The following is a 72,089-nucleotide window of genomic DNA, read 5'->3' as shown; positions in this document are numbered from 1 at the left end:
TAAAATAAATAAATAGTTTTATTAAAATAATAGTCTTTTCTAATCTCTGTAACTTTTTATATTATTCTCCGAGTTAAGTTTTGAGAGAGAATTACCATGTCAAGTACTCTTTTTCTTCATTTATATGTTTCTGACACTTATCAGTAATAAGAAAATATCAAAAAATAAATGTTTTATTTAATCTAAATGTGGAAGACTTAAACCAAGGTATTTTGATAATGTCTCATCTTAATATTATTACTAAGATAGCATCTAATATAATTAGCAAGGTTATCATACATATCCTCTTTGGCAATTCTATATAAAACTTGGTGTCTTAGTGCTTTAAATTACATTTCAATAAATTATTTTGTAAGCATATATTTCCAACCATCATCAAGTCATCAAGTATGTAAACATGAGTTAGATTTTTTTCAAATGTTACATTAGGCACAGATTGATGCATGAATGTGTGATAGCTAATAATATTGTATATAAAATAATTTATTTACTTATTATTTGCTTAGTTTGAAACTATTTTTCTTATATTAAGCAATATTGTGGTTTAACTATATTTTAAGCAGTCTGATTTTTGCATATATAAATGATAAGTTTTGAAAACTTATAAATTCAACCATTTAACATTGTAATTATTAGCCAAAAAATGTTCAAAAATTGGGAAAATTGACTTGAATTTTCCCATTAACATTTTCAGATATTAACTTAAACAGAAAAAATTTCACAGTATTCTTTTGCCTTTTAAAATTATGACTCCAGTGACTACTATTTAATTATAAAAGTCAATTGTCACTGCTGATCTTAGACTTTGTTAGAACTAATATGATTCACATGTCAAGAGACAAATATCTCCACGACAGAGTTACTGATGGAGTTATTCACTCCAGTCTGACAGAGGTGAGAAATGTTTGCCATCATAATGAAATAGAGATGCAGGATTATCCCCCTTTGTGAAGACCACAAGTAGCTTGTATAGCTCTGACATTTATGAGGAATAAAACCAGGAACTTCTGAGCGTTTTTAAATCATTCTTTACAAGCTTTCTTGCTGTTTTCAGATCCTTCAGAATTTGAAATGATCAGATCATGCTGGGAATTGATGCCGTAAATCAATGAAAGACATCAGAACTAGAAAACCCAGAAGACAAAAAAATTCTTCTGCCTCATGTCAACCACAAAATCCCGCATTTAAAAATGAACTCTTCACAGCATATTTGACCGTTAAGGATACTGTGATCTGACATAATCAAAGTAATGTATTTACTCACAGACACCTCATTTGGAGAAAGGAAAGAAAATATTATAAAACTATATACTACATAGATCTATTTTCTTTGTATTCATTGCCTTTCTGAATTTATATTCTTCACAGTCTATTGCTGTCTTTTATTTTCTATGGCCTTGTATTACAAATGCAGCCAAGGAGAAGCAGGTACAAATGATTGTTCTTGCAGAGACATCAATACAAAGTGACAAAGAAACTAAAAATTCCCTTAGCATAGCTGCTAGTATATATGTATACATAACTGACTTAAAAATAACTGATAAAATTAAAAAATAACATATTTCTAATGCACTAAAGTGAAGTACTAGTAAGTTATATTTTTCCTAACAAAAAAATTATTTCATCCTTAAAAAAATGCCATAAAACATTTGCTAAGATGATAATATTTTATCTGTAAGCTAATGGTAAGAATTATTTCTTTTATGTTTTCAGATATACTGAAACCATAATACTGCTTCTATATGTATTACTCCTTTTATTGAAAGATTTTCTCATACAATACATCCAGATTTTGGGCTCTCCCCTTCTTATATTTATTGTTCCTTTTCAATTTTCCATCAATATGTATTTACTCTGCTCTGTCTTTATTAGAAAATGGACTTCACAGAAAAAATACTAAAATGAAATAAAATATATTAGGATAAATTGCCAACTAAGACATCTGAATTTTACAAACCAAACAGAAAGGGAAAAAAACAATAGTCCAAAGAGCAGTCAGGGTTCCCTGCCCTGTGGGAAGTCCAAGGTCCTCCCCCCTCCATCCAGGTCTAGGAAGGTGAGCATCCAAACAGACTAGGCTCCCACAAAGCCAGTACATGCAGTAGAATCAAAACCCAGTGCCATTGTCCTTGGCTTCTCAGCCACATTCAGAGAGTCCGGTTTGATCACATGCTTCATCAGTCACAGTCCAGCTGGCCTTGGTGAGCTCCCAATAATCAGTCCCACCGTCTCCGTGTGTGAATGCACCCCTCGCAGTCCTGACTTCCTTGCTCATGTTCTCCCTCCTTCTGCTCCTCATTGGGACCTTGGGAGCTCAGTCCAGTGCTCCAACGTGGGTCTCTGTCTCTATCTCCATCCATCGCCTGATGAAGGTTCTATGGTGATAAGCAAGATATTCATTAGTGTGGCTATAGGTTAAGGCCAGTACAGGCGCCCTCTCCTCTGCTGCCCATGGAACTAGTTGTGGAAATCCCCTTGGACACCTGGGAACCCCTCTAGAGCCAAGACTCTAGCCAACCCTCAAATGGCTCCCTTAATTAGGATAACTTCTTCCCTGCTCCCATATCCACCCTTCCTAGATCTCAATTATAGTGTTTATATTTACATTTATACAATATCTCGTAAAATGAAAGATGTAATCCCATGCAACTTTTATTAAAGTGAATCATATTTATTATGCTTATAAAATTTTCTAATTATTAAGAGGAACCATCTAAAACAACTGTATTTTTCTTCAGGGTAAACTGCAATACATTTTCACACTTCCTTTTAGCACAAAATATGTAATAACATATTTCACAGAAAGTTTATATGTACCTTTTATTAATTTTACAATATCAAGTTTGTTCAGGGAAAAAGTAACAACAAAAAATAATTACCAATTAATGCTGCTAATAGTTAATTAGAATTTTAAATGAGGCTATATTGGACACAGATGGATTTACTGTATTGGGGAACATATATGAAACAAGCACGAAAGATATTTTTTGAGAACTGGCTTGTGTTTCTCATGGATTATTTGATGGTAACAATTCAAAGTGTCTCTGTTCCTTTAAGGGCACTGCCTCTTTCATAATATATTCACCAAATTCATTCTGAAACCAGTAAAAGAGAGATATTTTGACTTTCTAAAAGTGCTGAAAGGAAGAGTAATTTGGGAAAACAGTTTGAAAATATAAGAGAAATCCGTGAGCATTTGAGCTAAATCCAGAGATGGCAAACATATTTTGTAGCTTTCATTTTATGTCTGTTCACATGCTGAGTTGAAAATGAAGATGTGTATTGATCAAACTACTGAATAGAAGAGGATGCTCAAAACGCCTTTAGGCTGATGCTATGGAGTAATGAATGCTCATGCCTGAAAACACATTATAATGTTTCTGGGCAACCCTTCTGTCACAGAATGTATTTTAGAGTGGCTGTGTCTTAGACTGTTCAGATTTCTCTAACAGCATAAGCTAGAGGGTTCATAAACAATAGAACATTATTTGTCACAGTTGAGGAGTTTGGGAAATTCAAGTTGATGGTATTTGTGATAGATTCAGTCCCAAGAAAGTCCCTGAAACATATTCCTTACACAGACCCTGAATGGCTTTTCTCCAAGCCTCAACCCAATAAAAGAATAACACTCTGAAAACAGAAACAGAGCAGGGGAAGAGACACCTTGTACCTTAGTCAGGAAAACATCCCCGAACACTGAGACCAGGACCAAAAGAGCACATTAAACTCTCACATTCAGAGGATACAAAAGATATTCACTCTGATCACAAAATTAGGGTAAAAATGTTAAAAGAACCACAAAAAGAAATACGGTTTGGCTCCAGAATTCCCTCCTATCTGACTATCATTCTGGGATAAACTACATCAGATGTAAGTATCAAATACTCTTAAGTTTTTATATATTATGAGATCTGTACCTGCAAATTTATATTATATAATTTATAAACAAAATTTGTCTTTAAGAAGAAAAATACAAAAGCAAACTAGAAAAAATATTATGATATGAAGTATATAGAGTTAGTTTTACTGCTTTGTGGTATCCTGTAATTATAAGGTACATTAATATACTTTATATGTTTATTCTGAGGTGAGGAATGTTAGAACATTCGAAAATTAAAGCCATTACACAGTAGACAAGTTTCAATTTTCCTTATCTGTTTGACACAATTGTTTCCAGATCTCAGTTGGTCCGACATCTTTGTATTTCCTGCTGTACTGTTGAAACAAGCTTCCTCCATCACCTGCCTAATATACGAACAAGCTTGCTTCCATGTGAGGAAGACTGTAGGTCTTTTTCCTCACCCTCTGCATTCTGCTTCTGATGCTCTCTTCATCTTCTGGGTTCCAACTGGATAGAATGGTGGATAATCAATTTTAACTTGTTTTAATAGATGCCTAGATAAATAATAACTATCTTTGTTTCTAACTGTCCATTCATCTTTTTATATATGGGTCTATTTACACATATTAAGATGAGTTAAAACTGAGGAAGACAACTTAGTGTCATATAAAGATAGCGTGTGTGATATCTTAGTGCTGCATTCTATGTGCTCTATGTGTCCAAGTCCAATGTCCTCTTTTCCTCAATATCACATTTCTCTTGCAGGTTGAACATGCTGCTTCCTGTACTTGCTTAAGGATTTCATAGCTATTAGTTCTCAACTTGCTTTATTTTTCTTCCCATTATAAGCACAGAGTTGGAAAAATAAAGCATTATATCAAACAGTAACAACAATAACAAAGGGATTTAATTGCCTCTAGTTCCTACTTGGTTTCAACAAGGCCATTTTCTAATGCAATAAGGTTGTTTATCATTTTTAATGCCGATTTGAGGTTTGCAAATATAATAGAATTTATGCTTCTTCTGTAGTTGCAATAGAAAAATGAGGAATACACATTTACACAAAGAGGCAAGGGGGAGATATATAACAGGAAAAGTTTGTGCATATGTTAAAAATCAGAAGTTAAGTATTCAAGTTTTTAAAAAGTCATTTTTGAAGAAGAGATAGCTGATTTACTTCACATCACAGTTTCCGTGGATCTGGGAAACATAAGGCTATGTATGCTAAGACATAGATGCTACCTTCAATGTGTCAAGGAAATATTTTAACTTGCTTTTGTTACTATGAGCATAGCAATCTTTTTTAATAATGACATTAGAAACTAAAATATTTGTAGATACCATAACTTAAGCCACTGTAGACCTTGAATGTACTAAATATAGACATTGTATAAGGAATTAAATAAGTGAAAGAATAAGGAATTACCCATAAGATAACAAACTTTGAAATGTAGTTATGTATTAGCAACAGAAAAACATTTCAAGGAGATAGCAAACAAAGAAACTAATTTTTATAAATACTTCTTCTGGGAACTTGAGAGTTTGTTTAGTGAGCAAGCAGCTAAGGACCTGGGTTTAGAAATGCCATATTTACCAAAAACCAGGTGCGATATAGTAGCAATAACATTATACCTAAAGCTCAATAAGAGGAGCTAGACGGATCCAGAGGGATTTCTGATCAAGCAAGCTACTCAAAGGGGAAGATACATATTTTGTGAGAAACTCTGTCCCTACCGCTGATTTAGACCACAACAGAGAAAGACACCTAGCATTGGTCTGTGGACCTCTGACCACCATATATACATTCATGGCTTCCCCCACAAATGCATGCCTGCACACATGCAGAATATTATCTATTTCAGGTTTTATTTATCTTATATTATTCTATTGAAAGAATAGACAACAAAAAATATCAAAAAGAACACTTTATATATTTAAATTTTAAATAATGATGTGGAACTTGACCTGAAGTCCAAACACATGTTAGGGAAGCAGAACCCGTGCCTTGTAACAGTAAAGGCAAAATCAATGACACCTGGCTCAATTAAGTACTACTTTTTAAATTTAATTTTAAATTATTTCTTAATTTTATTTTTATATTCCATTTGCAATTCTCCTACCACTCCTCCTTCTGTATCCCTTCCCACAGTCCATTTTCCATTTACTACTCCCAATGGGTAATGGCTCCCATCGGAAGTCAGCAAAGTTTGGCACATTAAGTTGGAGCAGGACCAAGTCTCTATCCCCTGCATTAAGGCTGAATATGGCATCTCACCAAAGGGATAGGTCTCCAATATGTTAGATCATATACCAGGGCTAGATCCTTGTCCTACTGCCTCACAGATAGGCCAAGCTTCACCACATATGGAGGGCCTAGTTTGGTCCCATGGAAACTCCACAGCTAAACTTACCACAAGGACACATGCTGAACAATGTACATATCAGGATTCCTCATAATAGCCAGAATCTGGAAGGAACCTAGATGCCCCTCGACTGAAGAAAGGATGAAGAAAAAAATGTGGTCCATTCACACAAAGGGATATTATTCAACTGAAAAAAAAATGACATCATGAAATTTGCATGCAGATGGATGCTACTAGAAAAATCCATCCACAGAGGTAACACAGACTTAGAAAGAAAAAAACAGTATGGACTCACTCATAAGTTAATATTAGATGTAAAAGAAAGACAACCAAACTAAAACAGACAGAAAAGTTAGGTAACAAGGAAGACTCTGAGAGGAACACATGGATTGCCAAGGGTAGAGAAATTACATGAAATCTCTTGAGTAAATTGTGGTCAAGGCAGAGCAGTAAATGGGAAGAGATGGGAGTTGACAGTATGAGGGAAAAGGATGATGGGTGGGGGAATGAATGGAGTGGGAGAGTAATGAAAGAGAGATCTTCATAAAGAAAATCATATTAAAGAGAAAACTGGTGCTAGGCAAATTCCTAAGAATCTATAACAAGGACCCCAGCTAAGATTTCTAGAAATATTGAAGAGAGAGCCCAAACTGGTCTTCCCCTGTAATCAGATTGATGCACACCCCAGCTATCATCATAGAGCCCTCATCCAGCAACAGATGGAACCAGTTGTGGAGCCAAGCACCACTCAGACCTTCAGGGAATCCAATCAAAAAGAGGGAGGAGGGAACCAAGAGCAAGGGAGGTCAAGATATAAGAAATGATTCTACAGAGACATCTGAACTAAGTTCATAGAAATTCAGGAATTAATAAATACTTATTAATAGACATTATCTCATTTTATGAAAGAATATTTGCTAAAGTGTAGGTCCTAGCTTGTTTCTCTGTGACAAATACCGTGATCACAAGCCACATTGGGAGGAAAAGATTTTTTCCATCTTAGTTCATAGTCAATTGTATAGGTCAGTGTGGGCAGAAACACAAAGAAGAAACCTGACAGAAGTAAGTGAAACTGAAGGATATATATATATATATATATATATATATATATATATATATATAGCAATAGAAAGACAGAAAGAAGAAAGAAGGAAAAATGAAAGAAGGAAAGAAAGAAAGACCTACAGAATGACTGCTAAAGCAAATTTTCTCAGGGTATGAGTTCTAAAAGTCACACTTGACTAAATATGGTAATAAAATATGATTTCATTCATGTAATTACAAAGTTTCAACCTTTTGGCTTTCAGTAAATGTAAGTTAAGTGAACAGTTCTGAAATATATTTGATGTATTTGGGGTCAAAAGTAGTACAAGTTTTACTGATATATTTCAGATAGGTGGAGAGAAGTCAAGACTGATGGAAAAGGGAAATGCCATCAAACAATAGCAATACAAATAAAAAGCAGTTTGTGTACTCACATTTAAGATCTGAATGTACATTCAGTTCACAAAATTTGACTTTGAAACAAACATTCTGTGGTTATCTTCCATTCTTCTACATAAATAATTTTCTTCCCTGTTGTCAGATTCCATAGTGAAGAGGGGAGTAGAGAAGTCACACATTTTTAAATGGAATGATTTACACCTAAACCATGTTGACATAATTTATCATTAAATTCAAGCTCAAAATGCATAAAAATCAAGATGAGATCTCCACACCAATGTCACACACTTTATTTCTGCTCAAATGTTTAAAAAATAAGTTAAGAATGTTTGGAAAGCAATGGCTAGTGAATTTAGCAAACTTATCCTTTCCTAAATTCAGAGTTCATGAATGTCAGCTGGATTTACTGCTTTTTCTGTTCATTACAATTTGGTTAAAAGTCATATGACTAGAACAATGTTTCTGTTCACTTACATCTGCTTACGAGTGCATCTCAAGGGAATGTGTACACAATGTTTTAACAAGACCACATCATTTATCATTTGTTTGCCCTATTTATGTCTCTTCTCCCTCTCTCTGCTCCAGTGATAAATGGAAAATCCCCTTTCTGCTTTCATTTGCAATATTTAAATGATATGCAAGTATCATCTCTATCTTCGAGCCAAGCAGGATGGTAACTATCAATCTCCTGTTCAAATTTCATTTTTTAACCTAGTTTATGTGCTTGTGCACCATACTGTGTTTGTGGATGCCAGAAAATAATCTGAAGAGAATGAGCTTTTTCCCTCCATGTGAGTGCTGGAGATCAGGTTTGCTGGAAAGTGCTTTTACCCACTGAACCATATCATAGACTATTGATCTATTATTTAACAAATAATAAATGAGATAATGATAGAATTTTTGAAAACATTCCTTAAAATATTTAATCATTTCTTTTCCTGTTGACTTTTTCATTTGTTTTAATAGTGTGTATTGGATAGCATATTACAGCTATTCCTGAATATGAAATTAGAAACTGAGTGATTTATGATGTTGATATGAGATTTACCTAATTTTCCTTATTTATGAGCATATTTAACAACCTTTAGCTTGTGTGCATATATAAAAGCATTTTCTTACTTTAGAAGTTTTATGAATAGCTAATGTTTCTCTTTAGATCATTTTGTTTAGACATTAATGTATTTTCACAAACAGTAGAATTTGAGACATTTTTCAATTTAAATTAAAATAGCTGACAAACAAAAGACCTAAGTTGTTATATCATTATGAATATGAAAATACACTCCAGTTGCTCAGTAAGAAGTTTTATAGCAATATAAAGAATGCATAGAGGTTATCAGTGTGGATCAAAAGCCCATGTTATCCAGTCTATAAGAACTAAAACTTATTCATGTTCTAGAATAATAGCAAAGTATGAAACAAAATGTTGTTTTATAAGGTTATTAACTGTTCCAGCCGGGCGGTGGTGGCACACGCCTTTAATCCCAGCACTCGGGAGGCAGAGGCAGGCGGATCTCTGTGAGTTCGAGACCAGCCTGGTCTACAAGAGCTAGTTCCAGGACAGGCTCCAAAACCGTAGAGAAACCCTGTCTCGAAAAACAAAAACAAAAACAAAAAAAAACTGTTCCTCCTCATTAGAATTATACATAAATGTGAGGCTAAATTTGCTTTATGTATTTGAACAAAAATAGCATGTGCATCATGATTAATATGAAGAAAATAAATCTAATATTTTATCGGCATATAGAAGGTTTTTTTAAGTGTGTTTTTCCCCCCTGGAAGATGATCCCATGTATATGTAAATAAGGGACTTTACAGAAAGAGTTAACTGAGCTGGCAAGACACGCTGTAGATGTGGGCAGCAATAGTCATGTGATATTTGACCAAAAAAAAGGAAAGAAGAATTGAGTTATGCATTTATCCCCTTGGCTTACTGACTGTGGATTTAATGTGACCTGACACCTAAACCTCCAAATGCCTTGACATCCACACCATGGCATCTGCAACACAGCTCAAACTCTGAGCTATATTAGCCTTCCTGTCTGGAAGAGTCTCTTATAAAGCTTTTTGTTAAAGAATAAAAATGAAACCAAAACAAATACTATAAAACAAAATACTTTTTCACATTTATTTCAGAAAATGTGATTTTTATAAATATGAGAGAATTATTGATATTTATGATATTATTATTATTAGGAAGTCTTTAAATTTTTCACGTCATGTTAACTGTTGGAAAATATGAGCCAAGGCTTACAAAATTTTCATAGGTATGAAGAAGATATACTGCGAACTTATACAGTACAAAAATACTATACTGAAAGAGGAGAAATTTGATGATTTAATGATAAGTAAGTAAACATTAAGCCTGACATATGTTGAGAAAGATTATGAATATGCATTTATGTCTTTTATACCATTTTCACAACTTGAATTAGAAAACTAAATTCTTATTTTGGGAGTATATATTGGCCTATAAATTATTGACTGTTTATACTACACAAAACTATTCGAAGTCAGTAAAGTATATTCTAAAAGTTGCATAGATGGATTAGTTGGTGATTATAACTAGTTTAGAAATTTCCTTCTCAAATGCTGAGCTCTGATTTTGCCTTGTATGTGACAGGCTGTGCTCATCGTAGTGTTTTTAGATACAGAAGTGGATGACCATGAGAGATACTGCTATACTACCAAATATTTGGCTCCTTGTCCAAACATTGTATATCAGAAAAAGAAGTAAAATAATTATAAATGCTTAGAGCTAAAAGTTTACTAAAATTCCACATGGGAACTGACATAGGTAATACCATGTTTGAATGAAGACAATATGAAAACACTTTGCTCAGTGCATAAATGTATGGAGCTATTTTAGAATAACTGTTCCAGTTGCCTTTAAATTTATTTATTTTTTATTTAAAGCAGATTTTTTTCATGTGATGTACTTAGATTACTGTTTCTTCTCCTTCAGCTTCTCCAAGATTCTCCATAATTCTCTTATCAACCTTCACCTGTCTCTCTTTAGAAAAAAAATAAACAGACATCAAAGGAATAACTTAAAAGAACAATAACGAAAACAAATCAGGATAGGAAAAAAGGAAACAAATGCAGAGAGATTGGCAGCATGCAAAGGACCTTCACAGGTCTGGGAAAGATGGGTTCCAAATGCTGAGAAGGATAGAAGGGTAGAGACAAGCTCATGCACCTAACCCATAAGCTATCTCCAGTTGATAATCTCTCACATATGGAATGTGAGTTTTCCCCCAAAGAACTCTCATGGAGATACAAACCAGTCTTAAGGGGAGACCCCATGCTGAGCCAAGGGAAAAAGAACTCAAAGACTTCTTTGGATCTTCTTTATCTTATAGAATTGAGTCAGGATAAATGATAAGACAACTTATTTATTTATTCTTTATTCAGAACTTTTAGTTTATTCTTTCATTTTTTGCTTATTTCCTTCTTAGTTTAGCTTGTATTTTATATAAGTCCTTTGGGTATATTTTATGCCTTCCAGGATTTTGCTTTATGGGATTTCTGTGTCTGCTACGTATATCTTGATGTCTATATGTGATAATTCTGTTGTGTATAAAGGACCTTGTTTCCTTATTGTCTTCAACTCCCTTTGGTTTTTATAATTTTTCTTTTTCTATTTTTTATTACTTTATAAATAATACCATTTAAAATTCCCACTTCCTCCCCTCCTCCCATTTCCCTCCCGCTTACCCATTCACTCTCCCCCCCCCCCCTCCAGTCCTAAGAGAGGGCAGGGTACCCTGCCCTATGGGAAGTCCAAGGCCCTTCTCCCTCCCTCCAGGCTTAGGAAGGTGTGCATCCAAATAGAACAGGATCCGAAAGAGCCAGTAAATGCAGTAGAGACAAATCCCAGTGCCATTATCATTGGCTTCTCAGTCTGCCTCAATTGTCAGCCACATTCAGAGGGTCCATTTTCATCCCATGCTCCTTCAGTCCCAGTCCAGCTGGATTTGCTGTGCTACCATTAGCTCAGACACACCGTCTCAATGGGTGGATGAGCCCCTCGTGTTCCTGAATTCCTTGCTCATCTTCTCCCTCCTCTGCTCTTCAACTGGACTTTGGTAGCTCAGACCAGTGCTCTGATGTGAGTCTCTGTCTCTATCTCCATCTGTTGCCGGACAAACGTCCTATGGTAATATTCAAGATAGTCATCAGTCTGACTACGGGACAAGGCCTATTCAGGCACCCTCTCCTCCTCTGCTCAGGGTCCTAGCTGGGGACATCCTTGTGGACACCTGGGAACCCCTCTAGAGTCAATCTTCTTGCCAACTCCACAATGCCTTCCTTAATTAAGATATCTTTTTCCCTGCTCCCATATCTGTCCTTCTTCCATATCAACCATCCCACTCCCCCAAGCTCTCCCCAACCCTCCCCTTCTCCCTTCTCTTCCCCCCACCCCACCCCCATCTCCATGCACCCAACTTTTGCCTGGCGATCTTGTCTACTTTCAATATCCAGGAGTGTTTTCTTCACTTCAAAGAGCATTAACTAAATTAATCATCCCTACCCTCAGTAAAATGGGATAAGAATGTATTTCAGTTAATATATTCTGCATTCATCTATAAATTCTACTTCTCTACTCTGGTTCAAGAAGCAATTTACTTTTTGCCAATGATTCTTTGAGAACTTATATTAACAGAAAATGTCCCAGAGTCTTGTCTTCAGACAAATCTGATGGAGCATATCAGATGCTTAAAAATATTAAAAACTGCTTTGATTTAAATAGACATAAAAGAATTTATTGCCATGTAGCCTATAAAAGATCTCAGCATATCAAACAGAAGCTTTCTGCTAATAGTCTCCTATGATCTCTTTTTCCCGGGATTTTTAGAATCTAGAGAAATTTAACTCTGGCTTAAATTTCACTTATTTTCAAAAATGAGATTTTCTTCATTTTTTTCATTGGGGCTTACATTTTTTTGACAATCTAAAAGCATCTGTACACTATTTAGTTTGTTTCCCCTTTTTACATTAATATGAATATTAAATGAAAACTTCTAACATTTCTGCCAACTAATCTAGAAAAAGACTGTTTGGTGTTATCATTTCACTTAGGTAGGTTCTTTCAAAACTCCATTTTGCCATAATATATTGTAACTATACACAGTAACTTTTATCATAAAAAACAAATTTTTACTACCCAATTCACAGTTTCCTACCATTACAGGCTGAAGATTTAAAAAGACTTTTTCGCCATTTGTAGATTTGTTTTTATTATTTAAATTAGGTTTAAGAAAATTATCGTCTTTCTGCATTCCTTGCATCTCTGATTTTTTTTCAAATCGGAATAAGACATAATGTTGCTATTTTAGCATTTATTTTTCAAGTATTTTAAAATAAGCTTTGGAGGCCATTCATTTAATTTTCATGAATTCAATCTTTTCATTCCAGTTTTACTAGCAAGTTCTGTCTAACATTGAGTTCATTTTGTTCTGAACTACTGTGAAGGCACAGTTCTGCGGTATGTGCTCAAGGTCACTGTTTAAATGAAATTTCTGCACTCTTGCTGGAGTAGCAGTGAATGTTTCCCAACTGCATGTGGGTTCTAAGAATAACTAAAGCTCTTGCTCTCAAGCAGTTTTCCTTTGCAAGGCCTATTCAATTTTATTATAGTCATGTTTAGCTTAGTATTCAGTCAAACATTTCAGTGCTTTCCTCTTATATATTTTTGGAACTCTTTTTTGAGTTTATTTTCTGCTTTCTTTTGATTCTTGTCTTCACATATTTCAATTATCTTGATCTTTCTTATTCTTATCTTTGTCTTCTATTCAGCAAAACAATTGTGTATTTCCTGAGATCCAAATCCTAAGCTGCACTATAGAAATTGGTTTCCAATTAAAATAATACTGCAGGCTTAGGCATTTCAAACTGTTCTCCCTATTTATTTAGCTCCCTTGAAAAATCAGAATCCTTTGTTGCTATTCTCTATCAGAATGAGATTCTTCATATAGTTCATCAGCATTCTCATACTGACATTTTGTTATACAAGGAAGGATACAACCCAGTTGAGAAAGGATTATAGGTAGAATTTTATCCAGTATTTTTTATGAAATGCTTAAATCAAATATTCTATTATTATATGATATTTTGGCCTGATTTTTTTGTGAAAGTAGAGCCTTAAATTATAGCACAAGCTTTCTATAAATTACTCTTTTTCCTCAGCTCCAGAATGCCGTATTACTGACTGGAGGTCCTATATCAGATTGCTGCCTTTTTGTAAAGAAAGCATTCATATAAATGGCTTCAATGCTATTGAATTACATGTGGTTTCATAAAGGTCTCAATTTTAAGTTATATTATGGTGTATTTCAATCTGCTTTTGTTCTGGAGTTACAGTAGTGTGATGGCTATTATTGGTTGTCAACTTGACTACATCTGGCATTAACTATAAACCAAGTATGTCAAATTCAAGAATTTTTTGGTGATGTCAAACTTTTCTTAGACAAGTTCTAATCTTTTTCTAATTATTAACATCTTGTAGTGAATTAAAGTATCAACAGGTCAATATTATAACCTAATTTAACAGGCCAATACCATAACACAAATTGTCAAATCACGCATATTTGATAAGACAGATTTAGATTTTTATACAGCTGAATACTGTTAAAAGCTACTGTAGATCAATTCAAAAGTGGCATTACCAAACATGGTGATCCTCCACTCCTTTATTTAGGAGATTCTATAGCCATAGAAGTATGCATAGCACAAAGCATTGTATGCTTGCTTGCCATTAGCAAACTGATGACCTCTCTTGACAGAAACTTGGCTCAGAGAAATAGAGCCTATAAGTACTTTCTCCCTTAACCCTTTAATTACAAAGGTTGGCAGTAAGATCCCTGTCTATTCTTTTCTCCCCAGGTGCCAAAACATGGGCATATATATTTGGAATTACCAAAGACAGGTAATTCTGGGACATAGGATAATGTTCACCCAATCATCTGCCGTGTTGCAGAAATTTTTATTAAAAATTAATAAAAATGGGGGGAAATAAAATTAATAAAAATGGAGGAATTGTGGAGACCCAAAAATGTGAGCCTATTTCTACCTTGACCAAAAGTCAGAGAGTTGAAACTTACCTCTTTTACTTCTTGGTTCTTGTGTTTTTACCTCAAACAAAGGTCCCACCTAGATTTAGTTTACAGAGTTCTGCTCTCTCAAGGTTATTGTCAACAGGTGTAGCTAAAATCTAGATCTTGTATTTCAGAATAGGGAAGAGGTGTGTTTTTACCTAAGGATCCAACTAAAGTTCCAGTTCTTTTAAGGAGATAACATTGGATTTCTCCCCAGGAGTGGTTTCCCTACAGAATGTTTTGGTTTATGATATGAGCTTTTTTAATTTTATCAACAGAATATTTAACTATGAATGTAGCCTGTGGCCTTCATCTGGTCTGTTCATGGCCTTGTTTCATGTTAATGAAGCTTTTAAATCATACACCTGCCTCTTGGGTTCGGGGTATTTTAAGAAATTGGAAATTAAATGTAGGCAATTTCAGTATTCACTGGAAATTTCCCCTGGTAGTTAAATAAAAAACAAAAACAAGAAACAATAAAAAAACAAGTAAGTGTATTAGTTAATTCCAAAAGGTGTAGGGGAAATCCGTAATTTGGAATGCAGATGTGTGTGAGGACCCCGATGAGAACTTTGAACCCTCAGATTCTCAAGGACTTATCTCACCAAATGAAGTGGTCTCTCTACCTTCAATAGAAGATGCACTCCCATGCCAAAACCTTGAAATATTGTATTTTTCATATTTAAATGGGGCTATTCATTCTTTATTGTCTGCTAAACAAGCAGCGACTTTCTCTGAAGGATATTCAGGCAAGAATACCACTCATGGTTGATCTAAAAGTTGTCTCTAGAAATACAGCCAGGCAAAACAAGTTCTTAGAGGAGAAATAGAAAGCATAGTCTATGAGGAAGTACACTATACTACTAAATAGCTTAATGATTTTGCTAATTCATTCAGGCATAAGTCTGGGAAATATGTGTAGAAATGAATTACAAAGTTGTGGGGTAATATTAGAAGGAACACAAAGCTAGATTAAGTAGAGAAATTGATATGAGGCACCTGGGAGATTCTAGAATATGTTAAAAACAGTGTCAATTTTTTTTTTAATCATAGGGTGAAAGAATTGATAAAGGATGGTATACTTAAAAGGAGTTAGAGTTGCCTTATATACCTTAGTTTAAGGTTGGTGAAGGGATTGAAAGGCTCAGGGCAATTGCACTGTAAGAGTGCATTATGTTTTATAAAAGCTAATCCTTCACAACTGGACATGCTCTTCATGAATCTTCTATAACACAATATTCTTAGAGGAACATCAGCACATTTGAAGAGCTTTGTTGTTTTCTTTCCCCTTGTGCCAGAACTTAGAGGCTTGCAGACACTACTGCTCAGGTCAATTCAGTAAATGCATTTGATTGTGCCCCAGAGGACAAGAGGTCAAGAGAAAACACTGAATTGCCAAAAAGAAAGGTGGATCTAGCTATTGTATAGGTAGCATAGGCAAAGCAATATCCATAATGGCTTGACTGATAATTGGCAGGATATTCAAAGTGATTTTTATTGTGGTATGACACTGATAGACCTTTGGTACTCTCTAATCAGTCATGGTGTTTCCAGACATGAACTATGTAAGAATTATACAATATTTTTTGATCTGTATAAGTAGAAACATTCTCAAACTAATGGGGGAAAAGGCTACATTGGCTCTTAACAAAGGTTGTGAACTAATTTCTAGTCTTGACCCAGTTTGCAAAGTGAAAAACTTGCAGGTATGGATGTTCAGGTTCTCCTAAAAAAGGACCTTCAGTTTTACCATTAGTCTTTCTCCTGTTCTTTATTCAGAGAGACCTACAGCATTTTACAGGGTAGTTGTCCACTAGGTAAAAGGAAACAATCAGAATTTGCAGGGCTTCTTCAATACTGCCTCTGAATTGACATTGATTACATTCAATCCCAAGAAACATTGTGGCCTTCAAGTTAAAGTTGGAGCCTATTGATATCTGGTGAAAAATAGAGTTTTGGTTGAAGCCCTAGTCACATTTGGTCCAATGGGTCTCCAAATTCAACTTGTGGTCAATTCCCCCATCCTGGAATGTGTAATTGGGATAGATATACCTAGAAGTTTCATTATTCACAAATTGATTCCCTATCATTTGGAATGAGGGCTATAATGGTTTGAAAAGCTAAATGGAAGCCAGATTCCCTCTGCTGAGGAAAATGGTGCATCAGTAACAGTATCACATCAGTGGATGAATTGCAAAAATGAGTGTCTGCATCAGACTTGAACGACGAATGGGGTGGTGGTTCCGGCAACTTCTCCATTTATCTATGCTAGCTGGCAAGTGCAAAAGACAGGTAAGTCATGGACAATGACAACTGAATACTGAAAATTCATCTAAGTACCAACTACAATTGTAGCTGTGGTGTCCTTTCTTGTGCAGATTAACACATTCTTTGGTAAATGTCATGTAGCTGTTGATCTAGATAATAACTTTTAACTGGTACTTGCCTATAAAGACCATTAAAAGCATTTCCTTTCATTTGCCATGGATAGCAGTATACCTTTAAAGCTTGACATAAGGAGATATTGTGTGTTAAGATGAAAAGGCATGGCTTTTTTTCCATGGCTGTCAACTTGACTATCTCTTGAATTAACTATTGCCCAAGGATCTGAGCATATCTATGATGTACTTTTTAAGTCCTTTGTACAGGGAAGATTCCTCTCTAATATGAATCTTTTTATCTAGATATCTTAATGGGTAAACATCTGCTTTTATTCTGGGTCACACCTGGTGGCAGCCTAAATAGAGGATGGAAGAAGAAAGATGTTGGCTCTTTGCTTGTTTGCCCTTACTCATGTTGGCCAGTGCATTCTTTTACTAATATAAGAGCATAATTCTTTAGAATTCTGACACATATGAAGACCAGCTGAGACATCCAGCCTCCTTGACCTAACAATTACTGAGTTCTTGTACATTGTGGTGGTAGACAACCACTTTTGTACTATATCAACCACAGCCTGTAAGGCACTTTCAAAAATCCTCTTTGCTTGTATATTCATCCTATAATTTCTGTAACTGATAGTACAAATAGATTAATATCAGTGCAATTCCTCTAAGGCGTGCAGTAAATGTTGCACATCTGAGTAAAGTTTCTCATGTTATACTGATAGGGATCCTACATATCTGCAGAAGTAAGAGTTCTCGGTGAACTCAGGTCATTTTATCTTCAAGTCTCATACAATGATTTTCAAGTATCCCCTGGTGGTTTTCATCCCTAATTCATGTAGTCTTATTCATTGAGTGGAAAGATATACTCAAACAGACATCAGACTCTTAGTTTTGACCATGTGTCCACTCTTTGTTCTTGTTATCTACATCCAACTTTCAATTGTCAAGTACCAATTGTGTTTAGTTCATATATTTGTCATTGTTCATTTTGTTTTATTTGAGATGAGTATATTAACTACTATCTATGAATGACTACATATTAAAAACCAATAAACAAAAAAACTTGAATATATATGATGCATTTATACTTAAACTGAAATAGTTTGTTCTGTGTTCCCTTTCTATATTAACTTCTGATCTAGGACTTCGTTCTGTTTGTGTGTTGTGTTCAATGGTTAATGAATACAGAAACTGTCTTGGCTTAGTTGATAGGGCAGAACTTAGGTAGGTGGAGAAAAAAAGAACTGAAATGCTGGAAGGGAGAAGGGCAGAGTCAGAAAAGCCATGGATCCTCCACCTCAGACAGACACTGGTTAGAATCCTGCTGGTAAGCCACAGCCGTGTGGCAATACATAGATTAATAGAAATGGGATAAATCAAGATGTAAGAGTTAGCCAATAAAAAGTTAGAGCTATTGGGCCAGGCAGTGTTTAAATTAATACAGTTTCTGTGTGGTTATTTCGGGTGTAAGCTAGCCAGGCAGATGGGATGAACAAGCAGGCTCTCTCCTTACAACAACCTTTTTTTGCAAAAGACCCAGGCATGAGCTGGAGCACATGATTTATTTATAAAAAGGACACGCTAATTGATGAAACTGACTGGAAAAGTGCTGTCCATTTAATAACTCTGCGATTTTAGGCATTGAGACACATTTTTGCAATGAAAGTATTTCAATATGTGTATGATGTTTCTCTGCATTTCCTTAAATATCTTCCATTTCTCTGGATATCTGTTTTGAGGTTGTACAAGTGTTATTCCATTTTTAACATTTTTAGTGTTTTGTACAAGAGATGATTTTTAATACTACTTTCATAAAAACAAAATCATATCAAATCTCTGCAATATTTAGGTAAATTGTGTTCAGGAGCATGGCATTGTTATTCTTCAGAGGTGGAACTCTAGAGAACAGTATGATGTTGCCATCTGGAGCAATAACAAGCACAGGAATATGGCAGATGTCCAGAACAGCTTCTCCTAGTCAAAATGAATGTAACAAGTAGCTCAATTTTTCACTGGGGGACGATTTGTTTCGGGGGAACTTTTTTAGTTTCTCTCTATCACTGATCTCTCATCTGTATTTCTCAAACTGCCCTAAGCACATGAATCATTTCCCTGAATGATCTTTTTCTCATCATAAAAAATATCACTGGGTTATTGAGGACAGATTGTTGTTAAGCTTATCTCCCTCCTGTCATAATCTCTTTAATTGTTGAAAATGATTCATGTGGGAAGTAGACTTCAAGTAAGGTGATTATTGCAGTTTCTAAATGGATAAGAACTTCACATTTATTCATATGTCACTATACTTGGGTGTTTTTCAACATGATGGACTGGTTGATTCATAATTGAGCTTTTTATATACATATATGCTTATAATCTTGCTGATAATTGCCAAAATCTCCTAGACAAATATAATGGAACTGTTTAACATCTTTCAAATATTACCCCTTAGCACACTTTTCAACTCTATTTGACCTTTTATAAAGTGGGATATAGTTCAGATTCTTATTTTATTAAGTCCATATAGTATTTTAATAGTCAATATGTAAATAATTCCATCTGAAACCAAATCTACTTTTTCATTAGCATAATCAGTCTGTGGTATTAAATAAATATCTAACATCTCACCAGCAACTGATATGCCATAAAGGAGAAATAAATATATATTATATGATTGCTAGTGAGTTCAGGAAAGTATATGTGATGTACATAAAGGACACCAATTCTGTTTAACTTACCTGTTGTAGGAGAGCAGGGACCCTTGTTCTGTTAACCATTAACATGTGTATCAAAATTCTTTATATAAAAATTTCTAAGAAATATATATTATCTTTCAATTAAATACTAACCATATAATTTGAATAAACAATAAATTTAATATACAGAAGTATAGATACATGGAGTAAAATAAATATAACATTTTCATACTCACTGACAATATGTTATTTCACCCTTTATATTTCATTCATCAATGCATATTCACTTTTATGTAATATATTATGTGAATTAGTGATATCTGAATAGATGTTCATAATGTGTTTTTAATACAGGTGAAAAATTTAAATACATAAATGTATTATGTCCTACTTTCTAAGACATGATTCAGTTTACATATCTTCTCAAAATAAACACACTTCATATGTTTGCTTTCATTATAGAGTAATTTTTATAGATCTTTCAACAATGAGCAAAGGGTTGTGATTCAAACTGGCAAGAAGTGATTGAAATTTTCCTTTATTTGAACCAGAAAATATTATCTTAATTTGTAATGAAGGCCACTTGATCTTTGTGGCCACTAAACAGTTCAGACCAGAAATAATCACACAGAAACTGTATTCATTAAATCACTGCTCGGCCTACAGGTTCTAGCTTATTATTGGCAAGCTCGTACATATTTTTTTTCCATTTTTTTTTATTGAGAAAAGGAGAAAAAAAAAACAAGTTTCCACCTCCTCCCAGCCTCCCATTTCCCTCCCCCTCCTCCCACCCTTCTCCTCCTCCTCCCACCCTTCTCCCCCTCCCCCCACTCCTCTCCCCCTCCCTCTCCAGTCCAAAGAGCAGTCAGGGTTCCCTGCCCTGTGGTAAGTCCTAGGTCCTTCCCTCTCCGTCCATTCCTAGGAAGGTGAACATCCAAACTGGCTAGGCTCCCACAAAGCCAGCACATTAAAAGGTTCAAAACCCCGTGCCATTGTCCTTGGCTTCTCATCAGCCCTCATTGTTCGCCATACTCAGAGAGTCCAGTTTTATCCCATGCTTTTTCAGTCTCAGTCCAGCTGGCCTTGGTGAGCTCCCAATAGATCAGCTCCACTGTCTCAGTGGGTGGGTGCACCCCTCGTGGTCCCGACTTCTTTGCTCATGTTCTTCCTCCTTCTGCTCCTCATTGGTGTTCCCAAAGAAGCTAAGTAAGAAGGTGAACCAAAGGAAAAACATATAGTTGTCCTCTTGGCTATGGGAAGTAGACAAAAATTGCCGGGGAGAAAATTGAGATCTTGGGGGTGCACGGGTGGGATGGGGGTAAGGGGAGATGGGGAGAGAAAAGGGAGAAGGGGAGAATGGGTTGAACTTGGGGAAAAAGGAGGATTGGGATAAAGGAAGGTTGGATAGGGGAGCACGGAAGCACAATTCTTAGTTAAGGGCATGGAGGCAGAATGTTGTATACATAATAAATAAATATTAAAAAAAAAGAGAGAGAGACTTGAACCTAGAGTGGCTCCCAGATGCCCAAGCCGAGGTCCCCAGTTAGTTCCTTGGGCAGCTGAGGATAGGGAACCTGAAATGACCCTATCCTTGAGCAATACTGACGAATATCTTGCATATCATCATAGAACCTTCATCTGGTGATGGATGGAGATAGAGACAGAGACCCACACTGGAGCACTGGTCGTACATATTATTTTAACCCACCTTCATTAATCTGTGCATCGCCGTGTGACTGGTTTACCTGGTAAAGCTTTGCATCTGTCTCCCCGTGGGCTACATGGCTTCTCTTTTACTCTGCCTTCTTCCTCCCAGCATTAAATTTAGTTTCCCCCACCTACCTAAGTTCTGCCCTGTCAACAGGTCAAGGCAGTTTTTTAGTCACCAATGGTATTCACATCATACAGAGGGGAATCCCACATCATTAACTGAGTTTAATTTAGCACATAATATGTTTCAAAAATGATGATATTTTGAGACAATATATGCATTAAAATGGCTGAAATGATGAAATTAATATCTATGTTTTAGCTATTGAGAAGAGATAAATATAATACATGATTAATAAATAAAACAACATAGAGTGCAAAAGCTGAAGAAAAAGTAATCAAATAGTATAAATATTGGGCATAGGTTAGAACACTCTGGGCCAATTTGTACTTGCAATTTATAAAATTTTTGTTGTTGTTTTTCTGAGACAGGGTTTCTCTGTGCAACAGATTTTCTCTGTAAGTAGCTCTTATACCAGGCTAGGCTCAAACTCACAGAGATCTGCCTTCCTCTCCCTCCTGAGTGCTGGAATTAAAGGATTGTGCTACTACCACCTGGCTTGAAAATTATATTTTTTGCAAACTAAGTTAAAATATTGGGGAACTCAAGCTTATAAAATTTACAAATATTGGTAAAATTTTGTGTCGATTTTCTCTAGTTTTGTCCATTTATAGGAATGACATGATTATGAAATTAACAATTTGGCAAAATTAGATTCTCAGTCATATACTCCTGAGATATGATATATCAACTGTGTCTATTACATTTTTGCATAAAACAATTCCTTTCAATATCCAGAAAACTGTTTATCCCTGTCGCTCACTGCAATATGAATCACTTCTTGATTTCTGTATCAATACAAACAGACAAACCATATCCTGCAGAATGATACTGTCTTTTTAGAATTTTCTTGATGAGAATTTCCTTTCATATGGCCAGCATTTTGTCTAATGGATCATTCAAAGACTTTTGAAGAGAATATTACAGATTCTATGCAAAGTTAAAATAATTTTAATTATCATGATACTTGTTCTATTTCAATAGTTTGCAGAAAATTAATATCATATTTAGAATCATTGCAGTGTTGAAATATTCTTTGTTATAATGGGGTATTATTAAAATATATAAACTGAAAAATTGTAAGTAAGTACTTCTGATTCACTAAATTCAATAAGCTGTCACCACTAAATATTATAACTTATTTGATGGAAAACCTATATTATTTTGCTCTATGTTGCATGACATAATAGTTTCCTCTGGCAAAACATCTAGAAATCAAAGTAATATTCTATATGAACTACCTGACATGTAACCATTACTACAAATAAATCTTTGTATTTGTTAACTTGTGAGTCATTGCCGGATTGCAAATGCTATTTCATTCTTTTTCCCAAAGTAAACACAAGTAAATTTTGATGGGCTAATAATTGTTCTGTTAATATTAAAGCAATGTATTTATTAGATTGAATCACAACTTAAATATCCTTATAGATGATGCTATGAATCAAGGCAAATAAAATAATAATATAAAACAATATATTATACTATATATAATTACTATATATATATATATATATATTCACCTAAATAAATTTAAATTGAGAGTAAGGGCAGGGTATTGTCTCCCAACCATTAATATAAAGGTAGCCCATTTAGATGATTAGTAGGCTGATGTAATTTAGCAAATGATAAATGAAACAAAGAAAGAAAGAAGTAAGGAAGGAAGGGAGGGAGGAAGGGAGGGAGGGAGGGAGGGAGGAAAGAAGGAAGGAAAGAAGGAAGAAAGGAAGGAAGGAAGGAAAGAAGGAAGGAAAAAGGAATGGAAGAAAAGAGGAATGGAAGAAAGAAAAAACAAGCAGAATAAAGAGATTTCAAGTGGTAAATAGAGAGGACCCTGGGGGTGGGAATAATAATGAGGCGGTAGCCAGGGAATCATTTGTGACTCAGGGAAAAGCAGTAGGACTGCAAAGCCAAATTTAGAGGCATGGAATGACTCCCACTGCAAATACTCACAGTCAGATGCCAGGCAGAATTAGCAATTCTCTAGAAATAAAATTTTATAAAATGCTGAACTGGATAATGAATGTTTAGAAACAGGAAATCTTAATTTTTCAATTCATTTCGTCTTGTATCATTTAAACATCTTACTCTCAACTAATTTGTTTGTTTTACTATGTAAATCTTTGCAAGATTCCGACAGTTTCTAATCTAAGTTTTTAAATCAGTATGTAAGGTTTAGGGATAGTTCCCAAAGTATTCTAACATAAAAATTTTAACAGCTGTTTTAGAAATTATTTGTTTCCACTTCTGTCTCAGTGCTGTCAAATGAAATAATCTTGCCTAATTGTATACTTCTCTTTGTTATTATTTTATGTCTAGCAAAGATAATTTTCAGACATTGGGAATTATCCCTTATCATTCATGTCACCACTGACGCAGTGGGCACATCTTTCGAAGCAGGGTCCTGTGATGGTAGCCTCAATAGCACCTTCAGCATTATGAAAGTAGGCCAACAGAGAGTAATTTACTGCTTGGTTAGAGACATATTCCCTTATGTCCTGTGGCCCAAAAGAGCGACAACCTAAGCAATAGCATCAAAGATGGGGTAGAAGGTCCTCTGGACCCAAATCTTACTCAGTAGATGGAAATTGAAAAGTCTCTCTGGCAGGGAAAATCCTTCTCTTTAGATATGTGGCAGTTGATAGCTTTTTCCCATTGCAATGGATTTCCCTATACTCATGCATCTAATAATCAAAAAACATATTTATCAGGAAATGAATATTAATATAATTTAACCTTTTTCTCCATACATTGTAGCATGAATTTTAATTGATCTTAATAATAAAAACTTGGAGTCAGTTGTTAAGGGGTGAAAGCTGAGAGATCAGAGAAGCAGTGCAGCCAGCCATTAAAAAGACCTTTTACTTCTACTGATTCCTCAGTCTGAAGGGATTATCCTGTTTCTACGCATCCTCAGGCTGCATACTAAGACTGTATCCTCAGACTGTACCAGAGTTCCTGTCTGATTCTGCCTTATATTCCTCTCTCCCCAGCCATATCCCTTCCAGTCTCCACATCCCTAGTATTTGGATTAAAGGCGTGTGACTGCTTCTCTTTTAGACAGATTCAATCTCATGTAGCCCAGGGTAGACTTGAACTCACAGAGATCCATCTAGCTCTGTCTCCAAAGTGCTAGAATTAAAGGTGTTTCTCACCACTGCCTGGACTCTATGGCTAATTAGTGGCTTAGTTATGTGCTCTGATCTTCAGGTAAATTTTCTTTGTTAGATTATAAAGAAAATATTTCTACAATCAAGAAGGTTCAAAATAGATTTGTCTATTTTCTAGAACAACCAATGAAGTTCTTATAAAAAGAAGAATTAAATATTAGATCATTAGTGTATATAAGTTTGAAACAGCATGAAATCAGATCTCAGGCATGAGTCATTTGAATTGCACACATGAATTATACAGAATTATGACGTTCACATTAGGCTCATCAGATGACTGAGTTGTTCATGATTAATACAAGGTCTGCATCTTTGCCCTGTCAGAGATGTGATGCTTTGCTCTTTTATTTAAAAACACTGCAAAACATGACTCAGTTGATGACAATTAATGTTATCACTTGAAAGCAGTGAATATCTCCCAGACTTCCCCAATATAAAGTTACCTTTTGTCTCCATTTCTAATTACTTACTTTGTAGAGAGTAATCACATTTATTAATACCATGTACTTTCCATTTCTAGGTATTAATTATTCATTTAACCTGTCTCATGATTTCTTATTCATAAAATTAGCCATGGTTCACATAATGATTTACTTTAATGTTTGAAATATGTGATTGCTAGCTTCTCAGTTTCTATATTTACTAATTATTTGAATCATTTTTTGGTACTTAATAAAAATATTGATCAACCATTTATATTTTTATATAAATTCCAGAATTAATTTACTCCAATGAGTCATAACTTATTTTTAAATGATCTTAACAGTGTTTATAAACACATTGGACAGGTAGTCATATGCTGATCCAAGTCTAGGCTGCAGGGCTCCCAACAATGCGTGTCTCTCTTCTTCCTGGGAGACAACACTTTAAATTGAAGGACATAGTTACATAGAATGACTCCAACAGACGTTTAAAGTTGATGGACTCCTTTCTTGTAGAATAGAACGTTTTGATGTGGCAAGTATTGTTGACCTGGATAAAATGTGCCTGCTGTGTGTGTTCTGGTGAATGAATCAATGTGTGGGTAGATGCTTGAAAATATATAACCATTCTCATATAGCAATACATTTATTAGCAAACAATGTAAAATGTATTGATGCTCACAGATAAGGAAAACCTGAAGTTTGTCTAAGTAAAGACCTGTCATAGAAATAAAACTAGCAAAATAAAATTTATTTTGTTCATATTTTCTTAAACTGTTCTATATTGATACATATATATTCATTATACATGATACAGAATTACACATTGGCATTTTTAAACAAGTGGATAAAATATTTTGGTGATAAGAATGAATAGCACACTACAACAAAAAATATAAACATTATTTACATATATATAATTCTATTTTATGAATGTTTTTTGAAATTAAGATCAATGTCAATGTACATGTGAATTTCTTTGTATGTGGTAGCCTCTTGTAATGTTTAAAGTTAAATCTGGAATTCGAATATGAGCTCTTCAAATGAACACAAGTTTTAGGGCAGGAATTGGACTAAAATAAGGACAAATGTCGTCATTGCAACAAAAATACTGAGCACGTACATTTGTTTATTTCTCTCTCTGAGGAACTTACTTCCATTATTTTTTTTTTATTTTAAGATTCTGAATAATATTTTTCTATTCTAAGGAAGAGTTACAGAGATGGGTAAAAAGTAGATGACTTTTTATGCCAGTTCTACTGTAAAAGTGGACAAAAACTAATTTACTCTCAGTGCTGGAGATTTGTAAATTTGAATCAACTTCCACATTTCACAAATAATGTACTTAGTTTTATTAATTTATATTAATAATCAGGCAAGCAAAATAAATAATATTTAATTCAAAAATGGTGGTAAATCTATAATATGTAATTTAAGGATCAATTTCTGTAAATGTTTAGATAAATTTTATGTATGATTGGACTTAGAATTTTCTCAAGCCCATGACCCACAAATATACATCTACTTACATACACATATACTCCATGGAAACACATACACACACACATACACACACATACACACACACACGCACACACACACACACATACACTCATACACACACACTGATATACATGTAATACACAATTTATTTATGTATATCTTAATAATGGATCTTTGTATAATATTTAAAATTATTGCTATTTCAATATAAAGAATATTATTCTATTTCTATGACATTAACTTATCATGGTGTTTGTCTTATATTCCTGATTATTATTTTATTATAATGGTTAACTGAGCACTCAGAAAAAGTAACTTTGTACCAAGTTGTTATTTTCCAAATGCTGTACAGAATTGGAAACTGTTGATTTATTCAAGAATTTGAAAAGCTGCTGCTTATTACCTTTTAGCTATTGTGATAAAATATCTTAATGAATTTGTCTGGTTTACAATTCTAGTGGGATAACAGTTCCTCATGGATGTTCACCTTCCTAGATATGGACGGAGGGGGGAAGACCTAGGACTTACCACAGGGCAGAAAACCCTGAGGGCTCTTTGGACTGGAGAGGGAGGGGGAAAGGAGTGGGGAGAGGGGGAGAAGGGTGGGAGGAGGGGGAGGGAAATGGGAGGCTGGGAGGAGGTGGAAACTTGTTTTTGTTTTCTTTTTTCTTCTCCTTTTCTCAATAAAAAAAAAGTTTTCCAAAAAAAAAATAAATAAATAAATAAAGAGTTCCTCATGGTAGGGAGGCATGGGAACAGTCAGGTGTGATATCTGGAGTAGGAAAATAGGAGTTAATATTTTTTTTTTATTTCAAGCACAATACCAAGATACTTAACTGGTCAGGGAGTCAAATAGTAATCAAACAACTGGGCATACTTTCATCCACAAGACTATAAGGCCTAAATTTCCCAAAAAGTGTCACAAATGAGCCAATAAAAGACATTCTCATTTAAAACACCTTAGTTACTAAGAGAAACAATTAGAGAATTAGTTGATCAGAGAACAAAGGTATTGTAAAGTATTTTGCCTATAGAAAGATAAGTCATAGAGATAGAATTATTATTATACTTCCACATAATTAAAATGTTTTGTTTTAAATATTGAATATGTTCATTTTGAGATTATATGGGGTTATGGATAAATCCAAACCATGAAAAAGATAGACATATTAAATATATTCTCTATTGTTTGTTTGCTGCTTTCATGACAAAATCAATTTACCACTTTTCAAAATCCTAATGTATTAATACCCATATTGCTTCAAGACTCTAAAAAGCATTCAATTTTAAACTTCCTAAAGTTAAAAGACTATTTGACAGCTGAGGTTTACAGTATAAAATTTTGTTGATTTTAACCAATAATATTTACAAGGTATCTCTTCATGCTTACATGTGGTTTTGTCTCAGTTTTGGTAGGAACACAAAGTATACAAAGAGGTAAAAGGCCTCAATACACACTGAAGGACAGGAAATGCAATTGTCTTTAGTAATATTAGTAGTCATAGAATAAATTGAACATATTTGGGAAATATATAAAAAATCTTGTAGGTACTAAAAGATTGGATTTACTTGCACTTACTAATTTATAAAGTTTAGTTCTTGCAGTTTTGTTCAAGGTAAAATGACTTTTAAATCCTCAAAGTGTTCCATTATTTAATAGCGAGACTGAGGAGAATTGGAGGTCAATACATGAATCCCTTTTGCTGTTCTATGTCACTGGTTTCTAAGTCACTTTACAGTTTGCCCATAAGGAAAAAGAATCCATCACGTTACAATATAAATCTTTTTCTTTTTTTTTTTTTTTTTTTTTTTTTTGGTTTTTTCGAGTCAGGGTTTCTCTGTGGTTTTGGAGCCTGTCCTGGAACTAGCTCTTGTAGACCAGGCTGGTCTCGAACTCACAATATAAATCTAATAATTCTTAGTGTATTGTTTTAGAAGTGCAATGCTAGCTAATGAACTCAGTTCAAATAGAAGCTTCAGTCTTATGTGTACCTTGAATGCTTGTCCCTGTGTAGATGACATTCCTGGAGAATTTAAAGAGACATATGGAGAACGAGCCTCATGGCACAGAGCCCATATGCCTCAGCAGATGCTAACCTACCTTCAAGATGAGAACTATATACATAAATTAAACCTGAATCATACATGTGGGAACATATTTAAAAGGGGGAAATTGAACAGCTGAACCTTGCATAAATAGATAGCTACAGATTTATGTTATAAATAAATGACTGTTTCATTAAAACTAAATTTTAATGTGTTTGCTTATGGTGAAATAGAAGACGTATATTTACAAAGTAAAACCTGGAATTAAGAAAAAGTGGATGGGTTGAAAATTTAATTTGTAGAACACCATAGCATGCTATCATAAATCCAAAAGCAAGGTATTTTGAAATTACATGGTGTGGACAATATAAAAGAATGCTACAAAAAAATCAGGTCAAATGACTACTAAAGCAGGACATTGCATTTATTCATGATACATGCTCTGATGATCTTGAGAAGTTCTATTTCAATGGAAGGCATGGGATAATGTCATACTGAACTGAACTGAAAATGTTGACACTAAAATGTAAATAAGTTAGCCAAAATATTCAGTATATTTGTCTCTGGGAATATCATTGAGGCATTAGGGAGAAGTATGTGTGTGTGTTCATAGAAGAATTATTTTTTTAATTATTTTGGACATGCCTTACTATGTAATTTTGAACCCTTAAGACAGAGGATGAGATCTGTCCAGAGACAGAAGTTATTGTGGCCTGTTAAGTTCCAGTTGTGTGAGTGAAATGAAATCTCATTGTAAGACTAATATGTAAGACTATTGTAAAAACTCACGAGGATAGATTTATTTCAAACACTCATGTACAAACATGAAAGCACTTTTGATGTGGTATATCTCTTATTTAAATTATAGAAGTTAAATTATGTCATCACAAAAAAACCGCAATAAGACAAACAGAAAATACTCATGTATGAATTTGTCACTAATTTACAAGATCAGAATACATAGAAAATACAATGACAGGTTTATGGTGTTAGTCATGAGGCTAACTCCAATCCTAGTAGAAGGAGGAGGGTGGCAGAGCTTTCATCTGGGAATCCGGTTGTCATTTACTCCTGCCTTTCAGCAAAACTCATGAAGTTGCTAGATTACAAAGGAGTAGGAAATGGAAATGAAGGGGAGACACCAGCAATAATGCTTTTATGATGTTGTAATCATTACTGGTCTGGCTGGGGTGAGAGTCATAGAAAAAATTTTCCATGAGTCAGGGGCTTGTTATTTTTCAAGATTTCATACATAAACACACACACTTATATTTACACACACACACACACACACACACACACACACACACACTGCCTTTTGACTGAGTCTAACCAAAACTCTTCCCCTCTAATCCTACCCATAAGCTGTCACTTTTCCTTCCAAATATCTTACTGTTATTTAAATTTAATTTGGAGAATTTTGTATATTGGTTCTATAGTTTTGTCATTTGCTCCCCTCCCTCTACACCATAATTCTTTCCATGCCCTCAAAATCTTTTAATCCATAACTTCCTCTTCTTTAACCTACTGTATCCATTTAGTGCTACCAGTGTGTACTTAGTAACAGGGCCAGCTACTAGAGCACATGTCATAGAATGTTATTTTAATATGTGTTACATTAGTTAATGCTCTAAAATATTTCTTTATTGATGCAAAGTTGTGGTCTTTAAGTTGCATTTGTTTAACTCTGTGAAGCTGTGTTACTTTGCTTAACTGATTGATCTAACAAAGAGCTGATGGTCAAGAGAAAATCAGGAGTAAGGATAGGCAGGGTTGTCAGGAAGAGAATAAATACAAAAGAAAAAAGTAAAGAAAAGGATCAAGTATCAAGATAAGGGGCCAACCACACAGCCACTCAAACAAACACAGAATGAGAAGGAATACATACATATATATATATGTATTCCTTCTCATTATATATATTGAGAAAGAGAGAGAGAGAGAGAGAGAGAGAGAGAGAGAGAAACCCAGTGGCAAAAGATAGATAGGATAGTTTATGTTCAAAGAAGTGGGCCAGACACAAACCAAGTTAATGTCAGACACTTATAAAAAGAATAAGCCTCCATGTGTGCATTTATTTGGGAATTGCATCATGGGTATGAAGAAAGAGTCAAAGAGAAAAAACAACAACAACCAAAAAAAAAAAAAAAAAAAAACCAGCAATAGCCAGGGTTTACATCTCAGAAGAAAGCTGTTTCTCATGTATCTACTGGTATCACCTGCCAATAGCTCCCATTTTATTTCAGGATTTTCCCCCTAGGGGAGTGATTAATTTGGTAATCCCCTTCATCGGTCACGGTAAGATTTTCCACTGATTACATTTTGTGCAGATATTCTGGATATGGCTATCGTCTTGGCTCATTCTCAAAGGGCCTGCCACCTCTCGAAAGCTGTTTGCTATTCTTTTTGAGTCACTGGGTCTGCTGTAAACAATCATTTATCCAGCATTAAGGCTTAAAAAAAACTTTGATTTACAAGGTGAATTTTGATCAAATGTGGTCCTTGGTATAAAGATAGTTAAAAGAAAATTATTTTAAATGAATTTTATAGAACATTTTGTAATAATATGGGATTTCCTTATTGCATATTTATGTTTAGTAACTCAATGTTCTCAATATTTAACATGTTTATTCAGAATTTCTTCTTCTGTTGTATTAAACTTTATTTTGCTTCTGAATTTGCATTCTTTTACTGGCCCAATATTCCTTGAATAAATTTGTCCACTATCAAAAATTTTTCCAATGTGCTTGTGGTAAAGAATAACATATTTTATGATGTCAGCATTTTCTAGCTTGTGACATGTTTATATATCTTGATTATGTTAAATATGATTATTATAATTTGATGTCCTAAAGCATTTCAAACTTCACTAAATCCAATCAGTTCTTCTCAATTTCAATTGGGGTTGAGGGTATTCACTAGGACAGGGACATTCAAATGCATCCCAGTGAGGGGTGTAAGTTTCTAGCTATGATGACAATTTTAGAATTTTTATCAGGACTAAATTTGTAAGTGTGTTGCGATTGCAACCACAGCTGTTATGAGCTCATCTAGAAACAGCTTCAACATGTCCAGAGAAAAGCATTTCACAACCTTCTCCCCATTTACAGTCTCTTAGATTCTTTTTGTCCCTTTTCTTCAGAGTGGTTTCCTGATCTTTGGTGGCATATGCTTCCTCTCTCTCTCTCTCTCTCTCTCTCTCTCTCTCTCTCTCTCTCTGTGTGTGTGTGTGTGTGTGTGTGCTTGTGGAGTGTGATGTAGATATACCATCTATAGCTGAGCATTTCCAGTATTTGCATTATTCACTATGAACTTTTGTGTCTCTGTATTAACCTTCATCCACTGAGATAAGAAAGTCCTTTGATTAAAGTTAGGAGTAGCATAGGTTTAGTAATACACATTTAGAAGGCAGTTAATCACAAGCCTATTAAGGAAAACAGTAAATGTATCTACATCCCTATGATCAGGTTTACAGTGCCAGACATGAACCTCGCTTCTATGGATCAGGCTTCAAATCTAATCAGATAGCAGTTGACTGCACATGAAAGTCACAACACTGATACACTCCTGAGTACATTTTGTCCAGCAGGTCAGTATATTCACTATTACAGCTTGCAGAGTTTAGCTTGTATAGGACAATTGATAACTTTTCTCACATAGCCACTCATAGTACAGTTATGTTAGGTAGACCCACCTCAATTAAAAACTAAAGCTGTCTTTCGAGTTGGAACATTGTTCTCTACTTCTCTAAGTCCAAGCATATATGTTAAAAGAAAATCCAAAATCTCATATCAGAGCATCCACCTGGTATACAACAGAAGAGAATAAAAATCTAGGGCCTATTATGTTAACACTGACCTTATATGCCTTGCAATTATTTTGGCTCTTTAAAACTTTTCAAATTGTTTTCAAATGTCCTTGTGGCATGAGTGTGCATTCTTTGTTGTATATGTCTAAGAGTGGTATTGCTCGGTCTTGAGGTAGATCGGTCCCCAATTATCTTAGAAACAGTCATCTTGATTTCCAAAGTGGCTGTACATGTTTGCACTCCAACTGGCAATGGAGGAGTGTTCCCCTTACTCTGCACGCTCTTCAGCATAAGCTCTCTCTCATCAATGGGTTTTTTGTTGTTTTTATTGATTATGTTTTGAGCTCTACATTTTTTTCTGCACCCCTCCCATCCTCTCCTCACCCCTTAACCCTATTTCAAGGTCCCCATGCTCCCAATTTACTCAGGAGACCTTGCATATTTCAACTTCCCATGTAGATTAGATCTATGTATGTCTCTCTTAGGGTCCTCATTTTTGTCTAGGTTCTCTGTGGTTGTGATTTGTGGGCTGGTTTTATTCCTTTATATTTTAAATCACTTATGACTGAGTACATGTGATAATTGTCTTTCTGTGTCAAAATGATGTTTTCTAGTTCCATCCATTTGTCTGCAAAATTCAAGATGTTGTTTTTTTTTCTTCTGCATAGCATTCCATAGTGTAAATGTTGCACATTTTTCTTATCCATTCCTTGGTTGAAGGGCATTCAGGTTGTTTACAGGTTCTGGTTGTGACAAACAATGCTGCTATGAACATAGTTGAGCACATGTCCTTATGGCATGATTGAACATCCTTTGGATATATACCAAAAAGTGGTATTACTGGGTCTTGGGGAAGGTTGTTTCCTAATTTTCTGAAAAATTTCCATACTGACGTCCAAAGGGGCTGTTTTTTCTTAGTCATTCTGACTGGAGGAATGGAGGGATGGCTCAGCCTTAATGGCTAGGCTCACAAACAAAAAATATAGGATTTTTGTTTTTTAGTGGCTAATGTTAACAATTTGGGCAAAGAAACTGTCCTTGCCTTAATCATTGACAGTATGCTGTCCAAATTGGACTGACAGGGCACAAAAAAAAGTGATGCCAAGTTTTGTCAAGCAAAGTAAGATATTCCTTCAAAATTCCCTGCTTCTTGAAAATGTCTGTCAGATATACTAGCCTTCCAGGCCAAAGCTGAGTTCTCCAGTGTTACACAAGAACTTCGGCTGACTCTCCTGGCCTCCAGTAATTTATGCCATCTCTTAATTTTGGGAGATGCTTGTTCTGCCCTTCTTGCTCACTCAGGTAACATTATGTCCTTTGTAGATGCTTGAAAAGGATGAAAACTAGTAGAAAGTTACAGTTGTAATTATCCCTAATCATGGTAGAAAGTACATGAAGTACAAAACTCTTGACTACTTAGGAGAAAACAGTTGATGGAATATTTTCTTTATTTTGCCAAATGCAAATGTACTGGGTATTGCAACTATAATTTCTATTTGATAATTGCTTTTGTTGTATGTAATTTTACTATGTTAAAGTTAATAGCTTCATTTTTAAATTACACAAATATCCTGAGAGAGTGAGCACAGTCACTTGAAATACAGAAGTAGAACATACTGTGTTCAGATAAATAATGCCAAACAGTTTTTTCAGACAAGATGTGCACATGTGGCACATGTCATCTTGTTTGACAAAAGAAGGGATTTAGAAGATGGCACTGTACAATATATTTTATGTCTACATTATTACTGCTTATGATAAAAATCATGCTACAGCTTTTAAGAATTTTAATATGCATTATCCATTTCAAATAAAAGTTTCTATATTTGTTACATAAAAATAATGTTAGCAATCAAACAAATTGAGCATTCAAAGTGGGCCATGGATGGAAAAGCAGTATTTCACTTTAACTTCACTCTGACAAAAAAAAATATGTCGGAAAATTTAAATTGAACATTTTATTCCCAAAGTAAATCAATCAAGAAATAATAGATTCAGAGTTGTTGAAATATTTTATATAATGCTGACTAAAACTTGATAACCTGTGCATATTTTTATCTAAAAAAATGTCAAAGTAAGTGATGTGTGATTTCCATTTTGCCACACAATACACCTTTTGAATTTCTCCTGAGATTAATGACTAACAACCTCCTTTCATTTTGTGTGCTGCGTATTTATTAAAATAATGTTTCATCAGGTGTGACTCGTCTTCCCTTTGTGTCTCCTCTCAGGCAGAGATCCCTGAGACCTGAAGAAAGTGGTTTGATGAAGACACCCCATAAGACTGAGTACGCCACCTCTCATTCTCTGCAGGAGAGAATGTAAGAGAATTTGGGGGAGGGGAAATGTCTGTTCAGAATATATTGTATAAAAATTATTCTTTTGAATAAGAACATCATACAAATGTTTGGGAAGGGAAAATATGACTGTAAATTATGTCTGAGATAAAACAAACTATATGGGGGCGGGGAGAAAAGTGTTTATTTGGCTTATACTTCAGCATTGCTGTTTATCCCTGAAGGAAGTCAGGACAGGAACTCTAACAGGACAGGGTCCTAGAAGCAGGAGCTGATGCAGAGGCCATGGAGAGAAGCTGCTTACCGGATTACTTCATATGATTTGTTCAGCTCTACTTCTTATAGAATCCAGGGCAAGCAGCCCAGGGATGGCACCACCCACCATGGGCTGTGTCTATACCATTGATCACTAATTGAGAAAATGCCTTACAACTGGATCCCATTGAGGCAGTTCCTCAGCTGAGGCTCCATCCTCGGTGGACTCTAGCCTATGTCAAGATAATACACAAAAATAGCCAATACCCCCACGCACATAAACACACATAAATAAATTTAAAACCTGAACTGATGGATTTAAAAAATAACAAATGCATTATAAATCATTATTTTTATCATTCATTTCTATTTTTCGTTTTTATGACATATATATATATATATTTCTCTGCACCCCTTATTCCTCTCCCCTCCCCTTCTACTCTCTCCCATGATCCCCAAACTCCCAATTTATTCAGATCTTTCCTTTTTCTACTTCCCATGTACAGTAGATCCATGTATGTTTCTTCTAGTGTCCTCTTTGTTGTCTAGGTATTCTGGGACTGTGAATTGTAGGCTGTTTTGTTTGTTTTGCTTTATGTCTAAAAGCCATTTTTGAGTGAGTAAATATATTTGTATTTCTAGGTCTGGGTTACCTCAGTATGATGTTTTCTAGCTCTATCCATTTGCCTGCAAGTTTCAAGATTTCATTATTTTTCTCTGCTGTGTAGTATTTCATTGTGTAAATATACAATATTTTCTTTATCCCTATTTTGGTTGAGGGGCATTTAGGTTGTTTCCAGGTTCTGGCTATGGCAAAAAATCTGCTATGAACATAGTTGAGCACAAATCCTTGTTGTATGATTGAGCTTCCTTTGGGTATATACACAAAAGTGATATTGCTGGTTCTTGAGGAAGGTTGTTTCCTAATTTTCTGAGAAATTGTCATACTGATTTCTAAAGTGGCTGTACCAGTTTGCACTCCCACCAACAACAGAGGATTTTTCAAGCCCCTTGCTACAAGGGATCCAAATACCTTTTTCTTTTCCTTGGTAGAGCAGAAAAAAAAAATGTACAAAAGAAGTGTTTGACACATTAATCAAGTATCATCTCACTAAAACCCAAATAAATCCCTTGAAAGTTACCTGAATGTTAGAAGGCAGATAGGTATTTGACATAGGAATGGATCTAGTTAAGAGTTCCTACGATGAGAAAGTCTACAGTGGGCCCTTCAGTGGTGATCTACCTGTTCTGCCATTAATACTCCATGCCAAGCAACACATTTATTCACATCTCAGTGAAAGCTTTCATTTTTTTACCACGCTGTATTCTGTTACCTCATCTGTAGTTTATCTTGAAGTTACCTTTTATTTTTACAATCAAGAAAACAGTTCTTTATTAATTAAAAACCATCAGTTTTCCCAGGTCAAATATGTGTTTTATTTATGGGGAATTTGTATCTGCTAGCTTTTCTTATATATTTCTTTATTGTTCTGCATAACAATGCCTTACCGTTTCAAGACAGCACTGTGGTGCAATCTCTTTACAGACTGTAAAATAAGACATGTTAAGATGCATTGTGCAATCAGTGCAAATAACCTGACTTAAACCTGATGAACCTGCTAGGTTCATGCCTTTATCCATAATGGCAGTGTTATCACAGCTCAGGTCTCTGGAGTTCTCTTTCAATACTGTGCATAAGACAAACACCGATTTCAGAAACAATGAAGAATAAAAAAGTCATCTTAGAATTGTGAAGTACAGTCCCTGTAAAATGGACAAATTTATCCCTTCCTAATTCATGTTTAGCCAGGTTTAGAATGAAGGTTGGTAGGCACTCAAGAGAGACACCACCTTTACAGGTCTACTGCAAAAAGCCTGGAAAGACAATAATCTGTATCTCTTGTGTGTCACAGATAGTCCTTTGTCAAAGGCAAGGCCTGTAATTCTTCTTCCAGATTGTATCTGATCTCTTTCCTTGCTCCATCTTTGATGTGCATCTCTCCAGTGCCTCTCTACCATCAGCCACCATTGCTTCCATGATTGCCTTTTTCTCTTTTGGATGGATGCTGGTTAAAATCTTGCCAGTAAGCCACAATCACATGGCAATACAGAGATTAATAGAAATGGGTTAAATTAAGATATAAGAATTAGCCATTAAGAAGTTAGAGCTAATTGCCCAGGGAGTGTTTAAATAAATATAGTTTCTGTGTGGTTATTTCAAGTGTAAGCTAGCCGGGAGGCTGGGACAAACAAAGGACCCCTGCTCTCCCCTTGTAACAGTGTAGTGTCAGACAGAGTGGCAGCAGTGAATATATATTTACATGCCAGATGTATCACCTAAACATGCCCAAAAGCCTCACTTTGTAGCACAAAGGGGGTATTTCTCATTTATGCAGTCACATGTATCATATCATTTGAGGAAAATGATAATAAAGATTAGTTTTATTCTGTATCTCTGCTAATCTTTGAACATCCATTGAACAAACGTAATTTTGTTTGTCAATTTATTTATTCATTTACTTTGTATTCTGAGAAAGAACATTTCCATGTAATATACCCTGCATAAAGCTTGCTACTTTCTTTATTCAGCTTCCCAAATTTGGTAAGAAACTGTTGCTAGTATTTGCTGCTGTGGACATAGGCACCATAGTCTTCAACATTACCAATGTTTCATATTTATGAGAAAACTTTGATACTGATTATCTAACAATGTTTCATTCTTTTACATTTTTCATTACCCTGGAATCAATACATATTCACACAGAGACATATTTTCATTGAATATTAAGAATTTACACAAATAGCAAAATCTACATTGATTGATAATTTTGAAAACAGTAACTTTTGATATGAGTTTTAAAAATAATTCCAAATTAAATACCCCTTTTTTAAAGACTATATAGCAGTATATAAGATTATATAAACAGTATATAATATTTCATTATCACTTCTACTTTCTATTTTCAGTATTATAGAAAGTAGAAGTGATAAAATTTTCATAAGCAAGCATGTTTTTATCATTAATATTAGTCTTTATTCTTTATTAAGAAATAAATATTTTTATAATAAAGTTTATTTTATTCCTTCATCAATATAGGACTAAAACACATGTATCTACATACATTGGTCTGATAGTTGCAACTGTACAATACTTAAGTTTTATCAATTTTATAAAAAATGCCTTACTAGGTCACTGAATATATAGAACTAAGGGTATTTATTCACTTGTTTCTGGTGACTATGGAAAATTTATTTTCAGAAGTTATTGGCATTCTGTCATTTCAATATTTAAACTATAAGAAATGGATACTTAAATGTATAATATAAGCACTGAAAGAACAAATATTTCTTCTCTTTCAGAACAGAGCATATTTAATATGGGTAGTAGTTCTTTTTCTGTTGTATTGTAAGAAATGTTTGGTTTTTGTTTTTTATGCAACAGAAAGAAATGTATTATTAAGGTCATGTTTTAACTTTGATCGTATCTTCAATTCAATACTATTTTTATTATAAAACTTTTTATTTAACCATCTATTTTCCTTTCAAAATCTGATAATTAAAAATTGATTAAAATCTCATTAATATAATTAAATTTGTTATATATAAATAAGTATATTAGATTCCACAGTAGCACTCTACAAAGAACAAAGCATAGTGATCAGATTGCTTACCAGAGATTTCTTAGGGTCATATTAGACACAGGAAGAGACAATAGAGGAAGACTTTTCAGGATGAGAAAACCTCTACAGATGTGCATGTCTTCTGTTTTCTTGAGTGATTGAATTAATGAGTGGGTATCTAATATGAGGAACTTTAGAGAAATCACTTCCAGGCTTTTAGTGAAAGTTCATTATAATCAAGAACCTTTGCTAAGGAATACACTTTGGATATAAAGAATCCTTGGAAATTAAAAGCCCTAAAAATCAGTGGACCAGATGGTTATGTTTAAGAAAGGATACAATTTGATATTGATTAGGTTTCTATCTGATATACTATCAACTTCCCTTGAAACATTTCCTTATACCCAATGTTTAGGTACAATGTGATTTTCCTCTTCTTCCAAGGAGAAATTGACTAAAGAAGGTTAACTGAGTTTCTCTCCTATATGCAAACAAGAATTCTAACTCCACAGTTCTTTTTAAGTGGCATGACTTTTTTTAATATTTATTTATTATGTATACAATATTCTGTCTGTGTGTATGCCTGCAGGCCAGAATAGGGCACCAGACCCCATTACAGATGGTTGTGATCCACCATGTGGTTGCTGGGAAATGAACTCAGGACATTTGGAAGAGCAGGCAATACTCTTAACGACTGAGCCATCTCTTCAGCCCGTGGCATGACTTTTGTACAGGAAGTTTCATATAGTCATTCTAGGGGAGGAGAGTTAGAGCAAAAGAGTAATACTATGTCATTGCTGGAAATAACAGTATTCTGATTTGCTTCTGAAACATTTCCTTTCCATACCCAGTAGTACAAATACCCACAGATATAAAAAATATAAGTTTAAGAGTATTTAATCACAGTTTGTAAATTTAATGTTGATCCATGTAATCATTTAAATAACAATAAAATCTAAAATAAATAATTACCAGGTTTAGGGTAAAATTGGACATACTAGAACGAAGAGGGGGAGAGGAGTAGGGGGAGGGGGAGAGGAGTGGGAGAGGGGGAGGGAAATGGGAGGCTGGGAGGAGGTGGAAATTTTTTTCAATAAAAAAAAAGACTGAAAAAAATCCTAAGACAAGATTGATAGTTAAAAGTGTATGCATGAGCTATCTTAAAGGAACCATGTTATATGACTCCATCTTGTGATATAAGCAACATGTGACTTACCATTTTACCATCTGTCCTCAACCCAGATTGAAACAACCATGTGACTGGCAGCTACTTTCGTTGGGTTGGAGAGTATGGATGTCATGTGAATTCAGTGCCATCATGAAGAAAGGTGACCACATGATGAGGGACAGTCAAGGAGGCAATAAAATGTTTCCAAGATACTTCTAGTTTGGATAGATTTCTGTATGACAATTCCTCTTTAGAAGCAATGTTTGTGAAAGGTAGGATTTAAAACAATGCTTGTTTAATAAGGTAATAAAACAGCACCGCCATGCATTTATATACAAGTATTTACTTTCCACTGACAGCCAAACATTGAAATATAAGTCACCCAAGTGGTGTTGGTTTTAAAGACATGAAGGTGTCATGGAGAACAGTTGAGGATTGCTAATGTGTGCCAAAAATAGAGTTCCTCAGGAGAGAGCAGGTACAATGGGTCCTCTAGCAGTTGTGGAGCCATTGGTTCCAGGTGATAATCATCAGAAAGACCAGGCACACCAAAACCGAGCAAGCTACAGTCTAAAAGGTAGGCTCTATATTCTGTTAAGAATGAGGCCAGAGAAGAAGGGTAACCAAACCCTTTAGGAAAGCTCAGAGAATTGTGAGTGAATCCCAGATATTGAGATTTGAGTTGTTTGTTTCGCACTATGGGAATTTGGTTTTGCCTTGTCTGGATTATGCTGTATCTTGTTTTTTCCCCTCTTGAAATAAAAAGGAACTTTATTTTCTGATAATGCAGAGACACACAGTTGAGATATTTTAAACCTTTTTAAGAGGAAATATCATAGTTTTATAAAGAGTTTAAATTTAAAACTACTGGATAGTTTTTAAAGAATGAGTTTTTAAAATATTTAATTTTATAAGGCTATGTGAAATTTTACATTTATAAAATGTTTTATATTATTACCATATCATCTTAAAAAAATAAAAATCTAAAAAGTTAAGCCTGCAGCTATAAGCACCAAACACTAAAACCAGAAATTGGGATATTCCTATCCTATGATTCAGCAAGACAATGACCTAAGGCAAAGCGTTTAGAGCAGTGGTTCTCAACCTATGCGTGGAAGTCTTCCAGGGGTCAAAAAACATCTTCATTACAATAGCCTAAGACTGGCTGCATGTGGAAGATTTGCATTGTGTTTCATAACAGTAGCAAAAGTACAGATGGGAAATAGCAACAAAAATGATTCTATGTTTGGGGTCACTGCCATTGCCCATACTAGAGGAGCAGTGAGTTGCAATTGAAGTTCCGGGTGTCCGCCCACCAGAAGGAACTCCTCTTATGGGTCATTCTCATTTAGACCAGGTGAGGATCTACAGACCCCAGAACATCTTTTACTTCTGTTGTGTCTTTATATGCTTGCTGTGACTCTTTCTCTGGCATCTATCATAGTGTGAGTAGATGTGGGGAGATCTCTACTGCCAGTAATATAGTGTGTTTGTCTCTTGGAAAAATCCCTTTCATCTGGGTATTTTTACCTGTGGATTGTCAGGAAGATGATAAGCTAATTTGATAGTAATAGTAATGATAGTTTATACGGAGTTTTGATGAATAAACATAAATACAAGGATATGTTTCACAGCTCCTCCTTAGGAGCTGCAAGGATTGCAGCTCAAGTTACTGACTAAAAAAGGAATCCCAAGAGACCAATTACTTAAATTCTTTTAACCTTAATGTTTAACCTTAAGGTCTTGGAGTGCATCACAGCTGAAACAAATTTTGAAAATAACAAAGTTAACTAAGATGTTTTTGTTAAATAACTTTGAGGTAAAAAACCCAAGAGGAAAATCTAAAGTTTTAGAAAAGCACATAATTGAATGCTGAACTCTTTAAAGTAAGGGAACAAACAAAAAAAAGCAGCTAATTATTACTGGCTGATGGACTCTCCTTGCTATGTTTGGTTGATGACCAAAGGTGATAATTAATTTCATATACCCATTTCTGTCCTCAGTCTTCTTATGTAAAAAAGCTATTAATGAATGGACATTTACCCTAAAAATTTGAAGTACAGCTGACTGATTTTTTTCCACATATAAAATTTAGGTTTGTGATTTCTTTAAGATTCCTTATAAGATTACCTTTCAAGATAAGCAATAAAGTAATTGAGACTTTCTTTGTAACTGTAAAATGCAGCCTGCCAGTAAAAGACATGACAAAAACATTTTACTTTCCACATGGTTAATCTACAGCAAGTTGCTTGGTTATGAATGTATGTGGACTTTGAGATAATTTGTTTTTCCACCTGTGTGGCGGACTTCTCCACCGGCGAGAAAGAATGACCACCACACCAGGATTCCACTCAGATCACGCTTTTACTGGAGTGCCCTTGATTGATGGGGAGCAGGGAACAAGAGGGCGGAAGATGAGGGACAGGGAGCGAAGGGGAGAGGCAGCAGGAAGCAAAGGGAAGGGGGGGGCACTTAGGCACCCGCTTAAATAGGGAATTGGCACATGGGTCGTCCTGTGATTGGCTGCCACCAACAGCTGACATCAGACCGCATCAGGATAGGCTCAAGGATCCTCATTCACCGCGCATGCGGGAAGCGGGGATGAGCAGCTCTCAAAGCCATAGCCAAATATGGAGTTGTTTATAACCAACAAGACAGGATGTCGGCGCCATCTTGTAATGGCGATCCTGTCCGGCTCACTACACACCTGTAATACATAAAATGTTTAATCATGTGAGTGAGATGAAAAACATATTTTTGCCTATAATAATTCACTTGAGAAATGGATTGCAACTGTTTTTGACTCTTGTACTGCCTGGAAAATTCTGTCGGGGTATAAAAACAATAAGACAACATGAGATAGAAAAGAGAAAAAAGAGGAAAAAATAAAGAAGAAAAAGAATAATGAAGAAAACCATCAAGAGTGTTTGTGAGTGCCTTTTTCCCTAATCCCATTCAGATAAAAAAGTTTAGTCTCATCAATTCCATGGATTCCTATCAAAGCCCTGTGCTGCTGGAGGCTGCCCCCTTGCCCCCAGTTAGCAGTAGTTCACCACAAAATGGGGAACTATGTTGTGAGGTCACAACATTAGGAAGGTTTAGAACCACTGATTTAGAGATTGTATCTCCTTACATAAGGTCTATCCAGGGTTCAGAATGTATGTCTCATCTATAATCTTCAACAACTCTTAACTTTAGCCATTGTGACAAACTGAGTCTTATAGGAAACTGTTATATCCTATAATGGTGCACAATGAAAGGATAAGGACTAGTGAAGCTGCCAGCCCCTCTACAGAACTTATTTATGATTAAAAGTTGCCTTTTAATACTAAAAGAAATTCAGTTCTGAAACTGTGTAATTTCTAAATCTAAACATAAGAAGGATAAAGATATAAAGTCCTAAATTTAGAAAAACTATGGACAATGTAAACTGTTAAATATGAGTAACACACGAAAGTTAATGATTTATCATGACCTTATAAATAATAAAATTTGTTGGGGACTACAGACCACCGGACCCTGAATTTCTTGGAAACAACTTGTGTTCCTCAGCTGCTCTGAGCAAGAGACCCTGATGGAGGGGGAGTGGGTTCTGATAAGTCTGCAGCTGAAAGAGCCCAAGAGCTGGGGCATGGACAGAGTAATATATAACCTGTCCCTGAACACAATAAAGTGAGCATTCTTGGCATTCTTGTCTCAAGGATATTCCCGTGGCACTGTCTGTCTGTCTGACTCTGTCTAATGTGTGTATGTTTTAAAATTTTCAGCCTAGTTTTCATAGTGTGTAGCGAGTAAAGCACAGAATGGAACAGTTGTAGTTTTATAAAAATTCTTTAATGTTTCCAGAATTATACTATAATATAGATAGTATACTAAACTAAATATGTGTTTATAACTTGTAGTTATACTAAGTACTAATGCAATTAATTTTAGGAAAAAGCTTTATTTTTGTCTCCTATATATGATTTCAAGGTTATACCTAAAATAAGCAAACAAGCCAAGTTTGTTTGACTCAGATATATTTAATAATTTTCCTCAAACTCAGCAGAGATCTGCTAAATATGAGATTTAAAAGCATTTAGGGGAAAATGTTTACTATAGCAGAAAGACAGATCCAAGCAGTGACCCAAAAGTATCCAAAGAAGATGATGGGGCCTGACAGTTCCTCCTGGATTGTGGAGATGCAAAACACTAGAAAAAAACTGCCCCAGTACCTTGCTTTCTGCCAGTACCCTGCCCAGCCAAGCAAGAAACTTTATAAATACAAAGAAAGATCATTATCATGCGTTCCTCCTCTACAGGAGAATCTCAGAATATCTTTCAGACCTGGGTCTTGTGGGTGAAGACCGATGCTGTGCTGTGACTTCTAACCTGAAGGAAGTCATTAACACCTAGGGTGACTGCCTAGTTAATAGATAATTGCTGCCATTTTATTGCTATATAGGTCTTTTGGATTATACTTCCTGCTATAATTTATCTTTTCAGTTCTCTGAATACATTGATAGCTAGACCAATAGTGGCTTTATTAGCTTATCAGCAGCGTGCAACCCGCTCCTTCTTCTACATTAGTAGCCACTTGTCAGTTCATTTCATATATAAAAACCAGGCCTTGCCTCTTCTAAATCTACTAGTTCTCCTGTTGAGCAAAGGCAGACCGGTTTGCTAACAGTATTCATACTAATGGATAAACAGGTTTCAGATGTAATTTTTACAGTTCCTTTATTTCAAGAACCGTGCATTGCAATGACTGCTTTCAATAATCAACCAATTAGGTCTTATGGTAAATAATTAGGGGGTAAAAGTTTTACATTTATGTAAGATTGAGGATAGAAAAGAATTATTTCAGATATATGAAAAATTGTGAACATTTCAGAGTTCTTTGCTGCCGCCATGGTAGTGTTACACTAATATTTCAAACGTTCTAAATTTTATAGACAACTGTTAGCTGCTTTTTCTACAATGTGGATTTTGTTACAGACTACAAGCAGTGATAATGCATATATATATATATATATATATATATATATATATATATATATAACTTTTTGTAAATTATAAAGTTCATGTAAACTTCAGGTAATGGAGTGAGTAGTGAGACTTGAATCAATCACCCTCTCACAGATCAAAAAACTCCAGATAAGTACAGCCTAAAGTTTCCCTAACTGTCTATTCTTGAGGATGTGATCTTTCTCTTTTGCCCTCTCTGCTAGTCATGGAACTCCTCCCCTTTCAGAACTACCACTACTGTGAGCCTGAAAGTTTCTAATATAAGGCTTTCCTTTAAATTCCTAAACTTTAATTTCTGTTCTAAGTCTATATTTATCACAGAAGATTACTACATGGTTGACAGACACAACCCAGGCATCAGCCACAGACTGCAACCTGCTCCAAAAATCTGTGAGCTCTAGAGTTGCTGAAAGTTGATGTCAACCAGTATATCCAATGCTATTGCTCCCTGTCCCTTCACTGGGTCAGCAAATCTGATGCTTCTGATGAATATCCCATTGTGTGGATCCCCTCCCAGCCTTTGAATAACATTCTAGCCTTAGTTGGCCTTGACAGTGCCCTTTTGGTTTCAGCAGGAAATACTCACAGAAAAGAGTACATCATCCCTTGTCTTTAGCAGGCTAGAACGTTAGGTCTAAAGGAGACCGTCTGGCATAAGGAGCAAAATGGTCAACTATAGTGTCTATTGGCAGATCAGGAAAGGTATCTGTTAATACCAAATAGGTACCAGTCTATGAACAGGCAGATACCATGTCTGAAACAGCATGATATATGATAGCTCACTTAACCTATATGTCAGACATCAGTGGGCCTTTGACCTTTCTCTGTCTGCTAATTGCTGAATCATTAGTATCTTAATTTGATACATAAATCCCAATCTGGTGCCACTAAATTGATGTTTTATTGATTGTATATTAGGTCTCAATGTGCAAACAGATAATCACCACAGATTCAAGGATTTGACACAGGATACAACTCAAAGGTAGTAAACATGAGAGCTAAACTTATGTTTTAAGTTTTAGTTACTATACCTAAGAGATCCATGAAGCAAGAATACCTCAAAATTGTAAGCACCTTGCATGAGGACAAATACTTTCTGACATGTTGGAAGCTATTGTTTATGTGAGATGACAAACCATTCGTTTTTACTCCCCTAAACAAGTTTGTTTGACTCAGCTAAACCAGGGGTACATGATCACATGAACACAGGAGGAACATAGGTAGGAAAGATATTAGAAGGTGTTCTTTCACCAGATTTATTTAGGTGGGAAGTATGCTGGCAAAAAGTATATCAAGATATACTTGTTCCTGATTGGTCCTGTGGTAATTAGGTAACCTTATGGGTTTGCATTTATAAAGATGAGCAAAATGGGACTCATCATTACTTTCTGTGTATCCCAGAATGGACCTCGCCAGAGCCCATCATACTGCTCAATATTTAATTAATTTTCCTTCAAATTTGACTCAAAATTGTGGTAGTGGTCATATTTTTGCCTCGTGAGATTAACATGTGCATTCTGTTTCAAAATATATAATACAAAAGATGCAGACACCTATAAGGACAATATACTCACTTTACTAGAGATTAGGATGAGGCAAGAAACAGTGGAACAGCAAAATCATGAATGACATCACTTTAGTATTTTGACAGCAACTTGAAACACAAGAGCAGGGAGTTACAAATATAACAAAGAAGCAAAACATGTATGGTAAAGTAAGAAAGAAAAATAATTGAATTAGACTTATTGAGAGTTTAATGCAACTGCAGCGGTGTAATCAAGTTTCAAATACAGAAATTAGCTATTAGAAGAATTAAAAGAGCTACTTCATGCCCTTACAAGCCATTATCATCCTTTATGCACAGATGAAGCCACTTCAATGAATCAGGACTATTAATTAATTTTTTCCAACCTTGAACTTCTTATGGAGATTTATACTTCTGGATTCAAGATTAGTTTAATTTTAATTAATGTTGCTCAGTGATAATTCTTAAAATATTATTTGAGATTTCTCACTTTGTTATTATTTTCAAGATACTTTGTCTATTTCTAGCCTAATGAATTGTCATATAATTTCAACAGCATCATTTTTAATCCATCTCCACGTGGTAGCATTTGTTATTGAAATTAAAATTAATGTATAGGTAAACAAAAGGCAATGATATCATTCAATATTTCATCTTCTAGGCTTTGATAAATTCACATACAGCATTGAATTCCCTTGATTTCTCTTGACTACACATTGCAGTTTTTTAAATTTTGCTGAATTGATAAAATAATTTCAACTATAAGATAGCTTATCTGATGATTTGAATATAAAATGTCACACAATGACTGATGTGTTTAGCTAGCTGGGCCCAAGCTTTGGAGACTGCAGGGTTTCATTAAGCATTGGGGAGCAGAGCCTGGCTAAGGATTCTGGTTCTCTAAGGTCAACCTTTAGGGTTACAGTTTGCTTTGTTTTTGATCCTGCACTGACTTCATGGACAGTGCCTTGTAAATGAGCCATTGCAAGTTCCCACATGTACAAAACTACGGCTCCATCGCCCATGACTTGTTACCCATGTCAGACAGTGACCTTTGGAACTGTGATTCAATTTGGACATCTCCTCCAGGAAGTTCCCTATGTCAAGTGCCACATCATGACAAAATAAAAATAATTAATATATATTGTACACAAATATATGGTGTCTTCAAAGTCCATATTCTGATTTTTACATAGGCTGGCATTATTTTGTGTTCGTGCATGCATATATTTTGTCAATAAGAATGGTTTATATTTTATATTTATTTCGGTGATTTCTTTTTTAACTTTTTCATGTATGTATATGCTGAAGATTAATGATAGTACCACATACTGTCTATTTTCTCTTCTCTTACCTCTCCTCATATGTCCCTTAAGCAATTTTATTTCTCCTTGCATATAATATAAACTGTCCTACTTAAGTATCTACTTCTGTAAAGAGACTCCATTACCATAGCAACGCTTATAAATAAAAGTATTTAATTGAGTCTTCCTTAAAGGTTCAAAGGTTTAATTTGTTATTGTAAAGGCAGAGGCATGGAGGCAAGAGGCAGACATTGTCCTGGAGAAGGAGCAGAGAATTTTACATCTGCCTTGGCAGACAGGTGGTAGAGAGGGTGACGCTGGGACTGGGGTAATCAAGAAGGGGATAGGTAAGGCAGTGAGGAAGAGAAAGGAAAGATATATTTTGATCAAGGAAACCATTAAAGAGCGACTAAGAAACATGACACTAAGGAAATTACTGGGAATCCACAAGATGACCCCAGCTAAGACTCTAAATAACAGTTGAGAGGACGCCTAAGCTAGTCTTTCCCTGTAATCAGATTGATTAAGTGTAATCAGATTGAATTTAGTGTCATAAGAGAACCTTCATTCAGCAACTGATGGGAGCAGACAGCCTCTCTGTTTACTAAAACAAGGAAAAAGAAATAAAAGTTGTGGCATTGAATTGGCAGGACAGTGGGGGAGGATCTGGAAGATATGCGGAGGTGAAACAATCAGAATATATTGAATGAGAAAAATCATTTTCATTTAAAAAAGGAAACCTCCCACTCCCATACCTTCCAGAAAATGGTTTGCTGTAAAGAAGCATTGTTCCTCGTTATTAATTACAATATGTCAGATAAACAAAAACAAGTATCATTCATTCATCACTATATAGCAGCAACAGATATCTCATAAATCAAAATAAATAGCTTTGTGGTTTTCTTATCACTAACCACTTAATACCACTCCGGTTTTCATGTAGTAAGTAACAACCACTTTCGTTAATCAATTACAGAACCACGCTGATTTTCTCATTGTATTACATAGGTTGACACAAAATTTTGTATACTGTTGGATTTTAGAAACATGATTTTATGTATTGTTTAATTTAAAGATAAACATTCTTCCTTAACAGACTTTGTATTAAATGCCAAAAAATTTTCTTTCTTCTTAATGTTCACAATATTATCCACTAAATAAATATATTATATAATAGCCAGCAATGGATAAATGTATTAACATAATATGACAAAAACTGAAAGCTGTAGTGAGTCCGAAAGGAACAATGTGGTTCTATATTATAAATGCATCAGTTTTAGTTTTTGGTTTAAGCCTAATATCACTAAATTGTTATTAAATGTGTTGGCTCAATTTTCAATCTAATAAAACTGAATTCTCTTCTGCCATCGTTGATTTTATGTTTTGTAAAATATGACTCAACTTCCAGGATTCTTCCGTTTAAATATAGAAACAAAATAAGCAATAGTCTAACTTTGGAAATGCTTGGACCTTAGTTGCAAGTTTGAAACTGTGCTTTCCACAAATGCAATTAAATTGGTCGCATCTATGTAGTTTTCTTTCTTTTTTTTTTCTTTGCATGTATGTATGTTCAGCTGGGTTGATTTTTCTTTCATTTGGCATGTCCATGACCGGCTCCACTCAGAACTGACAGAGGTTTCTTCATTGTGAATGATGCATCTATTTCTGAGCTTAGAGAAATTACTGTTAATATCCTTAGCATGCCAGCATGATACATTGGAGAAGATTATGACAAGGCAAATAAGGGGAGAATTTTGGTGTTGTCTATGTAAAATATAGTCTAGAGTATCATGCTTGTCAAACTTGTACATTTTTCTCAATATAGCAAAGTGAGGTATAGCTAAATAAGAATCTTACACATGACTGATAAAGCATATATTATGATGAGGAATTCAAGTAAATTGATATTTAGAATCGAAACTGTACTTTGAATTGAACTTTTTGCATTAAGAAATAAACATAATACAATTAAATATTCAGTTCAAGAACCTAAAACTATAACTCAAAATTTAGAATTACTATATAGTTGTTCTGACCAGAACCACTAAGATGTGACACATTGGTGAAGGAAAGATTGCTCAGGATTTAAAAGCACTAGCTACTCTTCCAAAGATCAATTCATAGCCTTACATGGCTAATAGTAACTTATAGTCACTCCAGTTCCAGGGTATCTGACTCCTGTTTCTGGCCTTGAAAGGCCTGCACCAGGTATGCCTACAGATTGCGCACAGATGTACATGGAGATGAAACATTCATACTCATGAAATGAGGAAAGAAGGTGTTAAAAAGCATACAAGGGACAGAGGACAACTTGTTAGGGTTCTCTTTTTCCATAACATAGGTTTTCAGGATAATATAATTTGTTATGTATTGTGTGACATTTTGTTTGTGTTCTGACAAATAAAGCTTGCCTGGAGATGAGAGAGCGGAAATAAGCTATTGATTAACCTTAGACGCCTGGCAGTGGTGGCACCTGATTTTACGCCCAGCACTCAGGAGGTCTAGACAGGAAGCGATAAGTTAGGATGTAGGCAGGATCTTGAACTTTTTGGATGTAGGAACAAGAGAGGAAGGAAGAAACTGGTGGTTTCTCCTGGTTCTCTGATCTTCCAGGTTTTTCCCTGATATCTGACTCCTGGAATTTTAATAATAAGATTTGTTTGATATACTACAGTCATGCTGGATGGCTGGCATCCATAACTGTTGGACCATCAGACTGATCTAAATACTCCAATATAAAGCATAAATGTCATAAATATAATTGACTAATATATTTTAACTACAGGTGGATTAAAAAATAAAGGACCCATGAGAAAGTTAAAAAATAGGAAAACTAGCACCATTTTATTTGTCAATTACAATTATTTCATTATATATTTTTTTCTATCATCTCATCTCTTGAATGTGCTCTTAAAAACTGTGAAAGTAGATTTGTAGCTGTGTGGGAATTGTGAGCACTTGAAGTACTTCTGCCAATAATTCTAAGATAATTCAAACTTATTCCAAAGCATGTATACTGGGGTATTTTGTTTCTAATATAACATAATTTTCTGAAGATTATTGCTGCTAGTTTTATAATACGTTTTAATTTTGCATAAATATACCCTGAAGATCATACTGAAATTTTATATGTGTTTGGTACTTGAGTTCATGTTTCTAATGAAATAAATGGTAAAAAAAATAAAATCCTTTTAGCAAAAACAAGAACTCAAATTACTATTTTTCATCAAAGTTCATTGGACTTAATGCTTATGTCCAATTCAGGGCACTTTTGGAACAGAAAGAGCACAGTTATCAGGCATACTGAGACAACTGAAATTGAATATTTGTAGGTAAAGACAAAAGACATCTTCTAAAGGACCTAACGGACATTAAATTATAAATTTGACTCAATAATATTAAATAAGTTTAATCTGATGTGTTTCTGAAAGGTTATAAAATGAAAACAAGTGACCTCCATTGTGTAAATATACCACATTTTCCTTTTCCATTCTTCAGATGAAGGGAAACTAGGTTATTTCAGGTTCTGTCTATTATAAATAAAGCTTCCTTGAACATTTTGAGCAACTATACTTGTTGTAAGATTGAGCATCCTTTGGGTGTATGGCCAAGAGTGGTGTTGCTGGGTTTTGAGGTAGATTAATTCCTCATTTCTAAGGAATTTCCGTATTGATTTCCAAAGTGCCTATACAAGTTTGCACTCCCACCAGCAGTGGAGGAGTGTTATCCTCAATCTATGCCCTCTCCAATATAAGGTTATCATTTGTGTTATTGATCTTAGTTAATCTGACATGTATATGATGAAATCTCACAGTCTTTCTGAGTTGTACTTCTTTGATGACTAAAAATGTTGAACATTTCTTTAAATGTCTCTCTGCCAATTGAGATTCTACTGTGGGCAATTCTCTATTTATGTCCGAAGTCCCCTTTAAAAAGTGTTATTAAGGATTTTGATGTCTAGTTTCTTGAGTTCTTTATAGATTTTAGAGAGAATCGTTCAGTCAGCCGGGGACTTAGCATTTTTCAGGCTGCCATTTAGTTCTTTCGACAGTGTCCTTTGTTGTTGGTTTAATGAAGTCTCACTAATTAATTGTTAATCTTAGTGACTTTTTTTTTTTTTGGTGTTCTACTTGAGAAGTAATCTCCTGTGCCAGTGCATCCAAGGATATTCTTCACTTCCTCGGCTATCAGGTCCAGTGTAACTGTATTTATGTTGAGGTCTTTGTTCTACTTGGATTTGAGTTTCGTCCAGGGTCATAGACATCAGCTGTTAAAAACAATGACAACAGGAAATTTTAAGGGAAATGGATAGAAGTAGAAAAAAATTGCTATGAATGAAGTAACCTAGGGCCACATAGGCAAACATGGTATGTTTTCACTCATAAGTGGATATTTACTGTAAAGTAAAAGATAACCATGCTAAAATCCTTAGACTCCGAGAGGCTAGGTAACAACAAGGAGTGCCCAGGGAGCATTCACGGATCTCCCTGAAAAGGGGCAATAGAAATCTCTTTGGTGGACTGGGACATGAGTGGTGATAGAATCAGTTTGGAGGTTTGGTAGAGGGGATAGTACTGAAAAAGATGATGTAAATGGGGGGAGGTGCTTCTCACATTCAGGTGGATATCTGATGCAAGGGAAACTCCCACAAATCTACAGGGATGACCTCAGCTAAGACTCCTAGCAATAGTGGATGTATATCCTGAACCGGACAACTTCTGTGATAATATTGGTGACTATCCCAATTGTCATGAGAGGTCTTCATTCAGTAACTGATAAAAAGAAATATAGAGACCCATAGTCAAACAATAGACTGACCTTGGGAAGTCTGACTGAAGAAAGGGAGGCTAGATTGCAGGAGCCAGCAGGGTCAACAACACAAGTAATTCCACAGATAAAACTAACCTCACAGACTCTTCATGAGCAACCAGAGAGTCTGCATGGGACTGACCTAAGTCCTCAACATGTATGTGACAGTTGGTCTATTTGCGGGACTCCTAACAATGGAAATAGAGGCTGTTCCTAAATCTTTAGTTAATTCTTGGGAACCAGTTACTCATATTGAATTGCCTTACCCAGCCTAAAGACCAGGGGAAGTGCTCAGTGTTAGAGCAACTTATACCCATGGGAAGCTTGCCCCTTTCTGAACAGAAATAATAGAAGAGTGTATTGGCAGGGTGCAGAATTGAGAAGACGGAATGGGAGGAAAATAGGAAGGGGAAACTGTGTCAGAGTGTAAAATAAATAAATAAATATTTAAAATCTCGACACTAGAGAGATGGCTCTCTTGGCTAGGCACTTGAAACATACAACGGAGGACTTCTCTTTAGGTCTTTATAACAACATAAAGCCAAGAAAAGTCTGTAATAAAATGTAATAAAAATGTAAAGCCAGGCAAAGGCAGGGGAATCAAGTTCAATGCCAATCAGCTGTGGAATATGCAACTCTGAACAACAAAGACCCTGTCTCAAGCAATTTGGAAATCACAGATCACAGGTGGAGACATTCTCTGATTACTAAACACTGACAATGGCATGGGTGTGCCCACACATTCACACATTCCAACTGGCAAAGACACACTCCATATACTTACAAACGACTAAGAATACAGACTAATAAATTCTGTGAGTTTGGCACAAATGTTGCATGGTGTCTTTATACTTATTAAAAAAATACCATCACTGTTTCTTTGACTATAAAAAATATAAAATATCAAGACAAAAGTTTGAATACTTATAGTTTACAATCATATGAAATATAAGATTAAAACACTAAGTATATTTTGATTATATATTTTCAAGCTCATATTATAAAACACACAGAAATAACTTACCTAATAGTAACAAATAAAAGCATAGAGAATTGTGATTTTGCTCCTATGAGAATTCAACTCTTTCATAAGTCTCTTGCAATTTTGTATTACTACTTCAAATAATAAGTTGAATTTAATTATGGTTGAAAACTATAGGAGGTTAATAAATATTAAATACCATTTCATATTAATATCCTCCTTCATAAAAATATCTTGTTTCAGTTACAGCCTTGATTGTTTGTTGCAATGGAATATCAAATAGAAGGGAAAGAAAACAAACATTTTCATCCAAAACTTGCCTTTAATCATAGTGTTCTATTATAGCAATTAAAATCTTAACACATGCCATAAAGCTATATCCCAAGTCAAGTAAAAATGGTGTGTGTGTGGGGGGGGGATTCATTCTCAGAATTGAGTCAGATGATGTGATGGATAGTGTTGAATTATATGAGATTAAGAATCACTTACGAACCAAACCTATCATTGTGTCGGTGAGATTATTTCCAAGGAGATTTGAGTAAGATGAGTAGGCTCTCTGTGCATGAACCAGATATGAGAAAGGTTTGCATAGAAATAGATAATTTTATTTGTGATAATTTTCCATCAGCTTGTCCTCTAGATAAGCCTGTGGGACATTTTCTTAGTTAATGATTGGAAAGGCATATACAACTTCACCTGATACCACCTCTGGGCATGTAATCTGTCCTTGCTTGTACAAAAAGTTAGCTGAACAAGACTTGGAAAGCATACCTGTAAGTATTGTGCCTCCAAGGCCTCTGCTTCAGTACTCTGAAGTGTCTAGCCACTTGCCTTGAGTACTGACATAATTTTCTTCCTTTATGTGCAAAATGTAAACCAAATATATTCCCACACAAATTGACTTTAAGCTGTAATTTTTAGGCATTGGTACTGGGCTCATGGGTATTGATGAAATAGACCTGGGTCAGGAGGTTTTGTGGAGGATTATGGAAAGAGTTTTGATCTTTAGGTGCTATAAATCACTGAACGGTTAAGATTATCTCTTTGTCCAGTGCTCCTGTGTGGGTCTCTGTCTCTATCTCTATCCATCACCAGATGAAGATTCTATGATGATATGCAAGATATTCGTCAGTATTGCTCTAGAATAGGGTCATTTCAGGTTCCCAATCCTCAGCTGCCCAAGGAACTAACTGGGAACCTCATCTTGGGCACTAGGGAGCCCCTCTAGGGTCAAGTCTCTTGCCCTCCCTAAAGTGGCTCCCTTAACTAAGAATTGTGGTTCCGTGCTCCCCTATCCACCTTTCCTTTATCCCAATTCTCATGTTTCCCAGGTCCCCCCTCCTTCCCTTCTACCTTTTCTCTCCCCATCTCCCCTTACCCCCATCCCACCCCCCCCCAAGATCCCATTTTCTCCCCAGAAATTTGGTCTACTTCCCTTAGCCAAGAGGACAACTATATGTTTTTCCTTGGGTTCACCTTCTTCCTTAGCTTCTTTAGGTTCACCTATTGTAGACTCCGTGGTCCTTATTTATGGCTAGAAACCAATTATGAGTGAGTACATCCCATATTCATCTTTTTGGGTCTGGGACACCTCACTCAGGAGCACTAGACTGAGCTCCCAAGGTCCCAAGGAGGAGCAGAAGGAGGGAGAACATGAGCAAAGAATTCGGGACCATGAGGCGTGCATCCACCCACTGAGACAGTGGAGCTGATCTACGGGGAGCTCACCAAGGCCAGCTGGACTGTGACCGAAAAAGCATGGGATAAAACCGGACTCTCTGAACATGGCGAACAATGAGGGCTGATGAGACACCAAGGACAATGGCAGGGGGTTTTGATCCTACTTAATGTGCTGGCTTTGTGGGAGCCTAGCCAGTTTGGATGTTCACCTTCCTAGATATGGACGGAGGGGGGAGGACCTAGGACTTAACACAGGGCAGGGAACCAGGACTGCTCTGTGGACTGGAGAGGGAGGGGCAGAGGAGTGGGGGGAGGGGGAGAAGGGTGGGAGCAGGGGGAGAAGGGTGGGAGGAGGGGGAGAAGGGTGGGAGGAGGGGAAGGGAAATGGGAGGCTGGGAGGAGGTGGAAACTTGTTTTTTGTTTATGTTTTTTTTCGCAATAAAAAAAAAGAAAAAAAAAGATTATCTCTTTGATTGGGGAAACTTGGAAGATATTGAGGACAGTAGTGCCTATCATGGAGGTGTGGGATTTAAAACTTCAATGTGTAGTTTGAGAGTCCTTTAAAATCTCTGTCAGAGCCATTCCTGTGATGTTTTAAATTAAAAATATTGTTCTAGTGAACTTTGAGTGAAGAATCAGTTATTAAGAAGAGACAAGCACTACTGGTATTATTGATGATGGTTAGCTGTGGCTGAAAAACTGACTATGATTAAGAATAGAGACCAATATCAATGATGTTATATCTTCTCAGTGTAGTTCCTCTGTCAACATTGGGAAGTTGTGGTACAGAGCCAAGGCCTTAGCTCATGATTTCACAACCAAACCTAAATTCTGTTTCCTAAAATCCTTACATTTCTGAGAAAGAACCAAGTGGCCAAAGACCTAGAAACTTCCTAGTATAGAAATCAGCATACCTTACTTCACCATGGTGACTTAGATCTCTTATATGTGTAGGCAGCTTTTTTCCTTGTGTAATGTCAAATAGAAAAGAGTTTGCTAGTGTATAATTGTAGTGAACAGGGTTCTTTGGTAAGTGAAAGGCAGAACTGTCTCAAATTAGAGATGAAAGAACAAGAGTGATAGGAGAAAACGTACAACTACAATGTGCTATTCAGAAAAATATCAATACCTGTCAACTTCACAGCTGGTTTTCCTAGGTCATTTATTCCAACTTGCTGAACAGCAGACTATTCTTTTAAAATCCAGATAAATTTTCACTTCTTCAATAAGTATATAGTGCCTTCTGCACTATAATTTTAGAACTGAAAGGGAAAATACTTCTTAGTTAAGGTGTAATGTATTCCTTCATGTTTGGTATATCTGCTTAAAGCTAGGGAGATTTCAAATTTTAGTATGAATTAAAAGACTGTATTTAAAAATATTTATATTTTAAAATTATTATATTTAAAGATATATATGTTTTTATAGATATAGAAAGATATACACTTTATATATAAATCTATTTTTAAAAGCTCTTTCCTTGTAAAGAACTATAAGTAATAAGACAAAATATTTTAGTTTTATATCAATAAATAATAAAACTATAGGTCAAAAATAAAGTATATGATATCCATAATCCTGAAATGCTATAGAAAATATAGAAAATATTTCCATAGATTTTTGGCGAACATAACACTGATGGAGGACTATAATAAAATAAGATATGCAATTGTTATAACATCTAATTAATTCATAAAATTTATAAAATTTTTCTGAATAGCACACTGAAGTTTTACGTTTCTTAGTAACACTCTTGTTCTTTCATCCCTAATTTGAGACAGTTCTGTCTAAAACAGTAGGTAAATGCCAAATCAAGTTAATAATAATGCAATCTAAATGTATTTTCGGCTTGGTGGTGGTGGCTCATAACTTTGGGAGGAACACATGGGAGGAAGAGGCAGGAAGTTCCCTATGAGTTTGAGGTCAGCCTAGTCTACAGAGAGCATTTCAGGATAGCCAGAGCTATACTGAGAAATCTGGTTTTAGAAATAAAACACAATAAAATATGCCCCCCACCAAACCCAACAAAAATAATAAATGTGGTATTTTCTTTTTCATTGTGTACTAGAAGATAAAAATACAGAGGCGGAATTAAAGTTCTCGATACTGTTAAGACAAAATGATGGTAATAAAACTATTCATTGAGAGTAATACTTGGTTTTAATGCCTGTTCCAGAAGATCCACCTTCCTAAACTTGTACTAAGTGTAACACACACACACACACACACACACACAAACATAAACACACACAATGTTAAAAATAAACTGGTTTAAAAAAATAAATATAAAGATTATTATACACAGAACAAATGTAATCAAGAAAAGTTTAACTGAATGTTTATTAAATATAACTGATGATTTCAGAGGAAATTTAAAAAATATGAAAATTTATACACTCCAGAAGAGCGCATTATTAATAAAAAGATAATGAATTTTAAAATTAATTTTCCTCATGTATATTAATGAAAGATAATTGAATGTTAGTATTCATACATAAATTGGGGAATTATTAAATGATGGTAATTAAAAAAATAATGATTAATGCTTTAGAGTTATAAATAATATTGTTTGTACAACCATTAAAAATTGAAGTGCAATGAGCATTTTCATTACATAAAAATATGAAAAGTTTGATTTCAATAAATATAAAAATTTCTGAATCAACTATAAAATAAAATTTTACATATGCAAAAACCCTGCAAAAAGAAAAATGTAGACACTTTATTAACATTTCAAAAGGTAAAGAGTCAGCCATATTTACATGAAATTCAAACATTTAAAAAGCTTTTTTTGTCTAAGTGGTAAATATTAAGAATATTCTTATTACTGTCTTGCTGAAAGCTTAAATTAGATTGTTATGTACACTGCTGGGGGGAAGGCAAATTGACAGTCAAATATTTATAGCCTTTAAATGAGAATTACACTAATTAAAAAGAGAGAAAAAGATACAATACTATTTTATAGAGATGAAAGACATGAGATTTGACCATAGTTCATGTTGCCTTTGGCACTTGCAAACAAGCATTTCAAAATATTTATAGAAAAATATAATGTATAATGCTGAAAGTATTATAAATCACTATTAAGTATGATCAAAACATAGTAGAAGAAAACAAGAATTATTATAACATAATTAAACTGTGCTATTTATCTCAGTGGTACATCCTACAGGTCCTAGGTTAAATCCTCATCCACTTCCAAAGTAAATAAATTATGTTCACTTTAATTGTAAGGAATATTTGAACAAACTTTTAGGATGGGAGCAGTTTGACTCCTTTAACTAAACAAAGATTTTTTTTAAAATATCCAATTTAATACACATGAATTTTGTGATTTAATTTTACATCCATATGGTTATTGTTATATGATAAGATACTTGTTTCATTTTTAGTGGATATCATAATTGAGCACACTCCTACTCATCAAACTTATTATATAAATTGGTATATCCATGAACAAATGATTACTAAAAATGGTAACAGCTGAAGCTTGGGAGTTAACTAGATGGTAACAATATATGTGGTGAAAATTTGAGGACTTGAGTTTAAATCTCCAGCCCTCATGTAAAGTCTGCAGTGAAACCTAACCTGCTGTTTTCCTATTCCTTCTCCTAAACGTGAGAAGTGGAGCCAGGAAAATATTTGGAAGTTCATGGGACAATCTCACTGACAGATTAAACAATAAAAAATTACAGAAACAATAATGTGTGATGTGAGGAACAGCATATCAAATTTCCTCTGACTTCTTCATACATGCTGTGTTTCAATATACATATACGCATGCACAAAACACAAATGTAAAATTCTACATTAGAATGATTATGGCAACTTTATAAAGTAATTTTGCTGCTCATTTTACATAATTTTCATTTTTATTATATGTCTGACATATTTTTATTAGTTTTGGTATGCATAACAATATTCACTATCATTGCAAATCTATATTATACTTTCAAAAGATATTTTTATTATTTATTTTATAATAATAAATGTATTTATCTTTTAAATGTTAAAAATATTTAAGACACACATACATGTTTGTATAATTATATATGTACATATATATCACCTGTAGTGATATATAATTTATATGAAAAACATGCCATAAATATTATTGTTTATATATTCTACATATTTGCCTTCTGAAAAAAAAATGGCTAGACAAAATATCATTAAGAACCTGGATGTCTAAACATAGCCTTTTCATTAACATTTCTGAGCCCACCTATGTTCTGACCTTCACACTGTCTCCTTGACATGAATTGTAACAGCTGTCCAGGGAATATTACCATGCTCCTCATGTTTGACCCTTGACTCATCCTTTCTGTACTGGAATTAGGTTTCCAAACTATATCAGGAAAGGTCATAACTGGGCATGAAAGAACAAATTGGGAACAACTCCTTTCTAATGAAACTATAACACCAAACAAGTGTGAAAACAGAGCTTTTCTTGTAAGAAAAGAATTTCTCAATAGACACACCAGTAAGTAAAATACAACTGTTAATCAACCACTCTAATCTTCACTGGGTTTCAGTGGCCACGGACATGGCCACTTATCTTGGGACATGTAATAAGATCTTTGCATATTTGCTAAGTTGTATCATAATTAATATTTCTTTAGTATATATTCTGACTGTTTCTAAGATAACCTACATTTTCTATCATGTACAATTATTACTTAATGTGATTTTAATTATCATTGTATTTATATATCTCTTCTAAATTGTACTGAAGCTTGTAAAATTATACACACAAGCACATGAATGGAAGCACATAAAAGTATTCCCATTAGATTTTCATATAGTAAATAATAGTCATTTTGAGAAGGTTTTAGAGGTACTAAATGCTATCATATTTCTAAAGGAGAAATTTTAATCATTGAAAACAGCTCAAGTTCTTTAATTTAATAATAGAAATAATTAAATAAAAATTTAGTCATTCAATAGACATTAAAATATATATTTTTTAAGATAATTACATAATATTAATAAATGGCAACTTTATAGTTTGTAATTGCTACCTACTTTTAATTAATTAATATTTATACCAAACTCAGAGACTAGGCTAACAAGGAAAACATCCTGTTATTGAACTCTATTACCTGATCTCAATTATTTTGAAAATTAGCCATTAGAAGCAATCTTGGCTGGGCTTTTACCTCAGATCTTTCTTCCTCTCCATCAAAAGTATGTATTATGAATATAAGCATGTGCTACCACACCTGGATGGAATTTCAAACTTTCATACAACATTTTGAAAAGTGGAAGATAAACATAGCATGTCAGAGAATCCAGTCACAGTATATATAAACTGTGGAATCACAATGGCGCTACAAAAAGCTCCTGATAAAGCTGGATTGCTTAATGCTAAGAGCAGGTAAATTCCAAATACCCCAACTTTATAAAAAAAAATAAAAGCTTAACAAATTTTTCAAACAGAACTTTTTGTATTCATGGAGATTCAGAGAATTTCCACAAACCGCAAAAGTTGCATACTCACATACCACGTTGATAGTGGAGATGACAGAACTTTGGAAAGTGACTGTGATTTACCATGAAAATTAATGATGTAACAGGTCCCCAGACTTTAGCACAATTTAAGTAACATTTAGGCCTTAAAGTCAACATGAAAGCAGCAACATCTAACAAAAAAACAACACACACACACAAAGAACAGAAACAGAGATCCAACTGATCAAAGTCCACAGTTCTGGAAAATCTCTAAGTATACTAAACTTGCATTGTGGCTTCTGTAGTTCAGCTTATGGTGAACCACTCTTGTTAAATGAGGTATGTCAACTAAGAGTGTACATTTTTGTGTTTAAAAGCCTATCCTGAGAAATGTTGTGGACTGCATTCAGGTCCTGAACTATGATAGTAGTCGTGAGCTGGATAATAAATATATTCTATTGTTTTTAACATCAACTAGACATATTATGCAACCAAATAATGTCCCATGTGCCAGGAATAGACTACATCTTGTTGAACGATGGGCCATTGGGACCCCACACACACACCAAATATCATAGACTATTGACAAGGGTATTGACTTCTTCCCACAAGATGACAGTAAAGCTCTATTGCTGAAGAAAAAAAAATATTACTGTATCAGACACAGCGGAATCATCTCAGCTACTAATTGGACACTTCAGCACAACTGAAGTGCATAGTCTTGTGTAGGAGGAGGGCAATTGCTCATCCTAGCCACACAGAACCAAAATAACCAAAGAACTATATTAATTACAAACTGCTTGGCCCATTAGCTCTAACTTCTTGTTGGCTAACACTTACATAGTAATTTAACCCATTTCTATAAATCTGTATATTACCAAATGGCAGTGGCTTACTGGCAAAGATTAGGCATGTGTGAGTCTCATAGCTCCAAAGCAGCTCCCTGATTCCACCCTTCTTTCTCCCAGCATTCAGTCCAATCCTCCTTGCCTACCTAAGTTCTACCTTATGAACAGGCCAAGGCAGTTTCTTTATTCATTAATGTTAATCACAGCACACAGAAAGTGCTCCCACATCAATCTTGGAAGGTACTCTGTGCCCTATTTTAGGAGAAAGGTAGTAATTTATATTTATATTTGCATTTCAGTTACCATATGTTTTCAAAATTCAAGGATTATAATACTTTCTACTTACTCTGTTTTCTATTCAAGGCCCAGAGGTCAATGACATAGACATAAAGGCAACAGTGAAAGCCAGATCAGGCATTTTATGATGATAATAGTTTTCTTAAGACAAATATGACTCAAAAAACAAAAAGCTTTCCCCTCTACATTATCCGAGTAGCTCTCATTTATCAAATTATGTCCTTGTCAACATTTTGGATTTTAAACTTTAAATACTAAATTTTGTCAATGAAATCTGCAGTTTGAAACCCAAACATCCCCCAGAAACCCAATGTTCTTTTAAAAGATCATATACAAAAGTTTCAATAGTGAAAGACACAGTTTTAAAAATTAACACATTAAAATTTGTTTTAAAATTACTAGCCAGTATTTTTAATTTACTTTATCAAAGAAGAAACTCTTAGTTAAGGTATTAACTTCTCCATATGTGTGCAATTAACATATGACAGAACAAATATTCATTTGGTGATAAGTAAACTTATTTTAAAAATTGGAACACAGACATTAACATGATTCCTGATGCTACAATAAACATTTTTCTCCTCAATTACAATAATATTATGGTCCTTTTTCATTTTTCTAAGGAGTGTTTTGAAATTAATGATTCTCTGAGAAGAGTAATGTATTAAACTTTTCAATATTTTGAAAACAAAATTTGAAAAAAGACTTTATTAATATATATTTAAATCTAATTACCAACAATAGTATTCCACTTTACTGTTATGCATTTTCTTGACAGAATATTGATGAGAAATGGCCAGTTCTCCATAGATGATAGATTCTCTGGGCTAAGGAGCTGGGTGCTATAGGAACGCAATCTGAGAATTCCATGTGAAACAAACCAGTAATCAGCATTCCATCATGGCCTCTGCATTGATTTCTTTTCTAGTTTCATGCATTGAACTAACTTCATTAGATGACAGCTATAGTTGATGAAGCAAACTCTTTCCTCTCCACATTCTTTTTGGCCATGGTGTTTTATAACATTAGTAGTAAATTAACTAGCCAGGAGTCAGGCACTGAGCATTTTACACTGTTGATCTTTAGATTTGCTTTCATGTAATAATAGCTATATCCTGGCTTATCCCTCTTGGAATAGAAACTATGTAATTTATTTTAGTTTTGATTTTATAAGATCCCACAGCTGAGAGATACTTAACTTTGAAAGTGACTTGGTGTCGTAGAGAGACTGAAATTTTAGAGAGAGTGGGGGTACTTTGGAGAAACTTTGAAGTTTGAAAGAAAGATTGGATATTATTAAAAAAGCCATAAATGTTTATATATTTAAGACTGTGTTACTTCATGCATACACATGCATGCATGTGACAACAATTAAGGAAAGCAAAAGGCCACAACTGTGAAAGAGTTCAAGGTGTGGTACAGGGAGCCCCGGAGAGAAAAAGGAATTGAGAAATAATGTCATTATTATTAACAAAATGAATGCTGAAGTCAAAAAATTGTGATGGTCTGTATTGCATTGATAATATTAATATGACACTTTATTAGTAACGAAAAGATACATTTTAGCTTAACAGGTATGCATTTGTCAGGGTGACAAGTGGTCAATTGCTCTGATCTGTTTCATGTCAGCTTGTCAAAAGCCAGAGTCCATGGGGAAAAGGCTTCTCAATTAGAAACATGAGTTTTTAGATCAACTGTAGGCAAGCTTGCGGTACATTTTCTTGGCTGATGAAGGAAGAGGTAGAGCCCAGTACATTGTGTGCTGCCATCTTTGGTGGTCAGGAGTATGTAGAAAAGCAAGCTACAAACCATGAGGAGCAAGACAGTATATAGCAAATTACATGAAACCATACATTAGAGGATCCATGAGCTTAATTACTGCGAAAAGCAGAGTGGAATAAGAGAAAAGAAATGCCATAAAATCAAGTAAATAGATAATTAAATAAAATGTAAACCAACAACTTATCATTTTTATTACTCAGAATAAAAACAGTGCCTTGAGCTTTGATAATATGGAATTAATTCATTGGGTATAAATTCTTAAATATTTTTCAGAATATCATGTAATTACATTATTGCCCCTTTACTTTCCTCCCTACTCACCCTCCCATAAACTCCCTTTCTTTTCTTGCAGTTTCATGGCCCATAAGACAGCTAAGAAATGCTAAAAGGATAAACTGCCTACTCCAGGAAAGAGCACAAAAATTTGTTATCTACTCTCAATTGAGGTTTTATGCAAATGCATTCATGCATTCTCAGTGGAAATTATACAAGAGTATTTTAAAGAGTAGTATGCTAAAGCTAATCCATGTAATGGTGACTTGAGCTCCACAGTAATAAACTACAGCAAGACTTAGAAAATTATTCTAATAAGTAGTACAAAATAGTAACATGATTGTTGAAGTTTTTATGGAATAATTAAATAGGGATTTTTTTTATTACCAAGCTCTTCAGGTATAAAAGTCTTATTTTCAAGACTATGCACTTTAGAACTGAAATAACTTCTCTTTTCATGCCTTTTTATTGGTTATTTGTAAATTTCACACCATGAAGCTCAAGTACACTCACTTCCCAGTCCTTCCAGGTCTTCCTCTCCTTAACTATAAGGACCCTACTTCCCTCTGAGAGAGAGAGAGAGAGAGAGAGAGAGAGAGAGAGAGAGAGACAGAGAGACACAGAGAGATCCAATTTGTGTTGCCAATATACTTGCTCCCAGTGATTAGCCCCTGAAAGAAAACAGTGTAACAGTGTTCCCCTCCCATACCAACAGAAGAAGTCATTTATTGTGGAGAGCTACACTTAGAATTTTTTATTTCAGGATGGAGTTTTAGTGACTACTTAAATCCTTTTGTGTTTAATTTTTTTTATTAAAAATTTCTGCCTCCTCCCCGCCTCCCTTTTCCCTCCCCTTCCCCCACTCCCCACTCCCCTCCAGTCCGAAGAGCAGTCAGGGTTCCCTGCCCTGTGGGCCATCCAAGGACAGTACACTTAGAATTTTTATCACAATTTTTAGCAGTTCTATTTAGGGGCTTTCTGTCTAGGTTGTACGTTGTGGGGCAGGGAGTGGGGACAGGAATTGTCACAGAAACTTTCTATGTCTCTCTTTCTCAACTATGAGTCCACAGTCATCAAACCATGGCAAAATTCACTTACTTGTCCTTTACAGACATCAGAAACATGGATCACATAAAAATGGTTTCCAGTGCCAGCAAGGATCATGAAAATCAACATGGCTTCAGACTGCAAACCAGGCCAAGGATATTAGTGTGGCTTAGTAGGTAACATGGACCACAGACATCAACACAGATTCAGGCTGCAGTAGGAGAATAGACATAGAAATGGACCTCTTTAGAAGTATAAACTCCAGTATGGCCTTTGGTGGTAAGTTAGGACAGAGACAGCAACACGACTCCCGGCTGCTGGAGAATCATGTATATCCACGCGAACCTATGGTTTCAACACATCCTTATGATGCGTGGACCACAGCTTCCAGTGTGGCCCTGGGCTGCATGAATCATAGAGGTCTTTCAATGAGGGCCAGTTAAGAAAATGAATCATTCTTCATCTTGGACACCCTGTTGTTTCTCAAAACCAGGGTAATAGTACAGCTGGCTTCCCGTTGAGCAGCTGCGTCAGATTGCAAACTTCAGGCAGGCTGCTGTTCACCACCCTGTAGGCCACACTTGCCAATGACAGTCCCCCTTTCCGTCACAGTTTCTTGCACACCTACCCCCTTTATCAAGTCTCTAGTTCTGCCTCTCTTCACCCCTCACTCACGCTTCTGTTCCTCTGCCTTTCCCACCTCTCCATTGAATAGAATATAATTTCATTTTAGTGACATTGGGAACTGTGTTGTGCCTCTCCCTATGTTCTCCCTTTTATTTACAATAAACCTTCTCCCCCAACAACCTGAGGAACAGTAATGTCCTTTCTTTCCTTTTTTATCCATTCAGTATGTTGAAAACTAATAAATATAATTAGTAGGGATTATACATTTTTCTATTAAGTAATAAGAAAAATGATTACATTATAATGAAATATACAAACTTAAAAAGCATAATAATATTACCTCATCTGTGGAAAACCTATAAATTATGGAACGATCTAAAATGCTTTGAATTGTTTTGCTTGCATAATAACCAAATATTCCTTTAGGGTGATGTTAGATTTTTTGCAGCCCCCAGGGTACGAGCATGACATAGGGAAATTAAACTGTTTTCAGCTGGGGAGATAGATCACTCAGAAGTGTTTGGGTGGCCACTGTGTGTGATGGGTTTAAAACTCCAGCCACAGTATTGTAAGGCAAACACATTACAGCATGCAGCTGTGATCTATAGCTGAGGAGTGGGGACACAGTGTTCCTAAGAGCTTTATGCCAGCCAGGTGAGCTCGGTCAATGAATCCAAGTACAATGAGACGGTCTGTCTTAAAATAAATAAATAAATGAACTGTAACATAGTCACAAGGGAATCACAGCCTCATATGGCATCCATAGAAATTTGTACTCTTAAGCAAATATACATTATTCAAATTTAAAACATATCTTTGATAAAGTGAATGGCATATGTGTGTGTAGCCGATTTGCCTAAGTTTTAAGGGTATGTGCTATCTTATGTACCCATACCAAACCAAGTGTTACTCAGAACTCTGTTTATACGTGTTTTCAAAAAACAAAACAGTTATAGTCATCTAAAAGATGAACAGAACACACTTTCTTGAAAATGTTTTGTGACTTGCCATGAAATACTGAGTGTACTTTGGCTCCATCAAATCAACCCAGATCATTATCTTGGGTGATTTTCTTCACTTAGATTGTGGTAAAGCTAGTGAAATAGTTTGCCTTGTGTGTTCAATTTGTAAACAGAGGAAATGAAAGATTGACCTAGAGCACTTTTCAACTTGCTGTGATCTCTCCTATTCAGTCTTTATCCCCTTCTCACCTTGTTCTCTACTTATTGTTCTATAACTGTGTGGTTCTTTCATTTTTTTCCAAAGGGAAGAAGATGACCGAGAGCGTTCTGTAACACAGGAGAATTGTAATCAGAAGTAGAAGAGCTAAAACATAGACATTTATTTTCTTGATATCTATTTTATTTCTTTCATATGTATTTAAAATAAACCTAAAACAATCTTGACTGTGCACCTGGGATTGAAAGTTCTTGACAACACACTGCTTTTTCTTTATGACTTATTTCATTTAAAAAATGTGTAGACTCTCTAAAGTTAAATTGTACTGAATCTAAAATTGAGTGATATCTGTAATATTATAAAAGCAAAATTAAAGTGTTATAGACTATCTTCTTTCAAAAATGTGTAATTTACTATTTATTTTGTAATGATAGCTACCTAAAATCATGTGGATACTGATTTGTACCTAATGTTAATATAAATATTATAAATATTTTTATTCTTTAATATATATTAGTTATGATGAAAATTTAATTTATGGTACAAAGTAGAACATAAATATTTGCTGTGTAACAGTTCTGCTGTAAATAAATACATATTTTCACAGTCATAGATAAGAATGAATCTTCCTAATTCTAAACATAAAACTAATTATCTTGTTATTAAGGTATCAACAATATGTGTGAAGGTGACAAACAACATTTTATTGAGTCCAAACATTTGAAATTTTATAATGGGGATTTTAATTAATTTTCAAACATCTCTCAAAAATAAATGTTAAAGAACTATAGAAGTGGCTCAGCAGTTAATAGGACTAGCTGCTCTTCCAACAATTCCAGGTTCTCGGTTCAGCACCCACATAGCAACTTACAATCATCTATAACTTCAATTCTAACAGATCTTACTCCGTTTACTGCCCTCCCAGGGGTATCTGATATATATGAAGTACACATGCAGACAAGTGCATATTAATATTGAATCTAGATTCTTTTCAATGCCTACTTAATGTTTTGATAATAATACTAATAAAGATATGAGAATGAAAATTTCTTACAGTAAAATTTTAGCATGCTACTTTTCCATATACCCTCTATGCCATGATGATTGGTTCCCGTTCTATCTAATTTCCATGGTTCTACATAGCCTTAGTTATACAGTTATCAAAAATACATATATGTTGATATAAAATATCAAAACTTAAAAATATTGTTTTATGAATCATTTTTTCAGAGTAGTTTTAATTTTCTAGTTCTTATAACTACCAAAATCTAAGAATTAAATACCTAAATAGGAAAAAATGAGTGAGGCCACATGCTAAATAGACTGTTCAGTGCTTCTTGAAATTAAATTACCGAATAAAGAAGGAATTGGAGCTTCATACTCATTTAATTAAGAAAAGAACATTTTATTTTTATTTCCTATACCACAACTTACAAAATAGGGTCTTTAATAGCCCTCCTCAATTATGTCAACAATTAAGACAATGCTAACCATTGCACTATAACTTGTCTTGTTGCATTTGATTAATTTCCCTGGCTATTCCTTTAATGTTAGATGTTTTGAAACATTAGCAAATGAAATAAATGGAATCCCACTAATTTTATTAGGTACGGGTTTATTTCCTTAACAGTAAATTGACACTATGATCAAATATGAAGCAAAATGAGTTAAATTTTAAAAAAAGATTGAAAAGAGATTTCTATTGAAAGTAATATATAATTTATATAGGTTATATTAGTTTTAATCATATTACATATAATTTTAATGATTCAAAAGTATTATGCTGAATTGGGTCCTTATTCTCAAACAGGTACTATTTAAAGTCTGGATCTGTCACTAATTAGTGAAATGTTCTGGGATATTTTATTCATGTGTTAAAACCATGATGTCATCATTATTAAAAGAGGGATTGATCATATAGTAAAATCTATCTTTTAGAGTCTGTCCTAATTTAATAAGATTAAACGCATTAATTAGATAAAACTCATAAAATGCTTATGGTGACAATTTAATTACTTAATAAATTTAAGTATAATCATGTTAAGGTTTTTTTTTTTTTTTTTTTGCCATGATTTAGTAGTCCCTTTGCATCCAGGAAAAATTCACACTAATCCTAATGTGAACTGCTTAGGTTAACTTGTTTCTCATTTCCTGCCCTTCCCTTTAGAAACTGTATCTTCAGATTTCTATATTTCTTCTGTTCATAATAATCTTATATATTCTAATACATATTAATACTTCAAACAATTTTAATATTTCCAAATAATTATACTTGTATATGTGCATATGTATATGTATATTTCACATAATAATGTAAACAGTCCTACATAATGCCACATTGCTTTATAATAAACAAATAAAATATTTTTTTTAAACTCTAGACTAATTCTGGAGTCCCCTTTATCACTTCTCTTCCATAACTGGCTTATAAAGAAGTTTCTTGGTATGATCTTACCATAGCTAAGGACTGTGATCATGTCTTTTGCCCACATCACAAAACAAAAAAAGCCATGAGGATGCCTGTGGTCTTATCTCCCATCTGATGCCATGTTGATTGCCCTAAGGCCTTGCTGAGATAATTCCATCCCTCATTGTCCTGGGGAGAACAGCACCTTGCAAGGGCAAGGGGCAGTGTTCCTGTGGAGGCCTAGGCTTTCCAACCCAACTACCATGCACGCTTACTTCCAGGGCTTTGAGTTGGCCAATCCCAGCATTTACCCAATCTATATATGACCTGTTGAAGTATGTGAACATCATAGCCTTCATCTGCAGCCTACTCCTTTAGCCCACAACAAAAAATGAAAATTTTATATCTTATTTTCTTCTTCTGTCTTCATGATAAAAGACTCTGAAAAAGCAACAAGGAAAAAAATATTTATTTTGATTTACAGTTTCAAGATGAAATCCATCTGTAGGGGAAAATCACAGAAGCAAGACGTTGTTGCAGTCTGTAACATTTCCTCAGGAGTAAAGAAACATTACAGTCAATGGATGTTTGCATGCAAGTACCCTCATAGAGCCCATAGTTCTCTGCATAGAGAATGGTGCTACTCTTAGTGGACAGGGCTTAGTACCTCATTAAAGTAGTCCAGATACTTCTCAACACACATTCTCAGTGGTTTATCCCTAGCTTAGTCTACATTTTTTTTCTCAAGCTGATAATTAACCACCAAAACAACTGAAAAAATGCTGTCACTTGGATTATGAAAAAAAAAATCAAAGGAAAATTTTAGAACTAACACCACATACATGTTCTTCTTAGAATAGTAATCTTGTATCTTAAATAGTAATCATGTATCTTTTTCTTCTTGGAAGGCTGAGACAAAATGTATATGTATACAAGAACAAGTTGAGGAACAAAGTGAGAAAAAGTCCTAAAAATGCACACACACACACACACACACACATGCAGAGAGAGAGAGAGAGAGAGAGAGAGAGAGAGAGAGAGAGAGAGAGAGAGTTCATCACACAAACTTTAGATAGAGTAAAACTAAGTTCAAAGAAAGCTAATATGCATTTATTTTTCTATTGAAATAAGGTCATTTTAAGTGAGAAAATATTCAGTCTTATTATTAAAGGGTATAGTGTATTTTTTATAAATATGTACCATATATAAGATTTTACTTAAGAGATATATAATCTTTAAAATTACTTTTATTTTTATTTCCTGTGTATGTTTTGTCTACATGTTTGTTTGTGCACCTTTCCCAGAGAGAGAAGAGTTTTTCGGATCACCTAGTACTACAGTTACAGAGAATGGTGAGCTGCCATCTGAGTGATGGGTTTGAAACCCAGGAGCTCCAAAGAGCAACAAGTGCTCTTAAACACTGAGTAATCTTTCTATGCCCTGTAAGATATTTTAAGGAATCAAATGTAGTATATGGGACCTGAACCAAATTCTCTGTTTTATATATCATGACAAGTCATTAAAATAAGTTCCTTTAAGATTTTAATTGGAATTGGAATAGGACACACAAACTGAAGGAAAATCACTTGCTCTTATACTCAGGGATTTCTAAAACAAAACTTAATTAGAAGATATATTATATACTCAAATGACCTCATACAGTACTGTGCAGGCTGTGTTCATTATGCCTTAGTTTTTAAAAGTTCATATGGGCATTAATCACGTTGATTTGAAGGGCCTAGTTTTTTTTGGTATCCTCCATACCCTTTGCTGTTATACTCTTTCTGCTCTCGAGAATTACGATAGTCTCTGAGGAGGAATTTGATAGAGACACTCCATTTAGGACTATTTTAATATCTCTCACTCTACACAATGTCTAGGTGTGGGTTTCTGTATTTCTTTCTGTCTGATTCAGGACGAAGTTTCTCTGATAATGATGGCTAAGTAAGGTGTTGATCTATAAGTATAGCAGAATGTTATTAAGAATCATTTATGTTAGTGGAAGTAATTTTATTTTATTGCTAAGTTATGCTGATATTTTTGTTGTTATTATTTCTTCTTCTTCTTCTTCCTCTTCTTCTTCTTCCTCTTCTTCTTCTTCTTCTTCTTCTTCTTCTTCTTCTTCTTCTTCTTCTTCTTCTTCTTCTTCTTCTTCTTCTTTTAGAGGTCCTGTACTTGGTTTTACCTTAGGCTCCTGGATTACCTAGTTTTAGGTTCTTAGGTTATTAGTCACCTAAATGTGGCAGATATGGTTCCCATCACATAAAATAGGCCTTAAGACAAATTTGGTGTTGGTTGGTTACTCCTACAGGCTTTGTGCTACCATAGCACTAGCATGCATAGTAAACAGAGTACCATTCTAGATCTTGGTTGTGACTTCTTAGTGTTGATTTTCCTTTTTGGTAGCTTTTTAGAGTAATTTCCTATATCAAATATGCTAGAACATAGGGGTAGTCTTTATGTAGGCATCATCTTTACTTCTGAATATTTAGTGGGTTGTTGAGAGGCTGTCTTCAGCAATGAGACTTTATATTGGATGGTGGCAAGTATGCTATAGTCTTTGGAACAGCCTGAGCTGTTTGTGGAATCAATTCCACAACATCCTACCTCAGTCAGTGTTCTATTGCTGTGAAGAGACAATGTGACAATGGTAACTCTTAGAAAGCCTTTAACTGGCATTTGGTTACAGTTTCAGAGGTTTGGTACATTATCATCATGGGATGCAGCATGGTCACATGCAGACAGACATTATGCTTGAGAAGTTGTAAAGCGTTCTACATTGGGATCGACAGGCAGAAGGAATCGAGGTACTTGGTCTGGCTTGGGCTTTTGAAACCCTAAAGTCCACCCACAGTGATACACATCCTCAAACAAGGTGACACTTCCTATTTTTTCAGATCATGTTGCTCTCTAAGCATTTAAAT

Source organism: Microtus oregoni, unplaced genomic scaffold, assembly GCF_018167655.1.
Source record: "Microtus oregoni isolate MIOR12 unplaced genomic scaffold, Mior012 000001F_ref0000356, whole genome shotgun sequence".
NCBI lineage: Eukaryota > Metazoa > Chordata > Mammalia > Rodentia > Cricetidae > Microtus > Microtus oregoni.
The sequence above is the reverse complement of the archived record's forward strand: the minus strand, read 5'-3'. Positions refer to the sequence as shown.